This window comes from Strix uralensis, chromosome 3 (assembly GCF_047716275.1).
Source record: "Strix uralensis isolate ZFMK-TIS-50842 chromosome 3, bStrUra1, whole genome shotgun sequence".
NCBI lineage: Eukaryota > Metazoa > Chordata > Aves > Strigiformes > Strigidae > Strix > Strix uralensis.
In genome coordinates, this window is record NC_133974.1 from 107,654,844 (window position 1) to 107,726,932 (window position 72,089).

The following is a 72,089-nucleotide window of genomic DNA, read 5'->3' on the forward strand; positions in this document are numbered from 1 at the left end:
GGGCAAGATCAGTTTCTCAAGACTAGCTACAATAAGGATCTATTAAATCAATCACAATCAAAACCTAGTCTGCCTTCAAGTGACTTCCAATGAGGATGCAGTAACATTATTAAAGGGCTCAGACAGGCAAATTAAAGAGCTACACTGAGGAGGAATCATTTCCCAGAGAGCTAATTTTCATCATCTTCAGAAATAAAAGCCTCCAGAAGTTCATATTTCTGATTTAAAAAAACAAAACAAAAACCACATTATCAAAATAAAAGACTTGCTAGCATTATGTCACTATTGAGCTTTTCCTTTTTGGAGACTTTTTCTTCCTACCCAACTGCCACCTAACCGAAAGGGCAAAATCATGAAGCAGTGCCTTCTTCACATCTGAATACCCACACTTGATCTGAAGGCTTGATAAAGAAAAGGACATGATGACAGGAAAATATTAATTGCAGCTTTGTCAAACGGTTTGTATTTTTAGCAGGGGAACAAGGAGAGGAAGCCTACTTGATCATTCAAAGAATCAGGAGCCACCCTGAAACAGAGTGATGAGCTTGGATTAAGGGAGCAGATTAGAAAGTGGAATTTTGCAAATCAATATCAAAAATATGAGAGCAAAGAGGACATGATCCATTTATCTGTTCACTGATCCGAGCAATAACCACCTCAGTAGCTCCTGGAAGTCTTTGCCATACATTCAAAATGAACCAAACACAAAAGTAGTAGTTTTCCATGCCTGGGAGGGGAAGTTTTTACATTTTTCATATATATATATAAAATTGATTACTATATTAAAAGACTAGAATTATTAATAACTTTATATCAACATATTATTTCTATATAATTTTTAAGTATTTTTATATATATGAAATTAAAATTAGCTGCTCATCAACAGCAACATTTGCTCAGCCTGAACATTTAACTAAGAGCCTGAAAAAGTCATGTTCTTATATCACATAAGAGACCTCATCAGCTATGAGAGGCAGGTGGTGGAAAATTCGTCTCCAAGAAACTACAGGAAGAAACATCCATCATCTTCCATGCCGGAGGTCAGGTGGAGCCCTAGCATAAGTCAGGGATGTCACAGCTTTTCTTATTTTCCTCTGACAAACACTAGTTTGTACAAGTCATCTCTGAACCAAGATTACTACACTTTATACTCATGCAAAATAAGGCATTTTTCAATTTGGAAGAGCCAGAAAAAAAAAACAAACCTGAAAGAAAGACCCCAGCTTAAATCATTCCTGACCTGAAACATCATTGCTCTCACCAACCCCTCCCCACACCTCACATTCACTTGGCTTCAAGTTCAGCATTTGCTTTCATTCCTCTCCATACCTACCAGCCCTTTTTTTTTTTTTATATGTGTAATTGCAATTAGTTCAACTCCTGAACAAAAGCCATTGAGAAACAATAGAGTTTTGCTTAGAAGTCTGAAATAAAATACTTGAACTTTCCCAAGAGAAATTTCACTCAAACAGCTGGCCACATTTGACTAGCAAAGTTGTCTGGCTGACCTGAAATTGCTTTCCACCCCTGCCAGTTTGGGGTAGGTTTGTTTTTCCCCTTGTTTTCCACCCCCCTGCCATTTTTTTTTTTTTTTTTTAATAAATAACTGTTCACACAAAAGTGCCACCCAGCCATATTTCAGTCCCCATCCCTGGAATGACAGCAACAGCTAGCTCAGGGCAAGCGTATGGTCACTGTACATGTATTTCCACATTGGGGGAAACCCTGCTGTTGGGAATCTCATGCCAGTTCACATAGCCACTGCTGAAACCTGTCAGATACAAGATATGTCAGAGTTGATGCCTGTTTCTGACTTCACAATTTCCATTTGAACTGCATGGGAAGTGGAGCTGAGGAACCAGGCATGTTTTGAGCAGAAAGTGTGGAAGGCATGGAACCTGCTGCTCTTGCAACTAAACACATTCACACATGGCCATGGGAGCAATTGCCTCCTCCCCAGGCTCACCTGGCCTCAGCCAGCCCGTTATACCTACAAGCAAAATACATCTATGGCCTGAAACTGGAAGGAGAAGAAACATTTCTTCCCACACAATCTATAACCTGCATCTGAAAGGAGGACGTGGATGACTCCACTGGCATCTTTAACACCTTCCCCATGTCCTTTTTATTTAACTCTTAAAATATTAGCTGTTGAATGGCAGGACTAGGTGGCAATCACTGGGAAGTGACAGGAAATATTAAAATTGAAACAGCAAGAAAACAGAATTCAAGAGGTCTGGGTCTACTTTCCAACTGCAGTCTTGGCTGCTGTGTGACCATGGAGAAAGCCGGCTCGCTCTCCTCCATGCTTCAGCCTCCCCATCTCCCTAGTGGGGTAGAAATTATTCTCCACCTATTAGGGGTCTTCTTTCACAATACATGCCCAGCTGAAGGAAAAACAGCTGGACTGAAGTATTTTTCCACAGCAAAGAAATTTCATATTAAAAAATTATTTTTTCCAGTTGGATTTAGCAATTAACCAAACCTCTGCCTTGCTCCTGTGCGGAGACACAAAGAAGACATATACAAGGATGGGTTTTGTTGTTTTGGGGGTTTTTTAATGTTATGCAATTTTTTTTTAAAAGCACCTTAGTTATCTTTGAGGCTGTACAGGAGCCCAGACACGAGGTCACACCTTGCTGTGCTGCTTCTGCAGTTCTGCGTAAACCCAACTCTAAATGTTAAATCAGAATGGAAACCAGCCTGCAGGTCTCACACTGGGCTGCAGGAAACACCTACACTAATGTCATACAACATTGTTGTCAGCAGAATGAACAACAATTGTAGCAGCTGCTAATTTCATGCCTCACTTTCTAATTTCACAGGCCAAACAGAGCATGGGTGCAGGACAGCCGTAATTCCCCAGCACAGCAGCAGCCAGCTGATTCCACGGCTGCCTCGGCCAATGACTAAGGTGGCTGCTGATTTATCTCAGCAGAGAATTTGGCTCCATAACACAAGACTGAAAAAAACCCGTTGTGGACTAAATTAGCACTGGTTTATCTTCACTGACAGCAAAAAGCAACAAACAAATTTGGCAACATGAAACAGACGAAGGAGGTATGAATGCCGAGGCAGACAGCACAGGCTCATGTACTTCGTCTGAGAGCTCTTATGTTTATGGCTTTAAAATGCATGCCAAGTTCTTTCTCTAGAAGTACATATTTTTAACGTAAAATATGCCTTAAAGCATAAAACTATCTCCAGGCACAAGGTCATAAGCATTTTGTGTGTAGAAATATTTTCGAGCATCATCATATATGGGATTACCATGCTTTCTGTGAATAGCAAGTCTGGAAATCACACCTTTTATGCCTTGCTCCAGGCACCACATGTGGTTTCTGCTGGATGTGAGATATCATACGTGCACATCACAGCTCCAACGTCTGGTAAACTGTGCTACAGAATGAGGCCAACAGGTTGGTTGCTTCTCCTTCACATGTAGTCTGTAGATAGCTCTCCAGCAGCTGCCAGCTATGACAGCCGTTTCTTCCTGTAGCATTTTGCTTGGAGAACGGATGATGTTTATCCTGCAGTGCCTGGCACCCTGAAGCTGTGATCCTCAAACACAAGCAACAGCCCTGCTGTAGTACAGTTGCATGCACACGACCCAAGGCCATGGATGTTCTGCTAATTCTACAGAAGTCAAAATTAACTCAGTGAAGTCAACGCATCCTCCACTCATGTAAAACAAACCAGTGTAAGCCAGAATACTGTTCTGAAGATAAAAGAATCCCTATATGAAGGGTGGATTTGTTTTCACCTCCCAAGTCCTGGCATACCTCAGCAAGCAATTTCTTTCAACCCCTTTATTATTTCTCCTTCCTGGAGGTCATCATTCTCTTCCTGGCCAGCCTCACACAGCAGCAGTTTGTCACTCCCAGGTGCTCCCAGTGGGTGTTTGCAGGGGTGCTGTGGAGCTGCAACTCCAGAAGGACGTGAAAGGGCAAAACAGGAGTTTGCTTGAGAAGCCCTCATGACAGGGTCTTGAAAACATCTGTGGAGATGATGATGGGTGGTAGGGGGAGAGGGGCAATGTTTCTGCAGCCAGGAAAATAGATTGGGGCACAAGGGACTGGTGCATATGATGACCCACTGCTGGGGCATTGTACTTTTGAAAGAGACACCCTTTCCCAAATCACTGCCACTCGCCCAGCTTACCAAGACAGACCCAAGAGCTGCTCTTCCCAAGGAGCAGCACCAGCCAACAAGGATTTATCCTCTATTTGGCACCTTCCTCAGGAAACCACGTAGGACAGCCAACATGCGTGGCCTCATCACACACAACTCTGCAGCTCCTAGCTCTGCCTTGGTGCCCTTCTCGCTGCCAAATTCTTCTTGGAAGCATTTGGAGAGAAGCAGGAGGGTGTAAAGCAGCTAAGGCTGGAGCAGAGCACAGACAACAGCGTTCAGAAGGATACATCAGCAGAAGAGGCTGTGAACAGACTGGGTTAAAATTGCAACAGTGGCCTTGAGAACAAAGCAGTTGTGGTGAGGCAAAACATGCGTCACAAGCACAGCTGAGAGTTGGGCACATCCCTTTTCATCTACAGCCTGTTGCACACACTGCTCTGCTCAGTGGCACGCAGCATTCGTTACAGATCAGTTCCCTTGCACAGGGATTGATACAAGGTGAAATTGTGAGGAGCACCAGTTCTCCAAGACTGTGAGCTATAGCCATGACTTGAAGGGGGCTCACAAATGCCACAGAGTCCCAAGGAGCTGGCTTTCACCTGGTGAGCAAAGTATGCTGTGAGAAAGATTACGGCTTTGTATAGGTTTCTGCTTGCTGTTCCTCACTGCTGCACTTGAGTAGCTCAGATATACACAGAGATCCACTTTCCAAAATGTTTCAAAGAGAAATGGAGTGATGACCAGCTAAGAGATCTATTCACTCCCTCTAAGAGAGTATAGGGGGCAAACCAAAGAATATGTCAGACACTCATGGCATGGCAGTGACTCAGCTCCTTCTCATGGAGTTTGAGTGATGGGATGTGGGTCACTCAGGCTCTCTTGGCTCCTTCAGGTGTCCTGTGCACCAGGAAGGGACAGGGAGAGAGCTGGGTGAGCCCCAAGCTGCCTCTTCACAGCTGGGGAGCTTTGTTCCCCATCCAGCCACACCTGCAGCATTCCCCCAGCTTACCCCAGCAGCTTGCCCACCCACAGCTGCTTCAGTTCCCAGGAGCTGCAGAAAGAGAGGAGAACCAGCGTCAGGCCCCGCTGCCCCCCCAGCCCGTGGGCACAGGCGGGTGCCTGCACAGCATTGCCCCTTGGGAAGGACAGAGGGGCAGCACGAGGCCCGTGGGGCAGGACAGGGGTGCTGCCCAAGCCCTGGCTCTCTCTGTCCTGCCAGAGCAGCTGCCCCTGCCCTTCCCTTCTGGGGACCAAAAGGTGACCAGGGGATGCAGGATGTGGGAACGCACCCCCATCCCTCCCTGCCGGCGTGCTGCCCGTCCCTGCCCAGGCTCTGCACGGAGGGCAGAGGCCGTTCACAGGGTGGCGTGGCCATGGTTGGGAACCTCTCCTGCCTGGCCATGGGACATGGCACTACAACTCACCCGAAAGTGGCAACGCAGGTGCCGGTGGGCGAGATGAGGATGATGGAGGTCCTGTCCTCATCACTGCTTTCCTCCTCCTCCTCTTTGACCTCCCCCGCTGCCTGCTTCCCGCTGCTCAGCACCCACAGCTGGTCCAGGGCCAGGCGGAGCTGTGGGCGCAGGGTGGTGCCATGTCTGCGAAGGCAGACAGGCAGTGAGCTGGAGGTGGCCGCCTTGGGGTGCCCCCGGGCAGAGCCCTGCCCCCCACATGCCCTTGGGATGGACATTGCTGCATCCAGCACCAAGGCCCCAGGACCTGGGGCTGGTGCCAGAGTGTCCCGGACTGGTGCCAGGGCCAGGGATGGGGGAAAGGCAGTTGGGCTCTGAGGGTCTTACTGCAACTTGGCAACCACCAGTTCCTCTTGGAGGAGGAGAAGGCGCCTCTCGCTCCTCTTGCGGCCCCGGGTCAGCCACACGTCCGTGCTCAGCACCGCCTCGGCGTCGGTGAGAGCCTCCCTGCGGAGCAGAGAGCGGCACGCATGAGAAAGGCCACGGCTGTGGGGCCTGGCCGTGCCCGCCAGTCCCCGAGCCCCGGGGGGAGCCTACCTGGAGCGCCAGCAGCAGTTGGCCTGGCCCATCCTGCCCGGGACAGGAGGACCCTCGCTCTGCACCAAGGACGTGGCCCAGCTGGCCACAGCAAGGACGGGAAGCGGGGTGCCGGTGCCGGGGAGCGCTGCTCGGCCAGAGCCTGCCTCCTCCCAGCGCTGCTCCGTGCCAGCACAGCCCCGTGCTGCCGGCTCTGGTGGCTGCTGGCTCCAACTGACCAACAGTCCGACCTCAGTGGAAACTGGGAAGGGCCCTGGGCTGGGAGTTCTCTCCAGCATGGCCCTGGCTGTCTTGCCCTGGGGAGCCCAGCACAGGTCAGAGCAGAGGGAAGGACCCCCTCCCTCCACTTGCAGGCAATGTCTCTTGCCTTGGGGCTCACCAGTGGTTCCTGGCCTCCAACTAGACTTGGTGCCACTGCTCACTGCCCTCTGAGCCTGCCCGCTCGGGCACTTTTCCTTCCACTGCACTGGTCATCAACGCAGGGGGTGTTTGCTTTCTTCCAGTCCTCAGGCACCCCTCCCTTTCAGAGTGGCCTCACAAGTCCATCTGCCAGCTCCCCCAGCACTCAAGGGTGCACCCCAGCAGGGCCTAGCAGGGAGTTGTGCATCTCTACTTTAAGTGTTGACTGATCTCATCCTCTTCCACCTGACCCTACCAGATTCTCTTACACTAAGGGTACCTCTTCTTTGCTCCATCTGAAGGCTGCTCTTGATAGGACCATGATGTCCCAGGAGGACTGGCAGAACCTAGACCAGCCTCAAGTGCTGCCACAAAATAGTGAAGGCCAGGAAAGTTTTGAGATGGAGCAACATGTGACCATATGATGAGCCTAATCATTACATTTCTTCATAGGAGCCCCTTCATAGGGGCTACGATTTGCATCTGTTTGGAAACAGCCTTGATGACCCAGGGATGCACTAGTTCTTACTGAGCAGTGCTTGCACAGCACCAAGAGCTTTTCTACCTCTCTGGCTGCCCCACCAGGGAGCAGGCTGGGGATGCACAAGAGATTGAGAGGGGACACAGTGGGAACATCTGACCCCAACTGACCAAAGGGATATCCCACACCATACAACACATTCCTCAGCAATGAAACTGGGGGGTGGAGGTTGGACGGGGCTGCCCTTGCCGAGGCATCAGTCAGCTGGTGGTCAGCAATTGCTTTCTTTGCAACCCTTGCTTTTCTTGAGCTTTATTTTCCTCCCTCTTTCTTGTTTGTTGGTGATTTTTTTACCTATAAAATTGTCTTTACCTGAACCCATGAGTTTTCTCCCTTTTCCCCTTCTGATTCTCCCCCTGTGCCCCACTGCAGAGGGGCAAGCAAGCAGCTCTGTGTTGCTGAGTTGCCAGGCCAGGGCTAAACCGCAACAACTTGTGAGCAAAATAGCTACCTAATGACAGGGAGAGTGCTCATCCCTCCTACTCTGTCAGGGTAAGGCGTTCCCTGGATGCCACCAGGGTGCACGAAAGCCTCAGCAGTCCTGCTGCTGTTGGAGCCACTTCAGAAGCTTTTTGGGTGAGCTGATGCATTTATACCGTCCGGTCTGGAAGTTAATCTCTACCATTGCCATGAGTTAGGGGGGAACCTCCTTAGCAGTAACACATACAGACATCCTTCCTTGCCTCAAAATATGCCTTTAGGCCAACGTAAGCACACATCTTAAGGCAATGAGATGAACCCAGAATGGTGTATTTAATTTGCCTCTGCCACCAAAGCCCTGCAAGACTCAGAAAGGAAAGAGCACCCCTTTCTTTTCTCTGGTTGATAGGACTCTCCAGGAGAAGTCTCGCCTGCTGCAGGCTGCCCAGGCATCAGGCCCCAGCAGTCCCTCAGTGACCGCACACGCTATCGGAAGGGAATAATTGGGAAAGAGAGCCTCAGAGCATAGATGTTTTGCTTGGGCCATCACTATTAATGTCCTTTAATAAGGGGTGATGGGGCAGAGGAGTGCCATAGCGGCAGAGGGAATCTGCATCTGGGGATCTGTTTCTTCTAGCTGCTGTTCAAGCCAGGAAGAGGACAGTGAGTCTAGTTTTGCTGCAGCCCTGAAATGCTCTGCGGTTTGCCCAGCCCACGGACAGGGATCTGCATGACTAGATTTGATTAGGTGCTCTTGGCACTGGCCTTGGCTGCTGGTCTGAGCTCCCCTATCATAAGCAGCAGTAAATGAAACTGGAATTATGCAACACGAGTGCCGAGTGATGGAGTAGCAGCTGGAATGGAAACAACTGCCCCTCAAACCAGTAATTTGCAGACATGCCATATCATTTACTATCATTTCACTGTAACCTTTCTCCACGAGGAAAAATGATATTGTGGAGCAGGGGGTTCTATGTGTGGTGTACAGCTAAAGGCTCCTGCAAGGAGTTGACTGCTGGCTACAAGATGTTTTCACAGCCAAGCCCTATGAAATAAGAGGCTCCCCTTTCAGTTCAAAGTCACCGCTGGATGCAAATGATTCAGTTTCTTCTAAGTCGCCGTGGAATTTTTCAGCCTGAGAGCAGAAAAAAAATCAAATCCTTTCTGGCTTTCTTTTCATTGGTAATAAATACCCACTTGAATTCACATCAAATCTCACAAAGCAGCAGGCAGGCACAGTGCCTGTTGCTAGTGCAGAACTTGCTTGTTTCTTCCATCTCCACACACCTTTTGGTCTGATTTTCCATACCGCCCAACTTTCTCTCCAAATTTCTGGAGGGGTCAGGGAAGGCAAACACACTTCCCCAAGGAACTTGCCCATGCACTGCCTCAGCCAACAAACTGCCTGGGGAAACATTAAACTGAGAAGTTTGGTATCTGCATTGCAGAAGATAAACACCTTGGCAAAGCAGGTCAAGCAATATCCAAGGACAAATCTCTGCTTCAAGGGAGGCAAACTCAGAGCAGGACCAAGGGGAGTATAAGCAGAAGAAAAAACACCACCACAAAGGCACTGGAAGCAGAAATAAAGATGCTAACTGTAGCATGAAAACTGAGAATTGGGACAATGCAAAAGAAACCTGAACCACAAATACAGGCAAATACGCTCATACTACAGAGGGACACCCCTGTTGGGGCTGGCTGCTGCCTCCATAAAGTTTTCCACCAGTGTTATGGAGGGACTTTAACCAATCAGCACATGTGCGGAGGGCAGAACTGCAAGTGCTCAACACAAGCCTTTACAACCGCGATGAGTTTTTACTCACCTGAACAGAAACACCCTACCACACTTTCAACTTTTTGCTAAGCAACATGCGACTTCCTAACTCGCTCTTTGAGGTATTTTCAAGAGCCTTCTGGTGGGTGTTGTAGGGGGTTTTTCCCCCCCGTAATGTCCCGACCCATTCACCCCACACCACAAAGGGACCCACACAGGGAACTCGCTCAGTACACAACTCTGACTCATCCCTGAAACACCATTTAACAGTTGATTCAAGACAAAAATCATAATGCACATCCTGAAAGAAACATTTCTAACCACCCTCACTGCACAGAGTGCTCCAGAGCTGGGCTCTAGCCGTGACAATTATGGGTTTGAGCCTCAAATTCTATAGCCACCAACAGTGCCACTGCAGTAAGTCTGGAGCTTTTGTCACCTCTGAGCCACTCGACACCCAAGTCATCCATTTTACCGAAAGCACAGAGTATGGATGAGTGTAACCACAAATGGATAGCTTTCAGAATAGGAGACAAAGGCTGTGACTTAGGAGACAAACCTTGTAGGGAAGAGAAAAAGCAGGTACAGCAATGGGACTGAAGTTGTTTCCTCCCAGGTTTATGCTGTGATCTCAAATATACAGAATCACAGAATCATTAGGTTGGAAAAGACCTTGAAGATCACCTAGTCCAACCATTAAGCTAACACTGACTGTTCTCAACTACACCATGTCCCTAAGCGCTATGTCAACCCGAAAAGTTGATGGCTACAGCCTTGCTGCAAAACCATTCAATTCCAGCTCAAATAAATGAAGTAATAGAAAGCACTTACTCATTCAGTGTGTATCATTGGCACTTAATACAGTTAACTAGTAACAATAAAGTTATCAAATGCATTAAGTTTTACTGGATGCACATGTTCCTCAGAAATACAGCTAAGTGGGGAGAAGAAGAGAGAGTAATTATTACTTGGTCTGCACAGTCCCACACACTCATTTATTGTTTCCACTGCGGTTTGGGTTTGCTCCCTAGCATGCTCTGTGTGAAGCAGCATGACAGAAATGACTTATCAGCAAGCGAGACCTTCTTGCTCTTTTATGAATGATCCCTCTCCTTCCTCTTAACCTCTTCGCACAGTGGGGAGCCCAGGTTGCTACATATACCGCCTGCTGTGGTTTGTCACTGGCTGCTGTCAGCCTTTTTTAATGACATGTTTTTCCATTCAGCAGAGCTACCACCCTCATGTAATTTCCTAGTAGTGCATTAGTGTCTCATTATGCACTGAGGCACTAATTGAAACACAAAGGACAGAGAGCCCCAGCATTAACCTGGTAGCAGAGGACAGATCCATCACCCAGGCCTTTCCCGTTATGGCTGGTTTTAAGCTGTGATGAAGCTTCTGGTTGTGATTTAAGGTCAGGCTATGCCTACAGCTGTTCTTCACTGTACCAGGAAGGACAACGTGAGGCTGGGGATTTATGGGCAGCTAATGGCCTGTGAAGGAGGAACGGCCTGCTGACAGGCACCCAGGTCAATCACTCACAGCGCCAATGCCAGGGCCCAATGGAGAGGGGCTCCCCACCAGGTAGATGGGAGGGGGGTCCAGGGGGCAACAACACTGTACAGCACAGGAAAGGTTGTTTCAAGGAAGGGCTCTGTAAACTTGGTTTATTTGCTTCAGTATTTTACAATCTAATTTGATTCCTCTTGACCAAGAGCTAACTCCTCCCTGCTGACCTATGCCAGGGGACAGCATGACTATTTCTAACCATGGTCTCCATTAGCACCATCATTTATTTCACCACCTGCCACCGTCTGAAATTGGGATTACATGAGGTTTATGGTGGGCAGTTTTCTTCCTGATGAAGCCCACACCTGCCAAGAGAACTTCATCAAAAGGAGGAGAATATTTTGACTGAAGCCAGGGCTTGATGCACACAAACCCTTTCTCCAGGGCTACTCCTCACCTACACTCTCTGCCTTTTCTCAGAGTTCTGTGTGAAGAGCAGCCAGCTTTCCAAAAGCCCACAAGACACTCACCTTTCAAATCTACCCACGGGCTTTGTATGACCTTGATCAACTCTGCTGCTGCCATGAGCAAGGGACATAACCAAAAGGGTATCACTCAAGCTTACTCTTAAAGAAAAGCAGCCTGAGATTGAATCATCACAGGTGGCACTGAAGTCATTTGAATTCAACACCACAAAACCTGCGTTCTCTATCTAAATAAGCTTTCCTGCCGAAGTACTCTTTAAGAGACAAGGCTACCAGACCTTAATTGCCTTCTTGCTTATGCTTTTTCCAGACTGTGCAGTGTGACAGATTTTGATGTGCTCTGAGTTGTTCTTTATCATCTCTCTTCTGATTAAATAAGGGAAAGTAGTTAGAATTCAAGTAAACCCATTCTGAGAGCAAACGTATCAGTACTTTGACCATAGTTCATTCCAGTTTTGTGAAAATGAAACAAAGTCTGGCAATGAAACTTCAGCACTACAGAGTTAGAAGTAGTCTATGCCAAGACAAATTTCCTTCTTATCAGGCTCTTTCCACAGTAAGAGTTTTATTGGGGGGGGGGGGGGGGGGAAGGGGGAAACACCTTGAGAAAAATTTGTAGAGTTTGCCAGTAATTAAAATGACAACTGGAAATAAAGCAGTTCAAAAATCTGATTTCTCCATTCTCAACAGATATACCCACACAGCCAACAGTCTAATAATTCTCTCAGATAAAGCTATTAAAACAGAAATCCTAATCTCCAGTTAAATGTAGGGCTTACAAAACCCCAAAATAAAAGTTTTACTAGTGACAAGTTGATCTTTTTAAATTGTAGCAAGCGGTTTTTTTCAAAGCAAGAAAAGAAAAAGCTGGAAACACTATGCAAATGTTAAAACATTTTCAATTTTCCTATTTATCTTCTGGAAAGAGAAGCAAGAACTACATGATGAATTGACCTCAATGCTTGGGCTGTCCTGGCCCACATCTTCCTCCTCCCCTCCTCCAGACACGAAGAGCTTAAGATGCAAAACACTCTCAAAAATCTGTGTTGTTCTAATGGGAATGTTGACCCTAAGTCCACAGGCTTGTAATTCATAACAACATATTTTTGGCAGAATGCATTGAACTCACTAAAGCTTCATTTGGTGTCAGTACAAATGGTATTAACCCACCGAAACAAAGGGCAGTTGGATTTACAAACACAGCAACATTTTCTCCTGTTGAAGACACCCCATTCTGTGGCCCATAAACATCCTGCTAGCATGAATCAGCCTTCAGAGTAAGCACAGCCACCCCGTGAAAACAGCAGAATGGAGGCGACATGTTATTATGGAATAACTGCCTGTAATAATCCAGCTGTACTATCATCTTGTGGCATTTACCTCAAGCCTACAACAAATTCTCAGACTTCACTGACAGACCCGCTGATTTTGATCTCCAAAGACAGATTAGGCTAAAATTCATCCTCTAGCTAGGCAGGTACTCGTGATTTTAAAACAAGATAAAACGTGCACAATTTCCATGACAGCTTATCCCAGTGGCCGATTGCTTTCTTATCTCTTGATGTCCAATGTCCACTTTAGGTTTGCTGAATTTGGCTTTCAGGTACTGACTCCTGTTATATCTTTTCCTCACCGCTTTCTCCCCAGTTACCATCCATCACTGACCTCAGACTTCCCTTCCACCTCTGATCTCCTTTCACCAGGGCCGAGTTCCTGGATTTCCCCACAAGAAGGCATCCTCTCTAACCTCTACCCTGAGTTTGTGGCCCTTGTCTGAATTTCTGCAAGTTTGTTTGGTGCTTTTTTGTTAAACCACACACAGATCCATCAACACAAGGCACACCTGAAATGTCTCCTACTTATGTTAGCTCTCCAGTCCTCCCATTTTCATGCACAGTGATGATACTAGCAGCTTTCCCCCTCCCTGTTGAAGGATTTAGTCCCAGAAACCCCTTCACAGACAATTCCCAATAGATGCCTGGAGGGATGGAGGGTTACAAGCACCATTCCAACACCATTACATTCACTTAAAAAAAAAAAAATTTAAAAAAATCTAACATGCAGTGTGTCCCCTCCCCCCTGCCAAGAGCAAGATCGCTCCATCATTAAGGCTTCCTTAGATCACTCCTTTCAGGGACTAATTGGATCCAAGACCTGACAAGAGCTTCAAGGCACCCTAACACATATTCCAGTTAACTTCAAGCAGATTTCTCCTCAGAGCCTTCCTCCTTTTCACACACACTTCACAGATGCCAACACCAGCAGATCCAGCTCCTCACTACAGAGACCAGTGTATTTATTCTGGGACATAAGTAGTGTATGAAATCTCAAAGGTACAAATGACCCTCAGGTATCACCTCCTACTAGCATTCACTAGCACCTCAATATAACTTTTGTTATTTCCCGCATTTTCACCTCCTGTATACGAGTTGGTCTTGAACCCATGTCATGTTTCCAACAGTTAGTCTTGAACCCATTAAATATTTATAACCAAGTGAGATGCTCCCAGAAATATTAAGCCCTTGCAGCATCAAGGAAAAAGCTATACTGGGGGGAGGGAAGGGGGAAACAATACTTAGCCTTCACTGAACCAAAAGCAGAGTGAGTTCAGCTGTTATCAGACACCAGAAAAATCCATCAGTGATAGGACACAGTCCCAGTCAAGGAAACACTACATTTAGTATCCACACCCTGTTAGACACCAGAGGATGATGCCACAAGGCCTAAACACCAGATTTAATTCACTCTTCTGATAGCTTACAGGATTTTTTAAAGTTTATTTTTATTGTCATTATTATTAAAATAAGGGTTGGATCATGGAGGAACCACAAACTTGGGACCCTCAGAGCAGCCTCTGCTGCCATCAGGGCCTCTCCAGCTCTTGAAGGTGGCAGCAAAAGCCTCTGGTTAGTAAGGGCAGCTTTTAAAACTGTTATTAGCATCTCTCTCTAACAAACTTTAAAACCAAGTGATAACCAATCCCAGGAAAACCTGGCACATTTGTCAACTCCAATCCTACACATACAGGGTTGTTTGGTTTGCTAATAAAACAAGACAGAAGCATTACAGAGCAAGGAAAGCAAAACAAAATCTGTTTGGCAGAAGTGAATGACCACAGTTCATACATAGCACACTCAAATGCATTAGTCCAGCACACTGTTGAAAGAAAACAGAGGTCCAGATTTGGCTGCACATGACCCAGTAGTTTACATTAAACATCTAAAATACAGGCTCAGCTGGTAAAATCACTACAGATGTAGTTTTGTCCCCCAGCTTTATAAGACATTAGCTGTGTGTCCAGTTAAACATAACAGCAGCAAGCCTTAAGACTTTAAAGCTTTAAGCCTTTAAGAACTATAATACAAGTAGAAAATGGTTTGCAATAGGGCCTTATGTGCCAAAGTCACCACACACAGTAACCGCTTCCACATCATGCTGCCAGTCCTGGCTTCGCTCACTGGGCACAAAACGATTATAGGAAAGAAACCCCCCACAACACTTACTGCCCTCCCACAGCTATGACAGCATTCAAGGACCTTTTCAGCTGCAGACACAGAGGTAAAACCCAGCCAAAACGAGCAGAGCTTGGTTTGAGATAACCACTGCAGAGGACAGAAGCATATCACTAGGTTTTCTCTCCCAGGATAAAACCGGATGCACCAGCAGGTTTGCAGACTTCATGATCATAACAAGCCTATAACACACAAAAATCTTACTTGGTACCAGCAGTAAGTTTTAGTTGGATCAGACTACTTGCTTCCCTTGGTCACAAGCCACAACACTGAGATACTGCAACTAGTCAGGGCTGAGCAACCCAGAGTTTTCCAGCCCCACTGACCTAAAACACCTTGACTTACTGCAGCTGTGACAGGGAATGGTGACGAGCCTTTATTTCCCTGCAACCCCCTGTGGCTACTGATTAGTGGGTTCAGGTGGCTGCTATTAAGCTGTAGATAGTGCCACGGTCTTCCAGCTCCTGCTTGGTTATATGAGCTCAAAACTATCAAGGGAATGACCCCCCTCTATAATGCACTCTAATAAATTTTGTTACAGCCTATATCACTGCATAAAGGAGATGTATCCAACACAAACAGTGGGGTTCTGCTCTAGAAGAGCTCAGTGTTTGAGAGAAGGGGGGGAAAAGTGCTTAAAAAGCACTGCTGGTTAGAGAAACCTGAACACAAGTACATAAAGCAGGGCCTAGAAGCTAGTACTGTGATAAAATTAGCTCTCTCCCTGCACACAGTCTCACTGGTTTTCATGTACAGCTACCTCCAGGTTCCAAAAACCTAGAAATTTAAAAAAGGAAGGTCTGTCACTGCTACAGGTATTGAAAGCACAACTTGATGGCATTTTTTTAGTTAGACTGTGAAAGCACCATTCCTGTCCAGCAACACTGTCCAGCATCTCACCCTGCACTGGCACAGCCAGCAATGACCCTGCTCTGACACTGGCTGGTGCATGGTGAGTCCTTCCACAACAATTATTCTGTTTTGCAAAGCTGCTTTCATGCTACTTTGCACGAGAAAGCCGGCGGTCAGGCAGCCTGGCCAAGCTGCTGTGGTGAGAGAGGCAGGCGTGTGGGGGGAGCACTGCAGGGGCGGCAGGTGCCTTGCGAGATTCTGCACAATCCCTCACCGGGCACCCTTAATCCTGTCAGAGTCAATTTGTTGTCAATTTTCCACAGCGCTTAAGTACCAAGAGAGAATTGGTTTATCACAGGAAACACTTCCTCTCCAAAGCTGTTTAATTATTTCCATGTGTATTGGGTAGGTGTAAAATGTGTACAGGAGTGATTTACAGGGAGGGAAGCTAGAGAAAAGGAAGAATAATGCAGGGACCAGTCCAGCTCATCTCCATCACAACACGCGACTGCTCCTTGTAGATCCTGGTAATGGTCCATGCCATTTGGTTTCTCCAACTACAGGAGACTATAGAATGTAAAGCTGCACTTGAGCATAACATTAGTGTTAATTCCTCCTCCCATTTTTCCATTAAGGAGCAGCATGCACACAGAGAGGAAACTCAGTCCAACTGCCACATCTCAGACAACAGAGATTAACTTTCTCTCTCTGCACTGCTGATTCATTGTATGAATTTGGGCATCTTGCAGGTGGCTTGATTTCCAGAATCAACCGTTTCCAAAAAACAGGTCACTAACATCTGGCAGCAAATTTATTGATTTATAATATGGCTGCAAGAATGTTTACATACCATCTCTTGCAGCAGAGTTACGATGCTTCAACTACTGTTGGTAAGGCTTTTGCAATCCCTGCAGAAAAAGCAACTTACTATCTCATCACTGTCATTACAACATGAAATGTCCCTTCTTCATGTCGGTTTGGTATGCAATGCGTTTGTCACAGTAGGATTTGATGAAATTCTTCCAGCTTCAGGCTGAATTTCTTCTCAAAACCAGAGAAAAAGAGCCACACCAGAAGAACCAGATGAGTTTCCTAACCACTGGGTTGGTGGATATTCTGGGTGGTCTCTTGCACTCTTTCATGAAAAGTACTTAAACGCTTGAGCGTTAAAACCAGATGTCATAACTTTCGAAAGTGTTGAGAAAGGAGTACCTCATTTCCCAACACGCTCTGCCTCGTCTTGAAGTCCACCAGGAGTCCATGAAAGCTTCTGAGGCTCAGCATTTGCAAAAATCGAGTGTCAGCCTGGATACCTAAGAAAAGCCCCAAAGTGGACATGCACTTGAAAAGCTGGGGTAGACAGGCATCCTCTCCACAGCACAGGAGACATCTGGTAGAACTTGTTTTCTTGCAATTCAGTATTGCTTTTAGTTTTCTTGCATAGCCCATGCTAATTTAAAAATGGGTTTGTGCTGACTTAGAGAGGTTTATCAGCCACTGCACAGTTAAGCTGATAAAATTTCTTCTCTTACAGCATCACTTCAAATCCAAACAAATTACTTGAGAGCTGCTGTCATTTCTGTAAAGAGACAGTTGTAAAATTGTCTGGAGAAGAATGAACTTTCTACATGCTAGTATGGTAAAATTTACCCCTCTGGTAAATAATAAAATGACACAGTCATGGGTGGTCCAGCTGCCCAATGGCCTCATGTGGTCAACAGATCCAGTCTTCAGTAAGAATGACACTGGCTACGACATCCTAGAGGAATTCAAATTTGCACAAAGTGTTTTATAAACTCCCAGTGTTAGAAATGAGCGCAAGGCTTGTCTTCACTCTCCAGCTTCTCCATTAACATCCCCATTACATTGTTAATGTGGCACTTTATCCTGCCTGGAGACTGAGGAATATCTGGAATATTCTTGACTCCTCCCTGTTCAAAATAGAAAGCAGAGGTTCTCAGTTACCACCCGGAAATTTGCAGAGGAATTTCTTTAATGAGCTTAAGTAAATAATAATTTTTCCACTGAATATTTAATGTATGTAAAATCTAGACCACCCTGCCACAAAAAGAAAGAAGGAAATAAACCAAAACCTGACCATTCAGTGGGAGATGCCTCGTTAAAATAAGCAATAATATTGTCAGTAATTGATGATTTAGAAGGTTTTTAAGTAAGAAATTCCAGGGCTGGGCATGGATTTGCTTCCAGCATTATGGAAATCACACAGAGAAACAGTGCCTCTTTCAACATCATTATCTTGAATTAGTTATTGTGTCCACTTCAGATTCTTTCAATCACATTTTTCCTCCACTCAGGCTAAAAAAACCCACCTTCTTTTTCCTATCCCACTTCAGGATCCTTCCTTCTCCTTGGAGCAATTCGCCAAACGAAGCAAGCAGTTGTTCTGCAGTGTCATGTCTCTCGGTAATGGTGTTATAAATAAGGAGAAATAAACCCTGGGGCAAAAGATGATATTAGTTGCTCTCATACCTTTACTGGCAGAATTATTGGCTGGAGTGTAACCCTGACTCTAGTTGATTTTGCTATCTGTCACTGCTGTGGCAGGTTACAATTGCTTTGCCCTTTCCCTCTCTCTGTCCCGTTGTCCTACGTTTTCCTGATACCTGGGCTCCTGCCATCACCCCTTCCTACCAAAGTCTGGTATAATTCTGACAAAATTCACTCTTTCCTTCACCTGGTCTCCTCTCTTACTGTATCATATAATAAAATACCATGTGATAAGGGATTTTAAGAGGGAGAGGTGATGGCCAGAAGGGGAGGTATCTGGGCCAGTCTGGCAGGATGAGGCTGAGCAAATGTGGGGAAGAAGGAAAAGACGGGCAAAGCAGCCCCATTTCTACATCTAGTGCCCTTTTCCCTTCTGTCAGAGCATCACAAAGACACCAACTGGCCAAAGGTCTGAAAAGAAAGCAAGCCCCAGAAGCGTACCTTGGATAATCAAGGATACATGAGGAAAGCTGGTATGAACCGACAAGAGAAACCCCCCAATGGCACAGCTAGATGAATTTACAATGGCAAATGAAGTAGCAATGGCACAGTGCGGCAAGGGGAGAGGAAGGAAGGACAGTGCCACTGAAGCAGAAGTATGAGCCATGTCCTATGGGAAAGCTGAACAACAGTGATGTGACTTAACACAATGAGGGCACTTCAGCATTGTGTGAAGGAATAGTCTAGCCTGCTGCCAAACTTCTCATCACCTTCACTTATGGGTTACACCCACCTGCACTCCTAACTGGCACGGAGCTTGTATTGTTTTAACTTGGAGGTAGGTGAGAAAGAGGATTCTAGAGCTGGAGCTGAGCAGCAGCCAAGTTCAGGGTGCTGTTTGCCTGCTGGACCCTGATAACAAGCAGCTAAGCCTCTGAAGCACAGCTGCAGTGATCAGCTTGGCTAACAGCATAGTCAAGGTCTGTAGGTGCAGCAGGACTCATGGCATTGAGCTCCTTGGTTGTTTTTAGTATTGTTGGGACTTTCAGGGCAGGGAAGGTGTCTTTTTTGTGAGCAAAAAAAGAAAAAATTAATATGTGCACACAGGTTTGTTCCCCACTGCTGAAAACAGGAATCTGGGGGAGGAAACAGGAGGTTTCGGTTCTGGTTCTGGTTCTGAAAGGGGGTTCAGGTTTCAGAACTGCCAAGCAACCAAACCAAAGTCCCACATCCCTACAACCTGAATGCATGCAAAACTGGTTTTGAAATGGAAGGCTGCACAGGAGGGATAAAGAGGCCAGATTAGCATCACTCCACTGAGCCCAGCAGAGAAGAGCAGGAGTGGATACTGCTGTACTCTGTGACCCGTGTATTTTCAATGTCCTTTTATTTATTAACAGCCTGCCAAAAATAAATCCTCATCCAGCTTTGCTGCAGAGCAGGAACATGGGCCCTTTGAAATTTGCCTGCAATTTGGATGCACCAGTACAGCACTCATGATACAAACACACTCCCAGAGACAGGACAGGAGGCAGGCGAGTCAGTAACCACCATGGTGTGGCCCACACCTGAAATCTCCACAGGAGATATCTGAGGAAACTTTTCCAGGAGAGGAGATACCATGGGGGCTGACTATAACCCACAGAAGAGAGTAACTGTGGATTAAGCACAGCCTCTGCAAGAATGATGTTCCTTGCATGTACATTTTTGTTTCTCCCAATGTAGACTCACTCAATCCTCCTCCTAAAATACATCAGCCAACACCCCCGTATTTATTTTTGGAAGTAGAGAATGGAAGCATATCAAGGTTCCTGAAATGGATAACAGCAGCCTGTGCTCACCTGGATTTGCTGTGAATCCAGAGTTAAAAGAAGTGGAAAACTACAGTGATCGATGGAGTCCTGGGGATTTAGGTTCACCCTTCTGAACAAGCTGAGCTTCTATCCCTGCAGACAGCAGGAGCACTATCAGTGAAGCTGTATAAAGACTGATGCACTGTGTGTGCTGTAATCAAGTACACTTACTCAGTTCTCCTTGCAGTCTAAACCCTAACCCTAAACGCTAACACTAACTCCTAACCGTAACCCTAACTCCTAACCCTAAACCTAAGCCCCCCTTAACGCTAATCCCTAAACCTAACCCTAGACCTAACCCTTAAAACCTAACCATAACCCCAAACCTAACACTATGCCCCTAACCGTAACCCTAACCCTAAAGCCTAACCCTAAACGGTAACCCTAACTCCTAACACTAAACCTAATTCCTAACCCTAACCCTAAACCATAACCCCCCCTAACCCTAACCCCTAACCCTAACCCAAGACCTAACACTTAAAACCTAACCATAACCCTAAACCTAACCCTATGCCCCTAACCGTAACCCTAACCATAAACCCTAACCCTAAACGCTAACCCTAACTCCTAACCCTAACTCCTAACCCTAACCTTAAGCCCCCCTTAACGCTAACCCTAAACACTAAACCTAGAAGTAAAACTTAAAACCAAACCATAACCCTAAACCTAAGTCTATGCCCCTAAGCATCACCCTAACCCTAAACCCTAACCCTAACTCCTAACCATAACCCTAACTCCTAACCCTAACGCTAAACCCAACTCCCCCCTAATCCTAACCCCTAACACTAACCGTAGACCTAACCCTTAAAACTTAACCATAACCCTAAACCTACCCCTATGCCCCTAACCGTAACCCTAACCCTAAACCATAACCCTAAACGCTAGCCCTAACTCCGAACCCTAACCCTAACCCTAAACCCCCTTAACCCTAACCCCTAACCCTAACCCAAGACCTAACACTTAAAAACTAACCATAACCCTAAACCTAACCCTATGCCCCTAACTGTAACACTAACCCTAAACTATAACCCTAAATGCTAACCCTAACTCCTAACCCTAACCCCTACTCCTAACCCTAACCCTAATCCTAAACTCCCCTTAACACTAAACACTAACCCTAACCATAGATCAAATCTTAAAAACAAACCATAACCCTAACCCTAACCCTATGCACCTAACCGTAACCCTAACCCTAAACGCTAACCCTAACTCCTAACCCTAACCCCCCCTAAACCTAACACTACCCCTAACCCTAGACCTAACCCTTAAAACCTAACCATAACCCTAAACATAACACTATGCCCCTAACCGTAACCCTAACCCTAAACGCTAACCCTAAACACTAACCCTAACTCCCAACCCTAACCCTAAACCCTAACCCCCCTAAACCTAACCCCTAACACTAACCCAAGACTTAACCCTTAAAACCAAAACATACCCCTAAATCTAACCCTATGCCCCTAACCCTGACCCTACCACTAAACATTAACATTAAACGCTAACCCTAACTCCTCACCCTAACACTAACTCCTAACCCTCAACTAACCCTAAGCCCCCCTTAACCCTAACCCCTAACCCTAACCCTAGACCTAACCCTTAAAACCTAACCATAAACCTAAACCTAACCCTATGCCCCTAACCGTAACAGTAACCCTAAACCCTAACCCTAACGCTAACCCTAACTCCTAACCCTAACCCTAAACCCAACACTCCCCTAATACTAAACCCTAACCCTAACCCTAGAAGTAACTCTTAAAATTTAACCATAACCCTAAAACTAACCCGATGCCCCTAACCGTAACCCTAACCCTAAACCCTAACCCTAAACGCTAACCCTAACTCCTAACCCTAACCCTAACTCCTAACCCTAACCCTAACCCTAATCCTAAGCCCCCCTTAACCCTAACCCCTAACCCTAACTGTAGATCTAAACCTTAAAACCTAACCATAACCATAAACGTAACCCTATGCCCCTAACCGTAACCCTAACCCTAAACCCTAACCCTAAACGCTAACCCTAACTCCTCACCCTAACCCTAACTCCTAACCCTAACCCTAAGCCCCCCTTAACACTAACCCCTAACCCTAAACCTAGACCTAACGCTTAAAACCTAACCATAAACCTAAACCTAACCCTATGCCACTAACCGTAACCCTAACCATAAACCCTAACCCTAAATGCTAACCCTAACTCCTCACCCTAACCCTAACTCCTAACCCTAAACCTAACCCTAAACCCTAACCCCCCTTAACCCTAAACCCTAACCCTACCTGAAGAACTAACACTTAAAACCTAACCATAACCCTAAACCTAACCCTATGCCCCTAACCGTAACCCTAACCCTAAACCCTAACCCTAAACGCTAACCCTAACTCCTAATCCTAACCCTAACTCCTAACCCTAAACCTCCTTAACCCTAACCCCTAACCCTAACCTCAGATCTAAACCTTAAAACCTAACCATAATCCTAAACCTAACCATATGCCCCAAACCGTAACCCTAACCCTAAACTCTAAGCCTAAACGCTAACCCTAAACTCTAACCCTAAACGCTAACCCTAACTCCTAACCATAACCCTAAGCCCCCCTTAACACTAACCCCTAAACCTAACCCTAGATCTAAATCTTAAAACCATACCATAACCCTAAACCTAACCCTATGCCCCTAACCCTAACCCTAAACCCTAAGCCTAAACGCTAACCCTAACTCCTAACCCTCACCCTAACTCCTAACCCTAACCCTAACTCCTAACCCTAACCCTAAACCCAACACCCCCCTAATCCTAAACCCTAACCCTAACCCTAGAAGTAACTCTTAAAATTTAACCATAACCCTAAAACTAACCCGATGCCCCTAACCGTAACCCTAACCCTAAACCCTAACCCTAAACGCTAACCCTAACACCTAACCCTAACCCTAACTCGTAACCCTAACCCTAAACCCTAACCCCCCTTAACCCTAACCCCTAACCATAACCCTAGATCTAAACCTTAAAACCTAACCATAACCATAAACGTAACCCTATGCCCCTAACCGTAACCCTAACCCTAAACCCTAACCCTAAACGCTAACCCTAACTCCTAACCCTAACCCTAACCCTAACTCCTAACCCTAACCCTAAGACCCCCTTAACACTAACCCCTAACCCTAAACCTAGATCTAACGCTTAAAACCTAACCATAACCCTAAACCTAACCCTATGCCACAAACCGTAACCCTAACCATAAACCCTAACCCTAAACGCTAACCCTAACTCCTAACCCTAACCCCTACTCCTAACCCTAACCCTAACCGTAAGCCCCCCTTAACGCTAACCCCTAACCTTAAGCCTAGATCTAAACCTTAAAAACAAACCATAACCCTAAACCTAACCCTATGCCCCTAACCGTAACAGTAACCCTAAACCCTAATCCTAAACGCTAACCCTAACTCCTCACCCTAACCCTAACTCCTAACCCTAACCCTAAGCCCCCCTTAACCATAACCCCTAACACTAACCCTAGACCTAACGCTTAAAACCTAACCCTAACACTAAACCTAACCCTATGCCCCTAACCATAACCCTAACCCTAAACCCTAACCCCCCTTAACCCTAAACCCTAACCCTAACCGAAGAACTAACACTTAAAACCTAACCATAACCCTAAACCTAACCCTATGCCCCTAACCGTAACCCTAACCCTAAACCCTAACCCTAAACGCTAACCCTAACTCCTAATCCTAACCCTAACTCCTAACCCTAAGCCTCCTTAACCCTAACCCCTAACCCTAACCTCAGATCTAAACCTTAAAACCTAACCATAATCCTAAACCTAACCATATGCCCCTAACCGTAACCCTAACCCTAAACTCTAAGCCTAAACGCTAACCCTAAACTCTAACCCTAAACGCTAACCCTAACTCCTAACCATAACCCTAACCCTAAGCCCCCCCTAACACTAACCCCTAAGCCTAACCCTAGATCTAAATCTTAAAACCATACAATAACCCTAAACCTAACCCTATGCCCCTAACCCTAACCCTAAACCCTAACCCTAAACGCTAACCCTAACTCCTAACCCTCACCCTAACTCCTAACCCTAACTCCTAACCCTAACCCTAAACCCAACACCCCCCTAATCCTAAACCCTAACCCTAACCCTAGAAGTAACTCTTAAAATTTAACCATAACCCTAAAACTAACCCGATGCCCCTAACCGTAACCCTAACCCTAAACCCTAACCCTAAACGCTAACCCTAACTCCTAACCCTAACACTAACTCCTAACCCTAACCCTAACCCTAAACCCTAACCCCCCTTAACCCTAACCCCTTACCCTAACCCTAGATCTAAACCTTAAAACCTAACCATAACCATAAACGTAACCCTATGCCCCTAACCGTAACCCTAACCCTAAACCCTAACCCTAAATGCTAACCCTAACTCCTAACCCTAACCCTAACTCCTAACCCTAACCCTAAGCCCCCCTTAACCCTAACCCCTAACCCTAACTGTAGATCTAAACCTTAAAACCTAACCATAAACATAAACGTAACCCTATGCCCCTAACCGTAACCCTAACCCTAAACCCTAACCCTAAACGCTAACCCTAACTCCTAACCCTAGCCCCCAACCCTAAAACTACCCCTAACCCTAGACCTAACCCTTAAAACCTAACGCTAACCCTAAACCAAAACCCCCCCTAACCATAATCCCTAACCCTAACCGAAGAACTAACACTTAAAACCTAACCATAACCCTAAACCTAACCCTATGCCCCTAACCGTAACCCTAACCCTAAACTCTAACCCTAAACGCTAACCCTAACTCCTAATCCTAACCCTAACTCCTAACTCTAACCCTAAACCCCCTTAACCCTAACCCTAACCTCAGATCTAAACCTTAAGACCTAACCATAATCCTAAACCTAACCATATGCCCCAAACCGTAACCCTAACCCTAAACTCTAAGCCTAAACACTAACCCTAAACTCTAACCCTAAACGCTAACCCTAACTCCTATCGCTAACCCTAACCCTAAGCCCCCCTTAACCCTAACCCCTAACCCTAACCCTAGATCTAAATCTTAAAACCATACCGTAACCCTAAACCTAACACTATGCCCCTAACCCTAACCCTAAACCCTAACCCTAAACACTAACCCTAACTCCTAACCCTAACCCTAAACCCAACACCCCCCTAATTCTAAACCCTAACCTAACCCTAGAAGTAACCCTTAAAATTTAACCATAACCCTAAAACTAACCCGATGCCCCTAACGGTAACCCTAAACCTAAACCCTAACCCTAAACGCTAACCCTAACACCTAACCCTAACCCTAACTCCTAACCTTAACCCTAACCCTAAACCCTAACCCCCCTTAACCCTAACCCTAGATCTAAACCTTAAAAACAAATCATAACCCTGAACTTAACCCTATGCCCCTAACCGTAACCCTAACCCTAAATGCTAACCCTAAATGCTAACCCTAACTCTTAACCTTAACCCTAACTCCTAACCCTAACCCCTAACCCTAACCCTAGACCGAACCCTTAAAACCAAACCATAACCCTAAACCTAACCCTATGCCCCTAACCCTAACCCTAAACCCTAACCCTAAACGCTAACCCTAACTCCTAACCCTAACCCTAACTCCTAACCCTAACCCCTAACCCTAACCCTAGACCTAACGCTTTAAACCTAACCATAACCCTAAACCTAACCGTATGCCCCTAACCGTAACTCTAACCCTAAACCCTAACCCTAAACACTAGCCCTAACTCCTAACCCTAACCCTAACTCCTAACCCTAAGTCCCCGTTAACGCTAACCCCTAACCCTAACCCTAGATCGAAACCTTAAAAACCTAACCATAACCCTAAACCTAACCCTATGCCCCTAACCGTAACCCTAACCCTAAACCCTAACCGTAAATTGTAACCCTAACTCCTAACCCTAACCCTAAGCCCCCCTTAACCCTAACCCCTAACCCTAACCCTAGATCTAAACCTTAAAACCAAACCATAACCCTAAACCTAACCCTATGCCCCTAACCGTAACCCTAACCCTAAACTCTAACCCTAAATGCTAACCCTAACTCTTAACATTAACCCTAACTCCTAACCCTAACCCCTAACCCTAAACCTACATCTAACCCTTAAAACCTAACCATAACCCTAAACCTAACCCTATGCCCCTAACCGTAACCCTAACCATAAACCGTAACCCTAAACGCTAACCCTAACTCCTAACCCTAACCCTAACCTCTAACCCTAACCCTAGACCTAACGCTTTAAACCTAACCATAACCCTAAACCTAACCATATGCCCCTAACCGTAACTCTAACCCTAAACCCTAACCCTAAACACTAGCCCTAACTCCTAACCCTAACCTTAAGCCCCCGTTAACGCTAATCCCTAACCCTAACCCTAGATCTAAACCTTAAAACCAAACCATAACCGTAAACCTAACCCTATGCCCCTAACTGTAACCCTAACCCTAAACCCTAACCCTAAATTGTAACCCTAACTCCTAACCCTAACCCTAAGCCCCCCTTAACCCTAACCCCTAACCCTAACCCTAGATCTAAACCTTAAAACCAAACCATAACCGTAAACCTAACCCTATGCCCCTAACCGTAACCCTAACCCTAAACTCTAACCCTAAACGCTAACCCTAACTCCTAACCCTAACTCCTAACCCTAACTCCTAACCCTAACCCTAAACCAAAACCCCCCCTTACCCTAACCCCTACCCTAACCCTAGACCTAACCCTTAAAACCTAACCATAACCCCAAAGGTAACCCTATGCCCCTAACCATAACCCTAACCCTAAACCCTAACCCTAAACGCTGTCAAGCAGGAATATTTGATATCTTTAATTAAGATCAGCATCTTTCAGCATAACGGGATCAATACCTGGGCCAGCTGTTGAGGGAAGGCAAAAGACCCTAACCATGGCAGCAAGCGAGTCACTCAAGACTGGCCTTTTCAGGTACACCAGAGAAGCCCAGGAGCAATGAACCAAAAATGAGTGATTATCTAAAGTGACAAAGGGAGGCAGAAAGAAAGATTGGGACAACAAGTTTCTTTCTAATCACTTTCTGCCTTTGAGGTGGTATGATCACCTCACACCTGTGGGAAATGGAAGAGAAATACTGCCTTTTCCAGCAGCTCTGTACTGGTCTACATCAGATGACTCACAGATCCTCGGCAGAGAAAAATCTTGTCTAGCTGGGCAATGTGTTACTCGTGTTGCTATCCACAGCTCCCATTCCTGTGCTTGAAGACCTCAGCCACTTCTTGGCATGCTGTATGCCCTTGGATGGATGATACAGCCTGGGTTCCCTTAGGTTGAAACACGAAGTATATTTTTAGTACATTGCAGATGATCTGTAGACATTTAGCACTTTCTGTGGTGCTCAGACCCACTCAGTCAGGGAACAGAGTCACCAGCAGACTCTGCTCTAGCTGTGAGTGGTGGGTGGTAACACAGTTAAAGTCTCTTTTAGTCCCAGGGAATAAGCAGTGCCCAAGTATACCTTTCAGGTCATTACGACAGTCTCATTTCCTTGCATGTTTCTCATGGATGAGGTCACATTGCTATTCTCCTCTGGTGTTGTCCAACTCTGGAACTGAGGAAGAAAATTACAACACAAAACTCAAATCGGGGGATTTTTTGAAGAACTTGAAGTAGCACATAATAAAAATGCTAATAATATGTTGCAATCCAGTTCTCCTTCAATCAGATGGTTTTGCACCAAGAGGAAGCTGTTGCAGATGCCCTGCAACTTGGTTAGTGTAATATCTAGGCATGAGAGGACATCCCAGAACAAACTGTTCTGCTCCAACTTCCCTAGAGACCGATTAACTCTGACAGCTCTTTTCTTTTGGGCTGAGATAATTTAATAATTCAAACAGTATTATTACACTTTCATCTGTTCCTGGTCTTCCCTTTTCTAGACCTCGGTGATGTGAGGTGTAGGAATCAGGGTAAAGAACAAACCCAGACTGGTGGACAAGACCTGATCCCACTTTTTATAACAACTCCCTATCCTTGACACGTTGTTCCCTACTGCAGTAGCTGTGATGAGAGACTGGCGACTGGTACGGGTGACCTTCAAAAGGATTAGCCAGAGATGTGTGACTGCCAGTGAATAACTCTATTCATTTATTATGCGTGATGAACAGTAAATCATTCTAGTAAGATACTTTTTCATTCATTCGTTGCTTGAGAATGATTAGCAGCAAATAGCTCTTAAAAGCTTTTCCAGTGGAGCTGAGAAAAATACACACAGGGAGAGCCAAAAACTTTGTCCCATTCACTTGTGGTCAGCTCACATCAATAGAGTTGGCCAAATGTTGAGAAAAATGGTGTGTGAGCACGTATCTGTGTGAGCATACACAGATGTCCTTTCATCCTAACTCTTATATCTTCTGGTCTCCTGACCATGCCCATGCTACTACTGGAGACAGCATTTGCCCAGTTTTTTGTTCAGATGGAGCAATGGTTACTCTTTGAATAATAGAGTTCCTGTGTAAACTAACATTACTACAGATAAAATGGAGCATTTCCCTTACCCAGATGGATAGCCAATGGATGCCAGTGCTAAGATTACTTCTACATCTATCTGTCACTGTGGACACCAATGATTTATCAGAACTAGCAGGCTTAAGACGCTGCTTAATACAAGGAGCTGCAATTTCCAGCTACCCACCCACAGATGTAAATACCATACCAGAGACCCTGAATCAAGGTGTAAATGAACATCCCCTGTCATACGCCCATGTGTTCACCTCTTCCCCCATGGATATGAGAGATATTCCTGTGTCATGTTCACCAATGTGGTACGAATGCACCAAATGGCTGGAGCATGGCTAAACTGGATGCAGCTTGGCTAAATGGATCAAGGACCAGTGTGTGCCGAGACTGTTGCATGGGATGCTGCCCTTATACGTGTGAGACCCCTGCTCAAGTCCTTGCCATCCAATTTGGAGTGGAACCTTACCTTCAAACACTGGCTGCAGAAAAGGCGACTCTCATGTTAAGGAGGCATGATGGCCTAGCAGCTATTCTACCAGGCATAACTCTGGAGACCTTGCTGATCTTCCCTTTCCTATGACCCTGAGCAACTCCATCTATCCACCTGTTCCCACTCAACTTCACCATTACTTCTACTTTATTTTTTAGGTAGTGACTGCTTCCAGGTTCATCCCAAAGGAACTCTTCTCTCCCTCTGTAGGCATGACTGAAATTCAAATAATAGTAAATTAATTTCTCTTTTCAACTGTACTCCAAGTCAAAAGAGGTCATGTGTACATAGACACAAACAGAAAACCAGTGGGGTTATTTACTTCAGATGATAATACTGTATTTCACAGCCCCATTCTCCAGCAGCAAAATCGTTGGCATTTTGCTCAACATCATATGACTCTTGAGTAGTGAGGACTCAGTGCATCTCCAGTTGGACTTAACAAAATAATTAACTGTTATTCAGCACAAAGAGAAAGTCATGAGATTGCAAAGAGCAGTGCTAAGAATGCAGCTACATGGAAGAAGAGCAGCTCTCTCTGAGCTGATGATTAACTACCCATATAGCTAAGGCACTGGCTACAGCACTGTATCATTTTCTGTCTATTCACAGCTGCTCTTGGCCAGTAAGAACTGGTATGAAGCACAGGCTCCAGATTAGCTTATATTCATGCAGAGCTAACAATTACCTTTGGTTTTGACTGTTGCAGGGAACTCCACAGCTTCCTTCCTGATCTGCACTCATATTTTCCAACCCTCAAAAATGTCATGCAGGCATAGAAATAAATTCACAGTGGGAAGGAGTAGGTAGAAATCTCACATCTTTCATGGGTCGAAGGGATTTCTTGGAGTAACAGCTATTTTCCTAATTTACATCTTTTTTCCATGTAACCTTACCATTCCTCCCTCTTTCCTCCTGAAATCTATGCTGCACAGTTCTTCTCCCAACAGCCATAATGTTTATAAATCATTCACAAGAAGTAGCTACAAGGAATGACTAAAGTTTCAACTTTTAAAAAGGGCTTACAGTGCTATCCCTTCAAATGTGCAGTGGATTTGGGGCTCCCAAGGCTTCACCAGTACCATTGACAGGGCTCCAAATCACACCGTGCCCTTTCTGCATGGCAGCTTCAAGGCCACTGAACGCCCACAAAGACTACTCCTTCGCAAAGACAACCTGCGACAAGCTCAGGTTTTTCTGCTGGGTCTTCCCACACAGCACTAACTAGTAATTCCCACTGACAACAATCAAACTTCTTATGTGAGTAATCACATATTAATTTGAGAGAAAAAGGATATTTCATCATTCAAATCAGGAGCAGCCATAGCCTTCTAATTAAAGAGGCAGTTTGTTTTCTTTGCATATGAGCATGCAGATATCTCAGAGACTAACAACTGGTCTTATCTATACTTCAGTGCTGGAAAAGCACAAGAAAAATGCATGCCATTCTGGACACTGAAACAAAGAAATCTGGCTTTATGTGCAGAATAACCACAAACGGTACATGACTGATTGATTACACATCATCATACGACAAGCCTGCAGCTAATGAAGCATAATGCTGAATCGACAAACATGGAATGAACTCCATTAAATAGCCTATAATAAACATTTTGTTCCAAAGAAGTTTTCTAGACTCTTTTAAAAGCCAAAAAAATCACAGTAATATTTAATACCTGGACTGCTACGACATAATTAATGAACCCTCAAAAACTTAACAACTGTTGAAATAAAAAGAAAAAAAATATAGTTGGGCCAGGCAAGTCTCATTGTCTGGAGCAGACAGGACTCCCTTGTCTCAAAATAACCCCGGCTCTTCCTTCTTTGCAAGATGAACTATGAAAGGCTGTACAAGACCATCCCACCCTGGCTATGTCAGAAGCTCCCTCCTGGGGCAGGAAGAGCAATGCCAGCCACGGGTGAGGTGGAGGCTCTAGCTCCAGCCTTTTCTCAGCTGTTTTCCACCACGCTGGGGGACAACACAAACAGCCACTTCCAAGCGGCTGAAGTAAATGGCTCAGCTGGCAAATCGATCCACTTCAAAACCTGGCAAAGATTTAAACGCAGCAGTACAGAACATGGCACACGGAGGAGACGGACAGCACCGAATATAGTGTTAACCAGTCTGCGGAAGATGGGCCACCACCCCACAGACTCCAGGAGCACCTGGTCTGTGCCAAGCCATGCATGTTTACTTTAGCTGGAAACCCAAGCACTGGCTGTCTACTGTCCTCACTAGGACACTGTATGCTACTTTTGCCCCAGTGTTACCAACAATGATCATTTTCATGGATCATTTTCCCTCTTTGGACAAAAGTACAATTTCCTCAATATCAGTCAAATGCTTTTCAATCCTGAGACATGCAATCACAAGTTTTTGAAGGCAGGCAGACCATCAAGTCTGAAAAAAACACTAATTTTTTTGAGCACTGACAGACTCCAAGAATCATGCTAACTCTGAAGCAAGAACGCTCATGGACATATTACACAAGTGAAGGAGAAAAATCAAAGTATTTTCTTCTTCCGCAGCATCTCACATCCTGATGTATCAAAGCACTTCACAGCCCAGTGATCTTTCCAATGCACCCATGAGGTTTGCAAATATTATGCCCATCTGAGATGGAAAAGCTGAGAAATGCAGACTATATTTCTACCTATTAGAAATTACTTCTCTCAACCACTATGAAAGAATATGTTATTTTGAGTTTTGAAACGGAAAGTGTGAAGAAATGTTCACCAGAACTCTCATTTTCCACAGATAAGGTAAAAATGCTTCGAACAGCTGAGCTTTATGATACCTTTAAAAAAATGATGGTACTCCCACAAAACACATTTGCAGGATTAGGCATTTCAAGCAGAGGCACCTTTTTTGTTTTCCTTTCAGAAATGTTCCCTGGGATGCTTTTTTCGTTGTTTATGTTGGAGTTGGAGTGACTATTTTTGCAGGTGCTCAAACAGTAAATATCTCCCTTGACTCTCCCAACTTTTGAAAATCTCAGTAATAATTATAAAGGATAGAATGAAAGAAGTGAGTCGTTGTTCTTTCTCTAGCCAGTGAGAATCACTAAGACAGAAACGTGTGATGTGTGGTCCCAGCTGCAAATGGGCAGCTGGACCTTTAAAGACCCGTTTGCCAACCTCATTTTGTACCTCCACCTTCCTGCCACATCACCAGCGCCCTCTTTTGCCCCAGAAGACAAATGCTCACCTTCATATCTTTGAAATTAGCTAGCGTAGAAGGAAATAAATTAAAACATGAAAACTTGAATGTGTGATTGACAGAAATCCATTCATCCAACTCTAATGGCTGCTCTTAGAAAGCAGGGGTGTCAAAGAAAGAACTGCTTTCAGAGGATCTCTGTTCATACCAGATTGTACAGACCATGCTGAGGTAAACATCTACATTTCTGCATGTCACTATCAGACCTGATAAAACTCATTCCTATGGAAAGTCTTCTCTATCATAAAATGGTGGCAGCTAGTAAAATATTTCTGTTTCTTTGGGGTTATCCTACACTGCAGTTTTGGTAGCACCAGTCTGTCGGTGCGTTCTTCCCATTATTACCATTAATAAAAGAGCACAAGGTCATTATGTTCCAGTAACTGTGTTGACTGTGTAATAGTAGGTTGTCATGGCTCAATGTGATGGGAAGTCACTCTGGAAATCTTGCATGACCTTTCACCCTCATGTTATAAAGAATATCATCGCTGTTTGCCTCCATTTATGCTGATCACTTCATATAGCAGCATTTCCACCAAAGAGGGCGGTTAGAAAGAAAGAAGGCATACAGAAAGAAAGGAAGGAGAAAGCATGTTTGCATACACATAATTTCTCGTGAATCTCTATTAACCCAAAGACGACAATCCTGAGGATCAGAAACAGTGGAAAAGTAAATTTCTACTAAAATGTACAATACCTATTTAACACAGCCCACCTGAAATAATTTCAGCTACATTTTTAACTGTAGGAGCCAAGTTAAAATACTTTGGCTGGACTGGCTTTATTAGGAGGTTATGAATTAAATTGAGAATGAATGCTTTAGTAGAGGTTTTCTGGCATCAAAGAACTAGCTGCAATAAGCTTTCTTGGCCTAAGCTGAATTATTAATGTTGATTATATAAGAGTACCATTCACCTTTCAAATGCTGAGGGTAATTAGGAGTCACTCAGCAGAATGGCTGGGGAGAAATCACTCGAACAACTTTCTTATGCAGCTCCTTTGAAAGAGAAAGAAAATTTAAACCCTGCAAGAAGGGCTGCTCTGCTAATATGCATGTTTTCAGCAGATTTCAAAAAGACAAAAAAAAATATTTTCTCAAAAATTACATTTGTAGTTAAACGTTCGCATTTGAAATAGGATGTGTTTTCAGCATTAGAAAGGAAATGGAGACGTCGTTCTGAATGCTTAACGATACACTGAGGTGCATGCTTTTAATAAAATCTCATTTTGCTAACATCATTCTGCTGAGAAAGATGTGTTGAATAACGCCAGAGAGCCACTGAACCAACGCCACAGTATTACATCATCGATATTAAATATTCTTCTTTGTGCATTCACGGCATGTTTCCACACATTTGATGCATGAGAAGTGAAAACGGCAGTGAGCTAAAGCACCTCAGTGTTCCCTTCAGCATTAATCAAGCTTCCAGGATGTTAAATGCCTGCAGGGTTACATCCCTGACCCAGCCAAAACAATGCCACCAAACTTTATCTCACACAGGCAGGAGGTATCACCCAGCACCTGATGCAGGGAACTCATGCAGCAGTCACGCACAGGGCAATTAGAGGCAGATTTTAGGTATGCTCATTTCCCAGACAATGTTTCTCTTAATCCCTGAAAGATGAAAAAGGACAGCAAAAAACAAAATGTAGATATTAAAGAACTGCTTGCTTTTAAAACAACCCCAAACGATCAGTACTTCAAATAAAATGGAAGTCGGGGCCTGACTCTGAGCCTGCCTCACCCTGCTGGTGGAGCCAGCAAAGCCAGCTGTGCTCGTCACTGGGATGCATTTTGGGGACCAAAAAAGCCCCCAAAAGCCAGCCCCACACCTGCTACCTACAGTCTTATATCTCTCTGCTTTTTCCTCAGCCCCTGTGCCTTTCTCCTCTCTCTACCCAACTCCCCTCTCCCTTTTGATTAATCTCAGCTCAGCTGAGCTCTGCTCTAACAGCCTCACCTTAGCCTCTTCATCTGCCTCCCTATGTCTCTCTCCCTTCTCACCCCAGTCACTTTGTGACTGTTTTGAACATAGGGAGAACACATTACCCACCTGCATGCAGACACCACTCAAGTCATTCCAGGTGTGAAGAGCAACTGAAAACAGCAAAACCTTTGAAGAACTTGGGGACAACATGCAGTATCCCACTTTCCCATGAACTGGAAGGAATCTGCTGCCAAAAGCTACTTTTAGTTTTTTTCTGTTTCTTGCCATCAGTGTTTCATAGCTGTTTCTGCTTCTTTTCCTTATTTTTCTGTTCTCACTCTTACTTCTCTCCCTCCTTCATGCACAACCCAGACCAAAACCTAGCAAAGCCTTCTTCCCAAAGGGTATCATCTTTGGTTTTGTTTCTGGCACCGTTCTTTGCATCTTTTTGCTTGGGGGCCTCCATCATCTGCCTCCTGCTACAGAGGTTTTGTATGGGTGCTTTCAACTACTTTCACCATAGGGCAGAGGCTGCCTTGCCATGGTGGGCAGTGTTCAACCCAACTGACTGCAGTGGGTCTGGAGAAAAAGCAACCTCTCAACTTCAGAAGAGAGAAAAATATATTAAAGGCTTGTGAGACATTTATTTTGTACGAATTTTCTTACTGTATTTGAGGGGCTTTTTTTTAACAAAGAGTGAGCCTTGCCATGAAGCAGAGATCAGTTTGCAGTTAGTGTATGTAGGGAAGCCCAAGCTGGTCAGCTCTACTTTGTTCATCCAACTCCTCTGAGGTGCAGGAAAAGGAAGACGTCTCCCAACTACCTCCAGAACAAGGGCACAGAAGTGATAGATAGCAGGGATGGGAGGCGCAGGCAGGAAAGAGGAAGAGGGCCTTGGTTTACATTTTTTTTATGTAAACATTCTTTAGGAAAAAAAGAAAGAGGCACAACATATTTGGACACTCTCCTGCTTTCCCTGCCTTTACAAAATTCTGTTTCTTCACGCAACTGTTTGTGCCAAAAAAATCAGCCCACTGAGCACAGGGTCTCTGGATGGGGTAAATCTGAATGTGGCTCCTGTTGCTGCCAGTCACGCCTTGACAGAAGGATTATACATACAGTAACTGATCCCTCAGGACTTCATCGCCTGGCTCCTTCACCAGCAGAACAGCGAGACACATAATACACACTTGCCATGTGATACTTTAACAAATCTTTTGCCATCTACATCTTCATAGGCTTCACCTCAGCCACCTGGGCTCATGTGTGTGAGAGTGACAAGTTAGAGGCTCTCCAGCATCAAATGTACAACTTCCCTGCAAATCAGTGGGATCTGAGCAATGTAACACTGTCCCTTTCCCTCCGATACAAACCAAGTATTCCTGTTTCCTTCACAGGACAAAAAAAGCACATTTGCACTTACCAGGTCAATGCTACCCTAGAGGGACAGAGCAGGACTTAGGGTAAAACTCTGAACCTAAATTTCAGTTGCACAGAGAAATGGATGCCTCATTCCCACCCTGATTTGAAGAGTCTTCCATGTCTTTAATGGGCCAACCTGAAATCCCCATTCAAACTACTTCTGAATCCTGAGGCAGTTAATTTTCCCTCTGGTTTGAAGAGAGGGAGTTTAGGAGTGGGTTTGGGTGAACAGGAGAAGAGGCTTGTTCGTCACATTTGCGGGAGGAGAAGGGTATTGTTTGTCTACAGAAAAAGCAAGCAAGCAAACAAATGAACACAGTCTTTCTTTCGGAAGATCAGATAGACTATGAGATTAATAAAAGGAAAACACAAAAGCAGGACTCCAGAGGGACACCTAGGCTAGCAGTCAGTGCAGAAACAGGCCTGGAAAGGCTGTCTGTCCTTTCTGCAGCAGCAGCCTTGAGCAGACATGCAGCACACAGAAAGCAGCAGCGTGGTTATTAGGCAGTTAAGCCAGTCACACATATAGAGCCAGAATATGCAGCTCAGCCTGAGCTCCTTGTTAACTTGAACTTGTTTGCAGGACCAAGGACACATAACCTAGCTGATGATGCTGCTGCTTTCGTAGTGATGTCCTTGTAATTTGACTAGCTTACCCTAGCAGATAATAAATTAGGTGACATGCTAACCGAGTACATGCGTATGGAGAATAGCTTCACACTTGCTAACATCAGTGATGGCTCTGGCAGGTTAGCAATGCCTTCGCTGTGGAAACTAACTGTATACCATCTACTGAAGGGCAGGAAAAACATTCAAGTTCTCCCAGCTTTTACAGCACGAGATTGCCTACAGGGAGCAAGTTTCACTTTCCTTATTATGCCACACAAATGTACTACCTTCCTTGGGGGAACACTCAGGCTGATGTCATCAAGCAGAAGGAAAGTCATCAGGAAGGGCACAGCTCCAGGTGTGTGTTCTACCAGAGCAGCTGCGGAACACTCTGCCCCTCTTACAAAACCAGCCTTCAAGTCCTTCCCATCCTCCCCTCCATGCACTGGAAATTGTAACTGCTCAGGAAAAGGATGATTTGAACCCTTAATTCATCAGTTTATCCTGTGAACATTTTCCACTGGTTCATTTTAAAATGTCACTCTCTATAGAAGAACTAATACAGACGGCAACATAATGTCTCTGGTCCTATCCACTCTCAAAATATTATTGAAACCCCTTTTGGCCCCAGATGCTACAGAGCAGGGGACATGGGTGCACGGTGCATCTCTGCATATCCACCCAGGCTCTGTGGGCAGAGGGGTGGCAGCAAGCACTGGCCAGATGGCAGACTCAGGACTGCCTGAGGCACATCCCTGTGATCTCTCCTAGGTCAGCTTCTTGTAAAAGGGGATGAGGTAATCAAAGTGCCCATATTCACATTGCCTAAGCACTCAGATAAGACAGTTTGGAGTATGGAATATCCAATTTCTTGTTTCTTAGCACACATTTTGAATATGTCAGAGATGCTACATAACCCAGAAATAATTTGGAAACTGAGGCACGGGGCAATTACACAACCAAATGCAACTGGCAAGCAACTTAACAGCCAGCAACATCTCCACGCTTCCACCAAGCAACTCAGGAGAGCAATCAAAAACAGCATTACCCAAGAGCCAAACACCAAACAGCTCTAAAAAGCAAAGAAAAAAAGAAAGAACAAAGCATGCCACAAGCAGCAGGCGACCTTGTTCCACTTAACAAATCTCTCAAAAATGCTGTTAGATGGGATTTTACAAGACAAACCAAAACATCCTTGTGAATGATTCCACTGTCAGTAAAGGCCAGATGTAAGGGCTAGAAAAACAGGGATCAACTGCATCAGTGCTGTTATCCCCCTTACTTCACTATGGCACAGCAAAGAGTATTCCCTTTATGTTCACACAGTGACTGGAACATGCCAAGCACCCGCTGAATGCTGGGTGTGCTCTGCGATGCTTCAGACGCAGCAGCGGGCCCAGAGCTCCCTCTCAATCACAGCCCTCAGAGGTGGCAAGGTGCTGCCCATCAGCCCATCCCCACAGAGCCAAAGGAAGAAACCGCACCTGCTTGTGAATGAGAGATCGTGTGTCTGAGGGCAGGGGGTCCTTGCTGCACCCCACAGACCCTACATGGCCTGAAGCAAATCATTTTTCCACCTCCACCTTCCCACTTGATCTGCTCAGATTGTGAGTTCTGTGGCCTAAGGTCTTCCTCTTTAGACTTGGCATCAAAGTAATAGTTTCTACATGAAGCAGGATTTATATTTGTATAACCTGCATGGCGTAATTGGAGAGCTTTGCCAGTAACTTTTCCTTTGTCGGTCAGGGCTGGGAGAGGACTCCCAGCAAAGGACACATATATAACTGATCTTTATAAGCATGCATGTATAACTAGAGCTGATTGAAACTTGTCTCAGCAGGCAAGGATTTACTGTGCATTCGTACCAAGACTGTAGAAAAATATGGTTGCACTTTGAAAAAGTGTTCCCTTTTACCTTGGGCAGACCAATGATATGTGTTTCATCTTGATAAGGAAACCCTGTTCTCATTTGGGACATTGCTTTTTGAACGTAGTACTAATGTCGGTGATGAAAATGCTCCTTAATAAATAATTGGCATTATTGGGCAAGTGTAGCATTTGATGTCCTTAGATCTTTCCATAGATAGACATAAATGCTATAGATGAATCCGACTGCACTGATCATTCACAGTTCACGATTACCCTCTTCAGGGTCAGTACTTATCCTGTCTTCAGCTCCTCCCTGTGTACAACCACATTATAAAAATCAAGTGCTGGCTGTGAAATTTCCAAGTTGAAACTGTTTTCTCTGCCTCCCTTGCTAAAAAAAGCCCCAGTGCTTCCACAGTTTCTTGCAGACTCTTTGTGAATCCTAAGAAACAAACGGTATCCAGATTTATGTGTTTTCATTTTCCTGTTCCAAGTTCAGACACAGCTTTGCCAAAGCGCTCCTTCCCACAGAAGGTAAATCCAAAGTGTGAGTTGTATGCTCCCCAGTGGTTGTTAATAAATTTAATCGGCAATAATTGTCCAAAACAGATGCTTGCAAAGATCAAATTACTTTTGGCTTCATCTCTCTGCCTGAGAATACTGTTTTATAACAGGCAGTTGCAGTGCAAATGACAGTAGTTGTCTATAGTTGTTGTCGTCTATGTTAACGTACCAAGACATACTTGATAAGTCAGTGCTGCTGGTTAGGTGAGGAAACACTCACGTGCTTCTCATTACTGTGCAATCTAATCAATATATAATTGCCTCACTACACAAATCTGCATTTAAGTAAGTAATAGTATGAATGCCAATAAGCTCCTTTCTCTCATGCTCACTCAGAATGGCTTTCTAGAAAGAGATTAGATTCTGCTACATTTGCAGGAAAGAATGGATTTAATGTGGTGAAGTGTTGTCCTCAAAATAGCTAACAAGGTAAATAAACTCCAACTTTCTCTTGCTCTTCTGCCTGAGTGATTTAAAAGCCTTCCTTCTGGAGCATGGCATCCCTCCACTGCCACCAACCTCAGCTCAGCACTTTTGCTGAGTGCACGCTTGCATGCCACAGCTTGGTTTGGGTGTTCATCTGAGGTCTGTGAATTTCTGGCTGTACTCATTTCCGTTCACTATCTTTCTTCTCCCTTGTCTCACAGTGGGGATTTCCCCACTTTAAAATGAACATCATTAGAGGGAGAAAGTAAAGTCTCTTCCTTCACAGCCCCCTCACCCAGGAGTCAGTAGCAGGTTAACTGCATGTACTGCACCACTCCATCTTCCAGAAAGTTTTGGGCCCTCTTCTCCTGCAACAGGAACAAATTGGATTGACAGGGTCTGATGGCCAAGCAGCTTTCCTGCTTTCAGTCACCGTCCCTGACGGCAAACAAAGCTCAGTGAATATGAGGCAGGTAAACAGCCATGAAAATGAGCGAAGCAGACGTGGCCTCCAGAGCTCCTGCAATGCCTGTCTCTTTTTGCCTTTGCTTCAAGAGATGGACACCTCAATCTGAGGCAAACTCTTTCAGATCTGAGGATTCAAATATTACTATGGCTTTTGCTCACACCTATCTTCAGCTGCAGGAAATGATGAGCCACAAGAAGAAAGGAGTCTGGAGATCTACTCTGGGCTATGGTCTGCTGCACCACCACTCCAGCATAGTAGTAACAAACCCAAACCAGCAAGTAAGGCTAAACTGAAATGATTAAACCAGATAATGGATAAAGGGCCTGGATTAATTTGTCCACCTGCATGGTAGAATTTCACACAGCTCTTGTCTGAGTAGAGCCAGAACTATTACTCCCCTCCCCTTCATGGCATTTTAGCTCCTGAAAAAAAAATCTGAAAGTTGATCCTGGAAATAAGAAACAGGTTCACTACAAAAGGAAGAAGTTGTACTTGTCAGTGAAGCTTTGCAAGGAAGGTGAAACAAATGCTAGTAATTTTTGAAAACCAAGATGAAACACATATCATTGGCCTGTCCAAGGTTAAAGGAAACAGAGTAACATACATTTTTCAAAGTGCAGTCACATTTTTCCACAATACCTGAGTGCAGTATGTATTGATTTCTGATTTCAGCATCTAAGGCCCCCTGCAACCAAGAACTTGATCAGTCTGGAAGGAGAGCTTTAAATGAATATCTACCTTCAACCACCACCACATAGATACAAGATGGACAGATGCCAAGTCATCTGTTTCCCATGGAAGAAGAATATAATAGTTTCCACTATTGACTCCCACCTAACTTTCAGATTCTAAAATAAGTAGGGAAATTTCCTGGAGTTTCAAAACTCTTCACATGACAGTTTAGGGCAGCTCAGATATTTGAAATTCTTCTTTAACATGCTAATCTACCCATTGGTTCAAATCCATGTCTCTGCATTAATTTACTCATAAGATGATAGTGCCTCCCACAACACCATTTCCCATCCTAAAACTTCCAATGCTGCCCTCAAACTGTTCCTGTCAAAATATCTCATGGTGGAGAAGCATAAACCACTAAAAGCAAAGTCTCACTGACTTCCTTACATCACCTTACTGACACGGTGGCATCCTCAACACCTCAGCACACAGGTAGTGAAACATTTGACAGCATGGCATCCTTGCAAGGTAGATCCAGTGAGTATGTGCTTCTGCTTATTGAGTTACCAAGATGAGCTAGTGTCCCATGTTGGAATCAAAACCTGGTGTTAGATACCTTTGGGTTATGCCTCTATGTGATTTCAAGATGCAGTTATTACATCATTGCCTACCTGAGATGCTATTTGAAATCACTTGTAGTCTGTGAGTGCGGTGACCTACCAGGAGCAGTTGGCACAGTGTGAGCCCCCAAACATGGAATATTAAACCACCATTAGATTATGCAGGTGCTAGCAAGCTTCCACAGGTTAAAGGAAAGTCCTGATATCCTTTAAAATCCATCACTTGAGTGGTATCTGGAGCCCACAAGACAATCTCTGTGGAAAAGCACCTATCAGTTGTCATTAGAGTTGCTCACAACTTAACAGACACGGAAGTGACAAGCACTGAATAAAAGCATTTTTAAATACATATCTTCTGCTTTAGTCAGGATTTATTGCAGACATTATACATGATTGCTCCAGTTTTCCTTTAGAGAACCATCACTATGAATTAGCATCCAAGAGCCCCCTTCATACCAAATGTTTAGTTGGCAAGAGTTAATAATTGAATGAAATCATTTCTATACTTAAGGGGGCAGAATATAGATCTTCAGACAGATAGTGGTCAGGGTGACTCACTGTGCTATTTCTCCTCCTTCCCTAACCCCTCTCCCTTCCTTTTCTTCGTTCACATACTAGGTTACTCACAGTCTATAGCTAGCTGAGAGAAAAAAAGCCATGGAAAATAAGAAGATTTGCTCCTCTTTATCTTCCCCCATTGCAATAATGACTGCCTGAGTAAAAATCAAAGGTAAGGACTGAAATGAGCCTGAATCTGAGTCTGTTTGGAGGGCAGGACCCAGCTGAATATTAAAATCTCTCTGCTGGAAGATGACTGCTGATGTGCACAAGAAACAGGAGGACGATGACCTTGTACCTTCACAGTCTGCTTTCTCCTATGGCACAGGAAAAAGCAATTATAAATATAGTTTCAAAGAGTACAACCTATTGGTCTTGCAACTTGTTTTCTGGGTACAGAGCCTTTCACAGATTTCAGATGTCCTTTACTGTCTAAATTACGTCTGCCATTTTATTTGCACTAGAGTATGCTACAGAAACCTGAAAACATAGACACTCTTTAACAGAACAAACACCTTAAAAGTTCTTAATTTCTTTGTTCTCTCTATACATAAACTTCAGATAACTCTACCCAAAACATTTAAGATGGCCCATTAACACAAAGAATTCAATTTACTTCAGTGAAATTTTGATAAGGCCTGGCCAATGGAAAACCATATTACTGTTAACTTAAATGAAATAGGTTTTTCAATATTATTATAGACCACTGACTCCATAGTCACAACAATATGCCACCCCAAACTTTTATTTTGGGATAAATCTTTTGCTGGCCTTTTCTCTTGGGGTTCCAAGCCTGTGTCATACTGAAGACAATTTTAAGTTTCAAGAATAAAATACCTCTAATTGATGTTCTTGTTCAGGTCTGTTCAAAACAGTGGAATAATTAGCTTCATATACCAGTTGTGCTCCCTGGCCATAGCTCACCTTCACAATTCAGTTCAACATATTTTACTTAAATTCCAGCGCTCCTTCCAAAAGAGAGAAACTCTTTTTTTATAGGATGCTTATTAATTTAACTGTGCTGTCTGAAATTGGTATGATCATTTTTATTCTCTCCAAGACCTTCACCACACTAAAAGCTAGAGCAGTCCTGATTTTGGACTGTCATTGCCTGAACACATATTGGTAGAAAGGGTAAATGGATCATGAAGAACCATGTGTTAATTACTTCAGAAATCAATATGCTCAACTTGAATATCCCCAAGCAAAGATTGTCCTTTGCTACGTCAAACCACAGATATTTTGTGCTCACTTGCTTTTTCCCCAGTTCTGAATTCACCACAGACTTATTCCTCTTCTATGTCAGTTGTGGTTCTGATCATATTGTCCTGAAAGCTTAGATGCAATAAATATTGGGGCAAATGGACCCACTGGCACTGGAACAGTTTGCGGATTAGTCTGACAAATCAGCTGCTTTAGCTCCAAACGGGAATTTTTTTTTTTTTTTAATGGAGTTTTCTTAGCTGCTGTAGCACAACTGCTACAGTCCTAGCCAGACAGCATTGCACACAATACCTACCGTGGGTTTTTTATTCCTCCTGCACAATTCTTCTCTGCTGCAAGGACACTTGACATTTAAGTTCAGGTAGGGGAAAAGCAAATGTTAACATTTTGAGGCATCCTGTGAAACAGTATGTCCCCTTGTATCTTCACCAGAAGAGTTTATTTTCACCATAACCACAGTACCTAATGTACACCTGGTTTAAGACTCAGCCAGGAACCAAATTAAACTGACTTATTTTAGGTCACAACAGTATAATCAGCATCCTTACTTTATTTCTTGCTCCTCCATGAAGCACAGATGCTTTTTCCTTCCAAAGCCTGTGATAAGTTTAAAACCATTTACTTTTCAAAGTGTATCTTCACGGAACAATGTGTTAGAGACAAACTCTTCATGGAAATTATCTCAGAGAAGCTCAGTTAGTCTCTTTGGTCACAGATGGTACATCCTTCATCAGGTCCAAGCATTAGAGGACATGCTATAAAACAGCTACTCAGGCATTACTCCCTGTCTCCTGGACACTAGGCTTTTGGATAACTTTCATTTTGCTGTTCTTGTAATGGAATAATCAAGGCCATCTCCTGGAAGCGATACACCCGCCCATGGCCATGGTAGGACATGAACCTGCGCTTGCCAGCTGGCCAGGAGGACATCATCTCTCCACTTAAAGAAACCAAAAAGTATTGTGCTTCCCGCAGTGCACATGGATCCTTGTTCTGCCATGCTGTGTCCATAGCTACGCCAAATCATTTCATCACAGTGGGCAGCTGAGCAAACGACAGCAACTCAGGGGCTTTGTCAAATGGCCGGTTCACTCATGCACTTGACCAAATTACAAAGACTTCCCCGCCATTACTGGGATGAGCAAAAACGAGGTCTCATATCAAATTATTTTAATCTCCATGTACAGGAATAAAAACTATGTGATACGCTGTTAAGCACAGGAGAACATTTATCATGCCATAACTGTAAATGCCATGTTGGTTTTGTATCACTGTGCGCCTCATTATTGGAGCAAATGAGGCTCGGGTGACATTGGCTGCCACATTCCAGCTGCTTTTTGAAGCGCCTCCACCTGTTGTTTTGCCCTTCTCAGACCCCAAGCAGTTACATTTAATGAATCTTTGTCGTACCAATGGAAGATCATTGTTGAACAGCTTCTGTCACACATACAATGTTCTCAGGATTTACATCATTTTTACTCAACAGCTCCTAGGGTTGGGCTGTAAGAAGCCTGCCCTCCCTTGGGTTCCTATGTGGCAACCAAAAATAAGTAAATAAATAGAAGAAGAGAGAAACATGGCTTTCCCAGGGTCCAAAATAACATCAAGAATGCATCCTGAATGACTCCATCCTCTGCCCACAAGTGGAAGAGCCACAGTCTCTCTCCTCACCTTACCTGTAATTGTTGAACACGTGCTCCACTCTTCCTGGCTATAGCTCTCAGGAAAGTGTTTTCTGTCCTTGGAAGACAATCAGAGCCCACAGGCATCATCCCACAGCATGTTACATGCTGGCACCACAAGCCAGACTTCATTTTAGGTCACTGCCTTCTGCTGCAGAGCAGGATGCCACCTCCCTGGAGCTGGTCTACAGAGTATGTATGGGGGCACAGCAATGGGGATTTGCCTTTATGTCAATTGTACAGCAATGTTTCAAGGACTCCTTAGCCAAAATGACTTGCCTTCAAAGATACAGGTCTCTGAAGGAGAGACATCACTTTTGGAGAACAGCTATAAAAAAAAATAAGCTTTACAACCTTCTCATTGTGTTTCACCCATCTCATCCTACAACTGCCCCAGCTATAATACATTTCTGTTTCTCCTTCACCTCTCTGGCTATTGTTTTACTACCATGTCTGTCATTGCAGCTTTCAACAGATGCTGCTGTAATCTTATCGCTGTAAAGTCCCATTAACTTCAACAAATAACTTATCTCCCTTAAGATGCTCAAAGGCCTGTCTTTGGTCACTTTCTTTTCTGCTTAAATGCATCATTAGAATTTATTGCAAAATATCTGGACATTCCCTCATCTGATTTCTTCCTTCATGGTTCTGTTTTAGTTCACACTGTAGCTTTTCTGTTCTTTTTATTTATTTGCAACTTTGGTTAATTGTCTGTTTGGTTTTCCTTCAAAACAAATGTCATAGATTCATAGAAATGTCAGTTGGAGGGAACTTGTGGTCTCTAGTCCAGCCCCACACTTGGACCAACTCTATCTACCACTAGTGCTAGACCAGGTCACCCATGACTTCGTCCAGCCACACCATGAAAACCTCCCCAGAGGCTTTTCACATTGTCTTGGGGTAACGTGACAGTGCTGCACATCCCTCCTGGCCTTCTAATCTCATCCCAACCGCCATCTCCAGAGCTGCAGCAGCTTTGGCTGAAACAAAGGGCTCTGAGGTTCACTCCTGGCACATGGAGAAGGGCACCATCAGCACTGCCCCAGGAGTGGACACAAGAGGCACCAAGTACCTTGCCCATCTTGTGCACAGTGCACAGGCATCCCAGCAACCGAGAAGCTATGCAATTGCTTGCCTCAAGGGGCCGCATGATCCAAGTCACAACAGAAAACCTCTACAAAAAGGGCCTAGAGTTCCCACTGCACCCAACTCTGCTATCTGTGATCCAAATGAATGTCAGCTCATTCCCACAGCAACTCTCTTCAGGGAAAAAATATTTCTCAGCAGAAACAGGGCTGATACAAAGAGGGTCATCACCAGCAATCAGGGAATTTTGTGGCCATTCAGCTGGCTATTTTAAATTCAGCTGATCACAGGTCTGCCAGGAGCCAAGGGAAAGGAAAAGGGAAGACTGAAAAAGATATACACCCAAATGTCCTCTGGACCCAAGCATGCCCCCCCTCAAAATCCTGCACTCCTTAGAAGGTCTGAGGAGAAAAAAGGAGGAGAGCAGGAGCAGGCAGGCCAAAGTCTGCAGTGTGACAGGGCTAAGGAAGGGCACTGGGAATCAAGACTACTGTCTATTTTTCATATAGCCAGGAGAAGAAAAATAATTCTTCACATATATTAGCAGAAGGTACAGAAATGCATACACACATTGCTGTGGAGACTGGTGATCCACTGAATACACCTACAAGGCCAACACAAAGACTGCAAGGGCCACTGGCCCAGCACAACTATACAGCCTACAAGAACATTAATGCGAGGGGCTCTGAGAAAACCAGTGAAGCTCATCAGTGAAAGAATTGTTAGGGAAGTTTAACAGTGTTATACTGAATGCCGGTACATTTTACAGAATGCTTTGTGAGCCATTTGCTTCGTTAAAGCAGGCAAGCTCTAACAGCAGGGTAACAACTGTATAAAATGTGTGAAAGCCAGCAAAATCATTCCAATAAAAGTGAAGCAAATAACACATGGTGTAAGAGCAAGCAAGAAAATTATTTTACTTATGAGAAAAATTAAGAAAGGCTCTGTGGGGATTGTATGCATGATCCCAGAAATGACTGGAAACAAACAATGAAACAAGTTCATTCCTGATACTGTTCCAAAGGAGACAGTGAGGAAAAAAATGCACTGGGGAAAAATTTGGCCCTGTTGGAGTATTTACATGGACAGTGCAAATATTTTGATCAATAGCTAAGAGAAACATGTTGAAAAGGGAGGTGCGAATTAACTCTAAAATGTGGAATGTCTCTTTTAGTAAAGAAGATGCACATTGCTAACCTTAAGAAACCAAACCTTAAGTGATTTCCAAACATTATGTGAATACCCAATAAGTGATACATCTCAGCCTCCTCATTTTAAATCACTACCATGTAACTGAAACTATATTAACTTAATGTGAATGACCCTTAATTTACACTGATATAAATGAGAGCTGGTCACATATAAAAGATAAAGAATCAAGCTCTTTATCTCTGAACTATACAATGGAGAAGGCTGGAAAAAGTCAACTTCTAATCTGAAAAGCTGAGTCAGGCTGATTAACATCCCTTTATGAAAAAAAAACATTTCTTCCTGCTGGAACAACCGAGGTCAGATTAACCTTATAGAAGCAAGCTGCCTGCTGAGATGCAATCCAAGTGAAAGTTGTTCTTCATAGATTTCTTTCTGTTTCTAACCTAAAACTCAGAGCAGGTTCCAGACAAGTGAGTTGTGCTGGGAAAATAAGAAAGAAAAGACTGTTTGGAAGCTTCCAAAAATGGACAAATTAAGACTTTTTGCCTGGTGGTGATCCACAAGTGAATTATTTCAATGGTGTTTTATGGAGTTTATAAAGTTGTTATACAACTGCAAGCATAGTTACTATTATGGATGGTGGGATCTGCGAATGAACCTAAAGGAAATTGGCCACTTGAATCCCATGGCATTAATCTAGCCTTGGACAGGAAGTCCTTCTGCTCCTTGGGATTCAACAGCCATTTCTACCAGATGTCTACAGCTAAGCCCACATGATTACCATCATTCCTCTCCTCTGCTCAGTCTTAATATACCATTGGAAGAGGTAGATTTTTACCCTCTTTCGGTGCAATAACAAAGCACAGTGGATTGCTAAATTCAAAGTAATAGGATGTGATTTGCCATGAAACGCAGATCACTTCAGTTAACATTTATGAATTGCTTTCAAACGGTTGGATGACAGAGGCTGGGGAAATTGATGCCAGGAGGTACAGAGCAGAGCTGCCGCTTGTGTTTCCTCCCATAAGACTGTTGTTTGCACACACCAAAACTACTCTGTGAACCAAACCAACACAGCAGCAAGTGCAGGATTTGCTTCCCCACCACGCTGCTGCTCCGAAGCAACACGCTACTGTCAGCTCAGCTGATGAATGGCTCTTGCTTAGGGCTGCAGTCAAACACACAGCCCAGGGTCAAGCACTGTCAGTAAAGAAGGGTATTGTATTACTGCTAAATCAAAGCTGGAGAAGCAGGCCCTCATCATCCACATCATTCTATTGACAGCTGGCTTTGTCTAGACCGCTTGAAGGCAATTCCTGAGCGTTTTTCAGGAGGTGGTTCACTCCAAAGGCTGCTTCCCCAAAAGCAAGAGGGATAAGGTGACATCAGCAGTTGTTCTCTTCCTTACATTGTACCCCAAAACACCTCCAGCAAGCCTGGAGCCCCTAAACACTCCAAGGGTCCCTCATGCTACATCCACCTCCTGTTTGCTGCTGTAAGCACACCACTGTGGGAGTCTGTGACACACACTATTTCAGACTATTTGACCTGAATCTCCCATACACGCACACACAGAATGGTAATTATGTCCTAGGGTCACAGGGACAGATATTAACCTTGGAGATGACACAATCCCCACTCAGCATTTTCTGGAATTTCATGGTAATTCCACTTTGTAGAAGTTTTATGTGTTCTTGAAATTTGTTTTCACTTTGGTTAAAAATAGCCACTAAACAGAAAAGCCCAGCATTTTGAAGTTTCCATCAAAGGGTAAATCCTAGACCTGGAGTCATCTGTGTGACCTGCTGCTTCAGAGCCTGGGGCTCTGGGGCCGGGTGCCTCTGACTGGGGGAGTTGGTGCACTGGGAGCTGCAGCCTCCCACCAGCCTGCAACCCCTGCACGGTGATGGGAGACACCCACCCAGTTTTCCCAGAACCATTTTCTGTGATGGACCATTTAGTAGAAAGATTTTATTTCAATTCATTCCCCTTCCTGATGTTAATAAAAAGCAAAAGTTGTGTCAGAAGCTTCTGGACCAACTCCAGCGATGAAAGAAATTGCAAATCTCAAAGTATCTGTGTCTGAATACTTGGTATCACCCCTTCCAAAAAAAACCCCAAACCCACAACCCTACTGATAAGCCTACCTTGTTACAACATGAGGGATATCCCCCCCCCTTGGTCTGTATGGGGGTTATAATGCAGAACATTTAGAGTCACGTGGCTCTGCCACTGTATAGTTACACATAGTCATTATTTGGGAGATTACCAAGAGCTCAGACTGGGGAAAAGATCCAGTCCCCTTTAAAAATATCTGTTTCAGCAAGTTCTTATTATTAGTTTTCTTTAGAATTCTTTCCACTATTTTACTGCTGTTTCCATTATTTTTATGAACTGCATTATTTTCAGAATGTTCATTCCTCAGAACCACACAAAGCATCTTCCCTTTCAGAGCATCACAAATTCACTTATTCCTGCAATTAATTCCCCCTAGACAAGCAGCTAAATGTCCCAATTCTGACAAAAGTGAGGAACAGGCCAAGCCAAACATGGCAGAGATGCCCATGAGGAGAAATTTGCCCTAAGTGCCTTCAGGAAACACAAAGCAGGTGGACACAGCATGCCCAAATAAGACCATGCTCATGAAGGGGCAATGTGTAGATGTGGCAGTGGCACAGGTGGTGCTGGAAGCCAGGCCAAAGTACAGACCCATTTAATTTCAAGGAGGATCAAAGGTGTCTCTTTTTGACAAGGTCCTTAGTACTTTTGTCTCCTTTGTTAGTGATAGAAGTTAGGCACAGTTTAAAAAAGCCCAAGATGACAGAGGATATATCAGCATAAAGGTCAGTTTAGATGGAAAAATATTATTCTCAATTTAGCTGCAAAGTTTTCCACTCAAGAAGCACAGCATAAAGCCTCCCACCTAACCTTTCTCTATTAAAAAATGGCTTTGGAGTCTTTTGTCTGCATGCCAAGCAAAACAAACTCCAGGAGCTGATTTTTTTCATAAATCATGATAGCATCACTCTGCAGAAAAGAAAAGCAGCTTGGGAATTTCAAGGCTTATCAAAAACAACTGTGTCCAGAGCTCAGTCCTGGGGAGAGACATGAAAGCCAAACCCAGGTCTGCAAACAGAGGTGGCGAGAGATTCCCGGTCATTAATCATTCACAACAAAGCATCATATTTTAAGTGAGAGGCAATTGCAGCCACAGTCTCAGGTTTACCTCGCCTCTTAAACTGTAGATTGCACAGATCAATCTTACGAGGTGTGCAGAGGGTAAAGTGCCTGATTTCAGTTTTACAGATGCTTTCTATAGGGTTGAACAGGTAAGTCAAAGAGGCCAATTTCTACAATAAATTTAATATTGATTTTGTACAGCAAGTGTATATTCCTAGTGAGTTTATGGGTAGAGCTGTAGCAATAACAGATTTCTTAGTTTATGAAAGATGTGAGAAAATGGCATTTCAGCTCCAACTAGAAAAAAATCTAGCTGCATTTTAAAAGTTGCTGAAGACGTTTAAGTGAACCATATTTAAGATCAAATAAAACGCTTACTTTTTATGAAAGTGAAAGGTTGCATTCCAGTCATTTAAAAATATTTTTAACATCTATGTCACATTGAAGAATATCGCAAAACAAGCCATTTCCAACTTAATCCAAATATTTTGTTTTGAAACTATAAGAGGATTTTTTTTCCTTGAACCTCTACAGTGTTTTCTAAACACAACACACACCAAACTTAGAAAATATACATATCTGAGCATTACCAAATCTGCTATCCTTACTTTCTCCTCTCCAAGAAACTTTCTTAAGGCTTTGACTCCCATGACATCCAAGCATCTCACCACACACAATGCTCAGCATCCCTCTCTTACAGGAGGAAGAAATGTAAAAGGAGGCCCAGTTACATGGAATTAATTTGCCCAAGATCAGCCAGAAAAAACAAAACAGACTATAGCACCTAGTCTGTCCCATGTTACGAAGCATTAGCCTTCACTGATCAAAAAGCTTTGCCTTACAGTATACAATGACCTTATGAAAGTTTGGTTGTTTTTTTGTTTTTTTTTTGATAAACCTCATGTCATATGTGCTGGTGGAGATCAGGAAGACAGGCTGGGAGTCTGTATACTGGACATCTTTGTGGCTAAGGATTTCCAGAGGATTCTACAACTAAAGTAAGTTTAGAAAATGAAGAGAAGTTGAGATCTGGGCACCTGAATTTATTTGTTTTCTAGAGCTTTCCCACAAGCACACAGAGCAAGCTCCAAACCCTTGACAAACCACCTCCCTGGGCAGCCCATTCCAACACCTAACAACCCATTCTGTAAAGAAATGCTTCCTAATATCCAGTCTAAACCTTCCCTGGTGCAACTTGAGACCATTACCTCTTGTTCTATCACTTGTTACTTGGTTAAAGAGACTCATCCCCAGTTCTCTGCAACCTCCTTTCAGGTAGTTGTAGAGGGCGATGAGGTCTCCCCTCAGCCTCCTCTTCTCCAGACTAAACAACCCCAGTTCCCTCCCTGGAGGTGTTTAAGAGTCAGGTCGACATAGCGCTGAGGGATATGGTGCAGTTGGGAACTGTTAATGTTGGGTTGATGGTTGGACTGGATGATCTTCAAGGTCTTTTCCAACCTAGACAATTCTGCGATTCTGTAAAAAAAAACAAAAACAAAAACAAACAAACAAAAAACCACAAAAAAACCCCATCACAGTGAATTGCTGGGTTGCAGGTGTTTTAATGCACCTTAACCACATCCATGGGCTTCAAGTAGGAGCTTGAAAACATGGCCACAAGGATCTTACTGCAATTACCTGTCCCAGTTGTCTAAAGTCTGGTACTATGGGCACAAGGGCAGAAATCATAACACAGTGCCAATGATTTTTATGGTTGCTTTCATCTCACCACTTCTTTTTGTGAGTTTTTTCAATGTAGCTATTAAAAAAAAGGCAGGAAAATAAGTGAACTGAAACCATGACAAGTCTGGTGTTTAAGCCCTTCTGAAGGTCTGTGGCATAGTTCACAGGGGATTGGTTCTGTTGCCCCATTGTTCAGCTGCAATTTTTAGGAGAAGTTTCATGGGGTGAGCCCAGACTTATGGGTAGGGCTTGATCACAAGCCTCCCAAGCACAGCGAGCAGTCCCTTGCCCTGCGCAACACAGCACTGGCTCCGGCAGGAGCAGGGTTGACGTAAAGCACCAGTCAGCAAGCAGGGCTGGGAACTGCCAGCTGAATTTGCTAGAACAGTCATGGAACAGGAACAAGCCATGATGCAAACAGCTGAACTCATTTTTTTTTCATTTGAGCCCATTTTCAGACTGCTTCAAAAAAAATATTCCCTGCTCATTTCATGACAAACCAGCCAAGTTTACTCCAAAATGACTCACTCTGTCACTGAGGGAGAAGGTACGATCTGCCACATGTGTCAGAGAAGGCCTATGAGGTAATTTAATTCTCTCACCATATGAAATCTATTATTTCTTCATATAATGAAAAAGCAAGGAGGTAGGTGGCAATCCCCAGATGGACACAAAAATGAAAAAAGCTCTGGTGGATTGCTAATCATGTTTTGAAAAAACAAATGCATTTCAATCATGGTGAATATTTCTTTGTATGGAAAGTAGGTTTTTCTCATCTGCAGCATCCGCATAACATTTGGCAATAACAGCATAAGCCAGAATTTGTATATGAGTATCTCATTTCTGATGCTGACATTTCATGATGAATTGAGTTACCCAGGAAATTCAGGTGCCATAAGCAGCCACATATAGCATATCTTTTGCTTCATATGTAGTCCCATTACTCTTTGGTACACGTCCAGATCATATGAAATACAATCTTGCTCACCAAGTTTTCTGGACCCTCAGCATTTGAATTAAGCACTCACAGATGTTCCCTTTGCTCTCTACTTCTTTATGCATGACGGATCCCCCGCACTGCAGGCTCTCCGCTGAGGTACAGTTGTTTTCTCACTTCGAACGGAATTTCAGAAACCATTTCACTTTGTCTGTGGAATTTTCCATCTGAGTGTTGTTATTTATTTGCATTGTCACCACACACCAGAGGCCAGTTATTAGCAAGGGTCCTACAGTAAAGGTTCTGATGAAACTTATATGGTCCCCACTACAAGTTTCTCAGAGGGCTGTGACAAAGCAGAACCCAGCATTTTTTATTTTTAATTACCTCAAGCTAAAAAGAGAGAGTGAAAAAGGAAGCCTAAATAGGGAGGAACCAGAACTGAGGACTTGTCTGGTGAATCAGTAGGGTCAATGCCATAGTTTTTCTGCCTGTGAAAGTGCCACTGAGACAGACAGCTGAGGACCCATACAGCTGAGCTCCAAAACCAGTGAATTCTTCAAGCAGCATTTCACAATATCCAGTTTAGGAGAATGTCTTTCCCAAGAGATACTTTGAGCTCCTAATTTTAGTCTTTGGAAACACACACAGTTGAACAAACCACATGAATGTTTCACCTGCACTGAGACATGTATTGAGTGGGAGGTTGTATACCCAGTTAGGGCTCAGTGGGCAGGAGTAGACCTCATCAAGCTTTCCTACTGAGGTGGGACACCCACATTTCAAACCAGCCTCTTTTTGCGCTACAGCACTAAAGGGCTGTTTGATCTTTAGAGGGCTGCTGGGGCTATGATGGACCTCAAAAAATCTCAGGGCACAGCTCAGAGTAGTCCCTGGTGAAAAAGGAAAAATACCACTATTTCACCAGCTTGCACCAGCTGAGGGTTACACAGATCACAAGGCTGGGTGGCCACAGTAAGACCCATATGTTGAGAAATATTGAGTCATTCTGGAATTTGTGTGCTGCTGCACAGAAATAAGTTCATAGCTTATGTACATACACCAGTGTGCTCCAACCTGCATTAGAGAGCAAGATCATGACACAGTTGGGAGAGAAGCCCCATCCTCAGCAGCAAACCTCCATTTTGCAGCACTAGGCAATTAACTCATTTGCTCTCCACCCCAGCACTAACTAAGGCAAGACAGCTGGTAGAGCAAAGGCCTTGTGTCCACTTTACAGGACATACTAGGCTTTGCTGTTCTCCTGGGCTAAAGAGCCCCATAGGGGAGAGACAAGCAGGACCCAAGTGGACCAGAGCCTCCCCACAACAGGAACCCATCACAATCACTGGAGAAGCACAGCTGCCCAGACCATCATCATCATCTTACTGCCCACCCAGGACAGAGCTGTGCCACAACTGCTTCACCACCTCAAGTCCCAATCCAATTCTGTGCTCAAAAAAGCAGCAGAGAACAACACAAGAAGTCAACACTACAATCCAAAACTTCTCTATTCTCTCTCAGGCCAGCAATGTACCCCTCCAGCTACCAGCCTCAGTACAAACTGCCTGCAAAGCCTGCCATGCTAGCGACCAGACTCTGCTCCACAGGCTGAGACCTTACACAGCATCTCAGTACCAGGAACATAGAAAAGGTTGCCCTTTGGCTTTTCTCAGAAACAGCAGCAGTGACATCCATGCAGCTATGGGAAATAGTGGAGCAGTACAACTCCTGGGATGGTTTTGATACACATTCTCCTTCCCTCTGGCAGCTGGGTTTGAAATTTGGCTTCAAACCTGTGCCTTCAGGTGCTCTGGAGGGTGAAAGAACATTGAGCATCATCAGGGAGCAGGAATGGCCAGAGCGTGATCAACATGGAACATGGGCTCAGTGCCTGTAGCAGCAGAGTCCCGACAAGATGTACTACACATGTAAGTGGGGATTTGGGGATGCAGGTAATCAGCAGTGGCAGCAAAAGACATGTAACCTCTGCAGTGTTTGTTTTTTTATAGGCACCTGTTCCAAATGGGAAGGTGTTCCTAGCGGAAATATTTTTCAGAAGAGATTAAAAAGACTTTGAGAACCCAACCTGTTTTCTTCCAGTTCTTGGATACTTACTAGTTTACTAACATTTTCCCCACCCCTAAGAATTCACACAGCCAAGGCAGAAAGCCAACACAAATACTCCTTACTCTTCCAATTGAAAAATGTAAGGAAAAGAGGAACTTTTGAGGGGGTAAACTCAGCTCAGCTGCAGTGGTGGCTTTTATTCAGGATGGGCCTGAGCCAACTTTCCTTACTCTCTCCTCTCTCCTTTCAGGACCGTGCTGTCATGGGAGCCAGAAACTCCACACAGAGACCCAGCGTTTCTGCAGATGGTCTATTTTAGGAGGTGAAGTGCCTTGTAGGTACACCTCCCCCTTGCCTGAAGTAGTGATCAAAACCTTACAGGCCAAATTGCCCTTGCACTTATGCCCGTTCTCTGTGGACTGACGTCAAAGACACTACACATTTGTGTTGGCATAAATAGCAAGAGAGGATAATCAATCCCTGTTCAGCCAAACGCAGGTCACTTCCATCCCCTGGCCAAAAGTACTCTCAGGATAGCACACAATTTGGTCCATCGATTTTAATATATTGGCATTTCCTCCCTCTTACTGTGTGAACATTGTGTTTACAATTTCAGTAAGCCACTTTGGAAAACACTGTTATAAATCAGGATAAATAAAAGCTTGTCCTGTTTGCCTCCAGTGTCAGACACTGCTGGTGTGGGAGGTAGGGCAATCAGGGATACAAAAAAAACCCCAAGCTTTCTTCACTAATTCCTTACTGTTTCAGGTAGGTCTGGACTGTAAATCTGTTGAGCATTTCAACAGTCACTCAACAGGAGTCTAGTTCAGTGGAGGCATTTGACTCTTTTTACCAATTCATTTACAGTAGCCATCAGTATTCCTTTAAAGTGGCCATGGCTCACACACTAAATCTCTCAGCAGGGAGGCAAGCCTTGTTCATTTGCTCTATTTGTGTGTTACTTTAAACCAAAGAGTAAAGGGATAATCTAGATCAAATGTGCATTCCGGATTGGCTTGGCTCTGTTGCAAAGGGTAAGCATGAAGCTCCTCTTCAATTAGCAGAAGAAGAGGCAAAGCTGAAATTGCTCTATGAATTGGCTATAGCATTTGAGGAGACAGCAGAGGATATGGCTGTGCTTTCCAAAGCAAAATGAGTCACCTGTTGTCTGCAGGAGCTTGTGCCAAGAATGGTCAGATTTGAGCTCAAGGGAGCTTTCCAGAGGCCTTCAGCCAACAGCTGTTTCCCTTCAGCTGGATTGTGCTAAGAATCTAGCCTCCAGTTAAAGCATGAAAAGAAAAAATGGCACTAGATGCCAAAAGAAGTGAGAAGGCCAAATTTCCCAAGAAAATGGAAACATGGATTGTTGGAATTGTTTACCCTACACACAGTCTGCTCACAGACTACCCCTCGCTTAGTGTGGTGAGCCTGCCACAGCACTGGGGTTGCAGGCAACCGACAGAGCGCCCTGGACAGTTCCTGCTCCTTCCTGAACAGATCAGAGGATCAGTCTCATTAATACACATGTTCAGTCTGATCCAGAAGTTCAAGCAGAGCTGAAGTCCAGGGATAGTTTGGGGAAGGCAATTTCCATAGTGGCAAGTGAAGAGACAAAAGTGGAGATGAAGCTGACGATATGTTAGATCAGCATCCTGCTCCATCGCAGACTACCTCTAGGCATACTGCTGACCTCCTGAAGGTATTCTAGATTTCTAACCAGCCCACCTGATTCTGGTGGGAGCTAGGTGCTCTGCATCTTCAGAGATCTGGAGCTTGGTCTGTTTAGTCACCTTTCTATGAAATGGGGTTAATGTTTTTCTCCTCCATACAGGAATTACTGTGAGAATAGCTGAGGAGCAGAGACCTTCTCACTCTTAAGGCCTCATCAGTGACTTATCTTCCTTGCACAGCCCTGCAGCAATTTTAGCACTCATAAAATAACCAACCAGAGCCTACATGGTGCTCTCTAAATGACAAGTCACTGCAGAGGAATGACACTTGAAACCATTTCCCTCATCACTTTGAAAATACGAGCTAGTTTTAAGTAGGATCTTAAAGAAAAAAATCATCTTTTCCACTGCAATTATCACTGGAAGCCTTCAGATGGTCAGTGTAGGATGCAAGAGTAATTCTGCCTGCCTAGCAGCTGTAACACTTGGCCAGATTCTGCAGTGATTACGGCAGAGTGCCCAGCATGGCAGCTTGCTCTTACTCCCTGACCCTTCTCTCTCCAGAGATGTGTATGACTATCACAGCTATCATGTTTTTTATATCTTCACCTCTCTGCAAGGGAGCCAGAGTGGCTTATATCTCATTTCAAGAAGTATGTCTCTCAGAGACAGGTGATTCCCAACATGGACAGACAGCAGAAAGTGACTATATAATGTTCATTTTTGTGTTAGTCACGCCTCAATTCTTAAAAAGAATTTGCCAAGCCTCAATTCTTAAAAAAAGAAGTTACCACTGATACAAGAGAAAGATCTTTTTCATAGACTTCAAAACCAGGAAGGATCTCTGATCAAGTCCAACTACTAGTAAAACACAAGTCAGTGATTTCATCCAGTGAAGCCAGAATCCTGCCCATGCAGGCAAACTGAGCCTCCCAATTAGTACTGGTTAGAGCTTTCCAGTGCAGTATCAGGAAACACTATTTCATTGGAAGTGAAAGGTGTCAGCTCCAATTACCATTTCATTTTGAAAAAAAGTATCAGACTACATATTTTCCAGGACAGGCCAAAAGTAGCATTTCACTTTTCCCTTTTGTAAGGGCTTTTTGTATAATTTCTTGGAGGAATAGGTATACAAACACATCCAAAGTGAAATGTTTTGATGAATATTCAACTGTCACATGAAAATTAAAACAAATATGTTTACTCTTCTCTTTGGACAAAAAGGAAAACCTCATTCCCACAGTGCCATCAACAAACCAAATACAAGATCATACACAGACAGTAAGAGGAAGGCAAATAGGATTAGTAGATACATGGCAATATTCATGCAATGTTGCTCACATTTATGCAGTAACACCATACAAACACTCATGCTTACACCCACATGAGTAAAGGCAGTAAGGACAAGAGCTAGCCAGGAGTCCCTCAAAATCTCTTTAGAAAGAAACCCTGTGGCTAAAATGCATGTGATGTTCAGCCAGAAAAATATTTTCTTCCCAGTATTCATAATGATGAGATGATGGGAAAGCAATGTCATTCTCAAGACACAGAAAGTACTATTTAATAATTGAAAATTCTAATGAATTTTCACACCCTATGTCACAAAGCCTTGCTTACAAACATCAAATGATCTTCTAATTATTGAAACCTTTAATTCAAGCTGCTTTGAGGGTCTCCCACAGTGCTGAGGCTCTTCCTTCTAAAGAAATTTCAAATTATAGCACAGCTGACTAAATGAACCTACGTGTGCCACCCTTGCTTTTGACTGTCTGGGACACTAGTAAGGAAGCTTCACAGTGCAGTGCATTTTCCAGGCATTTGTCTTATAATATACCTACCAAAGTTTTTCTCCTTCTTCCATTTTCTCATTTTCCCCCTCACAGTTTATATTGCCAAAATTTTCCCCATGGGAGCTTCAAAGAATTTTAATTTAAAGGAGAATAATATATTTTTTTTGGCAAATTACTATATTTGTGGTGGTCTTGCTTATGCCTCAAATAAAAAAAAAAAACAACCCAAGCTTAGACATCAGGACTAGATACAGAGTGAGGAAAAATATAAGATTTTGAACTGGGTTCCAATTTTGAAACCAGCACTGTGCATTAGGTGATGACTTTAACACTTTGCTTCTGTATATCAATTTTAAGTTCTCATTTTCTCACTTTCAGCCACAGTGAATCTATTCCTGTGAAAACTTCACACTGCTTTCCTTCCTGACCACAATTACTTTCTGGGATGCTGAGCTTAAGCATAAGGAGGACCCTGTGCTCTGCAACAGTTACACCACACTGAGGAAAGTGTTGCTGATGGTCCCAAGGACAAAGCGCACAGCAGACTGAAGGGACTCATGCATTACTGAGGATACTTAACTTTGAAACACACCCTCTCTTGGCATGAAACCAAGTTTCCATCAGTACAGTATCCTTCAATATTTACTTATTTCAGGTGCTTGGTAAGACAGTGTAATTTTAACAACCAGCAATGTATTCCTCAGACAGGAGAAGAAACTTGTAGGACATACAGGGTCCTGCTGCAACAGACTTGTATCAACACTGACACCCAACTCTACATAAATCAAAGGAAAACTAGTACTGTAGACCCATGTCACAGGCACTACCTAGAGGTAATTGTGTACCACTCCATGGAGCTAGCAGCAGACTGGATGCCTTTTAGACACAGAGAAAGTCTCAGCATGGAAGAGATTACAGTCTGTAGACATAAATAAAAGTCCAAAGCTTCTTTGTCTGAAAGAGTAATTATCTGACTGAAGAATTTATGCTGTTACTCATTACTAGAGTATCTGAGCACATTCCAGTTTAAATTAGTGGGAACAGAAAAATATCTGGTGATGGTGCTTTTTGAAACTTCCTACTTAATAGCTGAACAAATATGTACCTTGCATCCATAAAGATTTTTTACTTCATCTGAGAGCAGGCAACAATCCTTTGTTAATGTTCACAAGGACATTAAGGTCCAGTTCAAAATCTGTGCTTGCATTAAGCCGAAGTAGCAACACTATAACATCAATTAATTTGACAGTAGAAGGAATAAGCCACAGAGTGCCTACAAATGCACAATGCACGAGTTCTAAATACCTGTTTCTGTTGCCATATTTGCAGCTGTCAGAGACGTGCTAAGTTCACCCTGATGTTGCAAGCAAGCAAAGCAGAAACTCCTTACAAATAATTATGACACCAATAGGAAAGGGCAAACAATAAACCACCCAAGAAAAAGGCAATATTGCAGTATCTGAACTCAGCAGTAGCCAATGAAAACCAGTTTGGGCTACCTGTGGCAATTCACAACCTATAGGAGAGGAGGGAAATATAAAAAGGGGACAGGCTGAGACCTTCAACTGGAGCTGGAACCTCTTCATTTTGTTTGGGAGCCTCTCTGACATTTACATCCACCTATGTCTTTATTTCCACTCCAACAACAAGGAGATCTCTAAGCACCTCTGATCAGAGAGCTTAGGAATTTAGTGACTCATACCCTGTTGCACCCAAACCAGCACTTATCAGCACCAAGAGTCAAACCACTTGGTGTCCCACACTCCATCTTCATCAAGCACGTCCACCTAGGGGAGAGACACTAGGGAAGACTGCAGCAGAGGTAAGCAGCAAACTGAAAACGTCAAGCACTTACCAGGAGGGGACGTGACCACAAGTTTTGGTGGCCCCTCATGCACCTGGCAGAGGAGTGCTTTGCCACAGGGGTCCTTGGAAACTCAGAGTAGAACAGGGAGGTTTTCCCTCCTGCTTGAACTTCCCAATGACTTGCTTAGCTGTGGAAACACCTCCCATCCAGGAAAACCTGGTCCAGCCAGTGCAAAAGGGGTCATCTTGTTAACTGAACATTTTCTGCTTTCCTGGCCACTTGTCACTGTGGCAAATGCAATGAGAGTCAGGCAACTCTTCAGAGTTATGGGAATGACACCTCAAAAGTTAACTCAGTGACTTTTCTCAAAAATACAGGGCCTAGTTCTGCTCTCAGTTACACCCGTGTAACCCATTTGACATTTCTTCTTCATTCATCTCTAACACAGTGAAGCAGCTAACAAGCTTATTAATTGTTGGACTCTGACTTGTCACAACAAAGTAGTAAACAAATTGAATATTAGACAGACTGCTATGTTGGATGAGATCCTGAGACAATATCTGTATCACATACAGGCTTTGAGAAGAGAGGGGGAATTTCCTCAGGTTCTTTGGTGAAAAATCCTTTGCATATTCTCTTGCACTGGGCTTTGTAGGCTGATTTTCTACCAGGTGGCCACCTTGTACTCCAGAGAGGCTGCATTCACCTAAAGACAAATGGGTGAACTAGATTAAATAATCTGCAGTCTTCTCACATAGGAGGTGTGGGCTGTTCTGCAAATGCCAGGGAGCAGAAAGAGCAAGGCTGTTCCCTGAGGGTAGTCCAGACCATAAAGCAAAATCACAGTGATGAGGCAGGTCCAAGGTGAAATTCAATGCACAAGCCAGGGTTAAGGATCAGGTCCAATAACATCCAGGGAGATCTACAGGAACAAGGCAGAGTTTAGGTCAAGCCAGGTTGAGGTCTAGAGCAAGGTACTCTCTGGCTGTGGCTGTAGATCAGTACTTCTCTAACATAGCTCTGGCACAGAAAGACAGAAGGCCCAGGGCTGAGCTTAAATAGTGCCCTGGGGCCCATGGGTGTGGTTGGAGCAACCAGGTAAGGTTGGTCAGGGCAATTAAGGCCCATTAGTGCACTCAGGAACCTGACAGCAAAAAATACAGACTTTTCTTTTACATGTTTATGAAGTTACTTAGGGCATGACACAAGGTCCTAATCAAATCAATGCAAAGACCTGGGCCAGTCCTCAAGGAGGCCCAACAAAGAAATTAAAATGAGCGTGAAGTTGCAATAAAGTGTACAAGTGCTCCTCAAGTCAGCCCTACCCGGTTGGAGTTGAGATGCTGTGGGTCATCATGTGGGAAAGATCAGGTCATCTCCACATCTGATTGACAGATAAAAGATTTTTGAGAACTGACTCAAGCCTTTTTGCATGGAATCACTGAGCTTCTTTGTAACAGATGTACTACTATGTATACACCCTATTAATGTGGGTAGTAAAGCAGAAATCTGACATGCCAACTCTACTGGAGTTACTTACAAACAGATTGAGTGTGTTGGCTCATCCTTGTTTGAAAGTGAGAATAAATAAGTATTATCATTTTTGTGAGTATTGCAGCCATCAGTGATTAATTGGAATAATGAGCCATGACAGTGAGCTAGCAGAGGTTCCTAAAGATGAAAGGTATGTCATACCACAGAGAGAAAATCACTGGCCCTTACAAAAGACATTCACTGTCTCTAGGGGAAAAAAAAGTAGTACAATTAGAGGAGTACAGTAGACATTATTCCCTCCCAGAACATAATTGTGAAGTATGACAAAATGGTATTTCACCCAGAGATTACGAAATATTCAGTTCTGACACAGTGGGAGATCATTTTCAGCAGCCTTGAGCTGGTACTGCATTTAACACGACATAGGGGCTTCAGGGCACTTAAAGCCTATTTGTGGGGGACATGAACATAAACTTAGCCATATTCACACAGACACGAGTATGTAGAGATATGACACCTCTTTTGCAATCACATGGCTCTACTTCCTCCTGCCAAAAGAGAAAACAATAGAAGCATGTGCCTCCTGCACAAGTTTCTTTCTGAGCAATCTTCTTTATAAGTGACATTATATTCATATCCAGTCATTACAACCAAAAGAATAAATAAAACATCTAAAATATACATGAATGGTATTGCTCTCCAGACAGCATGTGATGTTCAAAAGGACTGAGAAACTCAGACATCAAACCCGCAACTTTCCTTTACAGCTGGATGCATAACTCCTCTAAGGTCCAACCATAAAATTCCCTTCCATCCCTGAACCCTGCTGAATTCCTGTATTTCACAGGGGAATTATGTCTTTTGTGGAAGAAAATATTTCCTTCTGCTACTACATTTGCAGCTTTCAAATCTCTGAGTGTTTGAGGAGGAGAGATAAATAAGAGCATGTGACTTATTTTCCTTAGCCAGACAGAAATCATGGCCTGAATGAAAGATTAGGGCTCCAGATGTACTTAACAACCACCAGTCACTGCTTTCAGTGGATGTGCAGCTCTTTTTAAAAAGGGACTGTTTCCATGAAGTCCTTTAGCTGAGGGCCAAACCCTTGAAACCTTAACCTTAAATGTGAGCATCTTCTCAAAACTTCCCCCTACCCTTTTGAGTGGGTTTGACAACATCCACTATCCCTGCCTGCCCTCCATTGCTGCAGGGTGTAATTTAATTTCTCAGCAGTGCCTGATGCTGGGGGCCAGTGAGAATATGCAGACTCTTGTCACTCATTGGGGAAGGCTTGCAAAGACAGAAGTGAGTGTCCCAGTCACTCCATGTGAATGCCGATAGTAGCTATACATCAACCCACACCTTTGTGTGTCTTTATCTGCATCTACCAATTAAAATTGCTGAGTTTTGTCCCAGAAGTCTGGGCCTTGAGGAAGACAGTGAGAGCTAGCAAAGATAAAGAAATCTTGAAAGCTGAGTCTACCTACCTTCTCTTTATCTAATTGTATCAAGAAGGTTTCACAGAGAGAGCCTGACTCACTTCTCACATTTGCTAATCAGACCTTGTTTCAGCAGTAATTCAGTGTTAATACTCCTCCCTTACAAAGTTGCCTGAAGAACCAGTAAAGACCTCTGTAAGAAAACTTACTGAGAAGCTCACCCGAGATTGGACTAAGTTTCTGACAAATAAAAAAGAATGGCCAAACCCAAGGATGATTTCTTCTGAGAATAGCTCAAAGCCTGGCAAAAGTAACACCAACCTTGTCCTGAGAAACCCAGGTCAGATGCTCAGTTTGAGCTCCCGAGGGCATGGACTGCAGTCAATGTCTTCTCCACCTCCAGCAACTGCAGGCACACTGTCTGTTGGGCTTAAGGCTGGCCTCATGCTTGCTGTATGGGGAAAAAAACCCAAAAGGTCTCAGGTTAGTCCTGGAGTGAAATGATAATTATAATCCAAAATATTTGTATGAAATGGAGAATCATTTCTTGTAGGGTCCTAGGTAAGACACAGGACTATTCTGAGGAGCCAAGTGTTGAGAAGACAGAAAGGACACAATCACTGTGTCCTTTAAAGGTTGCTAATCTGCTACCCCCTGGCCAGGTGGTTTTGAAGGCCTGGACACACACAAAAAAGCCCACGTCTCTCTTCCCTCCCACCCTTTCAGCAGCCCATCCATGCCTAAGCCATGGGGTGACTTAGCACTCACAAAAGAAAGGAATTTGTTCTTACAGCTGCTCAGGCCTAGAGACAGCCTGACTCAAAGTAGCCCACGAGATCATGGTTTTGCTCCTTGAAGAGATGTCTGCCTTTTGCTTTGCTTTGTGGAAAACACAGACACATGGTCATACAATCACAGCAAGTGGTGGATCCTGAGAGGTGTTTTATATCAGCATGGTCTACCCCTGAATGAAGCTGAGTACAGGATCAGAATAACAGATGTGATGCCAGGTACACTGCAGCCATAATTAATCAGTTGCAATTATTATTCAGGTACATTCATGTCCTATTTGGCCATCAGCATCAAACACATGAAAGGACTCCCTTAGCACACAGTCAGCACTATTTTATTGTTATCAATGAAATAAAGCATGATAAAGCAATGGAGTATTTGCAGGGAAGAGCCTGAGCCTTGGGGAGGATTAGAGTTTTGTTCCCATCTTTACCACAGACCTCATCTATGACTTAGAGTGAATCACTTAATTTTTACCCTGTATATGGGGATTTTCCCTTTTCTTTGTTACTCTTATCAGTTTAGGGAAGAGTCTCTGACAATGTGCAGGCATCTAACAGCCAGCACACAGATGCCTTAAATCAGTTAAAGGCTTTGAGATGCTTCAGTAATTGTAAGAAAAAAGTCTGCTTTGATAGATGAATTATATTGTTCTGTCTCTCAAACACATTCGCTTGTGTAACATTAAGCAAGATGGTTTTTTCTTAGATATTTTATGGAGAAAAATGTCGTGTTAGCATACTGGGAACTAGAAGGATCTACTGGGTGGCCACCCACATTTGTGACCTGAGTAGTGATGGACTGAGAACACTCTTCTGAAGAACTTCAGTTCCTCTCTTTTATTTACTCATCTACCATAGTCAGCCATGGGGATCAGATGTTGGGGCTGTGTGGGAAAACCTGAGGAAACTGATTCTCTCTTCAAAGAACAGTAGATATCACTCAAATATTTTGCCAGTGTTAAACCCAAGAAGGCCCTACTGTCTCAGCTGGATGAGAGGGTTGGTCTCATACAAAGGCTGTCTTTACCCACATGCTCCACAACTGAGTGAGAATTAAAATAAACCCTTCCGAGCTCTTGCAAATTTTTCCAGCAGTCAACATCCATAGCCTGTCGTTAATTATCAAGACCAACTCATCTTCATTGCATTTTGGAGACAAACTGACTTGCTTTTACTGTGTGCTGTTACAGCCCACCACCACTCCAGTACTGCTGAATGTGTGGGTTCTGACTCAGGAGAACATTTTTATTTCAGCCATGCACAGGGGTTCACTATGAAATAAAACCCTGTAACTCCAGATAACTCTAAATAACTCTTTGTTAACTTCAAAGCCCTGGCAAGAGCTTTGGAGCTGACAAGACACACTGTGAGCTGGCAGCTGAGACTACCAGGCTGACAAAGAAGCCTGCTGGACACACTTACCGTATAAACAAGAAAGGTCAGATCATTCTCCTATGGAATATGATACTGATACCACTTACCCATGGGGTAACTATTGGGTTACATGGACTGGCATGACCCAACCTCTGCGTGGGAGAGTGAAAAGAGCTGTACACACCAGACTCTTCTTTTGTAGACCTTGCAAAGTAAAGCCTGATTGATGGTGTGGCTTTCTAGTGACAGTGCATAGAAAATACCTCCGGCCATGCCCTTCACTGAAAAGGTGAACATAGCCCTTCACCCCCCTGAGAGAGTGATCAACACCTCAGGGCCCCGGCTCAGCTAAACCAGCAGCTGGCAAAAGCCTCAGGAGAGGAGAAAAGCAACTGTGAGCTGCTTCTCCAAGGCTGATATCTTTCAGGGCCATTTCACAACAGAATAAGGATGACCAAAAAGACTCTGCCTCATCCACTGCCATTGCCTGCATTCTCCACTGCCATTCCCATGGGCTGGCAGTATGCTGCTTTCCCCCATGCTGCACTCCCCCTCTCTGCAAGGAGGTAGGACCTATCTCAACTATCAGCTCCTAAAGGCAGGGATCATGTTTGCTATACATTTAAGCAAAGGCAAGCACACTGCTCCCAGGCCCAGCAACATTAACCCTCTGCTGGTGCAACTCACTGGCGGAGCTCAGAAGAGTGGGATCCCTGGGGAAGTTGAGTCACACAGAGGTGAGGTGAGCTGGCGGACCTGTAACACCACCAGGTCTCCATATTATCAGACAGAAAAAATGTGAAGTACATATTGCAAAATGTGCCTCCCACAGACAGACATGGAGTCACTGATAAACAATCTTCAAACATTGTTGTTCAAATAACATTTGATTCACTCTCTGACTCAGTGATCAATGAATGACGGGTGACAGAAATAACAACGGTTAGCTAAGACAGCAGAAAATGTTAAAGAAAGCAGTCAGCGCGGTGTGGTATTCACAGCTTAGCCTTTGGTGAGTTGGGTCAGAAAATTACTGAAAAAGTCACTGTTCTAGATAAATCCTCTATAAAGCTTTAATAGTGAAGCTTACATTAGAAAATGTTCGTTGGCTGCTTTGCAGTCAATGGGAATTCTTAAAATGGGATAGCATTTATACTTTGCTCTGTCCAGTTTCTCCTAATCTTCATGTGCTTCTCTGGCACTTTTCCATTTTCTTGCTCTTGATTAAAGAGCACTGAGAATCTTTCTCAAAATAGCAATGAGAATCAAATTACATCTGCTACAAAAGCAGGAAAGATAATAAGAAAATTAGGAGAAAACTTGGTTAAACATTGCTTAGATGTATCATTTAGGTCTTTGTTAGAGGAACTTTCTCTTCAATGAGTTAAAAGTTAAATTTAAAAAATTGCTGTCCCATGGAGAAATCCACACAGTTGGTGTCTCAGATCAGTGGCTTCCCAGTTGCCTGATAGGAAAAATCAGTTTTTCAGTAAATGACTAAATAGATATGAATGTCCATGACAGGAATTACCTATTTCTGTAGTTGCCCAAGATGATCAAGGCATCACCATACAGTTTTTTCATTTTACAGAAGTAGTCTTAGTCACACCATTTTGCCATAGGCAAACAAGTCTGCGAGACTTTTTATTAAAAAAGCTCAACATAAGCAACCACCCCTCCCAAACCAAACCCAGTCAGAGTTTAAACACCCCTCCTCATGGACTTAGTTGTATATCTCTGGAGCAAAACAAAAGCTGCCGATCTTTGGAAGCACTGAATAGAATGACTCCCATTTACATCGTAAGACCTGTTTTGAGGATTAAAAATTACTTGTGTGATTAAAAGGGCTGCAAGACCATGTTTTGCATGGTTTGGCCAAAGTAGCACCAGAATTCAGTAGTAAAGCAGGAATTTAACCTCTGAGAACTTGTCCATCTATCTAATCTCCTAGCAACCTTATCTCCCTGCCTAATGAAGTCAGGGCAAAGTCCAGAAGACACATGAGGGAATCATGACCGCACAGGTTAGACCAGATGCACCACCAGCCACTGCTGACATGTGGTCCATGGTGATGTGCAGGATGACACCATGCACACACCTCAAGTCCTTCCCAAATGGGGGCATTTGGGACTATCTCCAAGGCACCTGCAGAGAGCACAAGGTTCCCAACAAGACCTTCACCCAGGCGGTTGAGGGAAATAACAAACTCCATTTTACAGTGAAAGATTTTTATTTGTCCTGGTGTGTGAGGGACATGACACGGTGCTATTGTGAACTGATAGAGAAGTTTATCTCTCCTCACAATGCCAGCCTGATGAAAAGCGATAAAGCACCTGTGACAAAGTGCTAGCCTTCCAGAAAAGGCATTGTGCTACCTTTACTTTTGATAGGGACAGTGAAGGGGAAATCAGGAGCCTCTGAGGCTTTAAAAACCACACAGCTTGCAAAGACTCGGCAAGGAAGGTGGTCTTGGGTGTGAAGCCCCATGCCAGTGCTCAGGAGACATAGTGCTCTCCCAGCTGCAGCAGCAGCCTCCAGGCTGAGCAATCACTTGATCTCTCCATGTGAAGGCTCAGCTGAGGTGAGAGGAGTGGGAGGTGAGCTCATTTCCCCCTCTCTCAGTTTCCTCCCGCCCACTCCACAAAAGGTGATGTGAGGATAAACTGATGAATACATGCAGGGTGCTTCGATCCGGCAGTGATAAACACCAGAAAGGCCCTGCAGACACAAGAGAAGCAGGATGCCAGCAGCAGCTGCCAGACCTGAGCACGCATCCAGACCCCTGCAAGAGCTCACCATGGCTTTTAAAGGACCTGTTCTCTTGGGGCTGATTTGTTTATTCCCATCCCCTCCCAATCCAATACGTTATCTTTACATCGCAAAGTTTATTTCTGAACATGTCAACACACTTCTGAAAAGGTCAGACACATGAGGACATGCACCCGTGATGGTGCACAGGAAGGCACAGACACAGCTGCATTCCTGGAAAACATGATTTGAAGGGTTTTCACAGGAAAGTCTGACACAGCAGTTGCGTTGGTAGACACATGTAGGCGAGGCACCATCTTCTCCCTTTTGTTATCACTCCCATTTCATTTCTGTGCTTTGCATGAAAATCTGAAGGTTGCTTCTAAGTATAGGTTTTGCTGGCTTTGTTTGAAAGCTTGCCATAGCTCTCAAACACGATAACACCAGCAGGGTGCTAGCTGAACTATATTTATCAATGTATTTCATAAAGGAAAAACTTAAGTGGTTTTGAGAACTTGAGGTCCTTTTCTCTTTTCTTTTCTTTTCTTTTCTTTTCTTTTCTTTTCTTTTCTTTTCTTTTCTTTTCTTTTCTTTTCTTTTCTTTTCTTTTCTTTTCTTTTCTTTTCTTTTCTTTTCTTTTCTTTTCTCTTTTCTTTTCTTTTTTCTTTTCTTTTCTTTTCTTTTCTTTTCTTTTCTTTTCTTTTCTTTTCTTTTCTTTTCTTTTCTTTTCTTTTCTTTTCTTTTCTTTTCTTTTCTTTTCTTTTCTTTTCTTTTCTTTTCTTTTCTTTTCTTTTCTTTTCTTTTCTTTTCTTTTCTTTTCTTTTCTTTTCTTTTCTTCCTTTTTCACCTTGCAGCAGACAGCTTAGTTCTGTTATTTACCAGATGTCACCCTGACAAGTCAAATATTGTTAAAAGAGGAGACCCAGGATCTGTGGGGTTTTCTCCTATCAGGAAACAATGCTTTGGATAAGCAGCTCATGTTTAAATGAGACTCGAGAAACACAGTTATTCTGGTTTTCTCTCCCCTTTTTTTTTTTTTTTCAACTTCAAAATAAGAAGAAACTTTATTAGTCTGTCTCATCACTCAGTCTGAGCCTAGGCCTGCAGCTCCCAGGGTATCTATTGACTGCGACACCTCAGCAAAGCCAGCTGATGGCTGGGAATTGCTGTCTGCTCCCACCAGGAGCAGTGATGGTGCCCAACCAAATGCCTTTAAACTAGGGACTGCAAGTGGAGCTACTTAAAGTAGCAAGCCAGTGAAAACAGCCTTTAAAGCAATAAAAAAGTGGTATGCTTTTCCAGATGTCAAACATACCCCAGGTAGGTCACAGGTCCTGTTAGGCACCTGGAGATGGCCCGGAGCCACGTGTCCGCTCCTTGCCTCACAAGCCCCTGCACGGCAGGCGATGTCTCTTTCCAGAGGAGCCGTGTAATCACTTAGTCCCCGGGTTCCCAGCCTGACTGAGAAAGGCAGTGTGGAGGACAACACAGGGATCCCCAGTGCCACCATTTCCCCCATTAATGTGAATTTCTGCCCCACCCCAGGTGTCCAGGGGAGCAGCAGCAGGAAAAGCTGGAGCAGCATTGGTGGAGCTCTGCTCTGAGTCTTCAGGCACAGAAGCACGGCCTCCCCACCAAAAACCAGGGCAAAATTAACATCACAGGTCTCCACCACCACACCTCTACTTGGCAGCCATGTCCCACCAGGAGGGCAGGGCTCAAAACAGGGAAACGCACCCTGGGAGAGGTGACAGATAAGAGAGTGCTGAAATGCAGGCATTCAACTTGTCTGGTACGTCAGCACGTCAGTGCTACTGCACTGATGAAATGTCTGTGAACAGGCTGGTAAGAGGAGCTACGTTTGGCACTGTGTGTACTGTGACGCTGGTTCCTTACCTAGAGATACCAAATGCTTCCTGGCAGAGGATGACCAAGAGTGGCCACACTTGCTGCCTGGAGGCTGTGGGACATCCCCAGGCCTGCCACCTCTTCTGCCACAAGCTTCTCTGCTTCAAGCAACCACTCTTGGCATTGCCTGTTCCTCACCAGGTATTTTAATGCATGTTTAACATTATATCCAGCAACCATCCAAGGAAATAAATCCCAATGACCTGAAGACCACAGATTACAAGCCTAAACATTTGTTTCATCAGCCTTGGAATTCCCATGCTCCAAATGATAACAAAATTGACCTCATCCATTGAAGGGAACAATGCTAGAAAGTAAGGAAAATTTTTCACAACAAAACTCTGATTTGCTATGTAGGAAAAGATCCCATGAAAGTTCAAATATTTGATAAATCACAGCCTAACCACCAAACCATCTGTGGAAAATTTTAAAGACATACTCATGAAAACATTCACGGTTATTCAGGAACATATCATTCACAATTTCAAACCATTTACAAGCTGTACATAGAGTGATTAACTTGGCAGGAGGGAAGGGTCTGGATGAAACTCAGAACTATGTGGGCAGGAAACGTACCATGGCTCTTCATCTAGAGGCTGATGTAGTACATTAACCCACATTTTTTTCTACTTCCCATCTCCCACTGGCAAGGGTAGGCTGTGCTGGCCCATGTGGCTGCCCCTGCCATCCCAGCCACACTGACGGTGCTAAACGCTGCCTGGGGAGAAGCACGCGCTGGGACAAAAGATGCTTCATAAATGCCAGACAGTGGGGCTGACGCTCACGAGTTGGTGCTCTGTGCAAGAATGGAGGAGGGGTCCATGGACCCGTGTTGACACACATGATAACAAGAGCAAGAGTATAAACTGTTCCCAAATCAGTCAGCCACATTACATACCTTTAAATCATGCCTTTAAGTTGCAACATGGAAAGTTAGGAAATCACAAGGAAGATGCCGTATCTTAAACCTGATGAATCTCCACTTTAAATCAAAGTCAACCAATTCACTGCAAATACAAAAAAATATCTACAAGCTTTTCTTTATACACAGCTAAAAATACTGTTGACTTTAATGCAACTATTCACCTTGCATAAAATCATTGGGCGGGCCATAGATTTATACTGCTGAATGCCGTTTAACAGTCATTATGTTCCACCTCCCAAATGATCACCTCTAAAAATGGGAGAAAATTATTTCTGTATAATTTTATCCCTCTAGAGTACAGACATTTGATAAATACATGTTGCCTTTGTATTGTCAATGACAGCTCACCCCCTTTTAAAGTAATCCCTATCCCCCAGCCCCAGTTTCTATGTATAGCACACACTCTCAGATGTTTAAAGAGCGAGACTCAGTGTTTGCCATCATTTCAGACTTATCTTTGGCAAACAAGGAATTGACTCCAGTATAATCCCCAAAAGGAATATATCTGTCCTTCCAAAATCCACATTCAGCCTGGCTGCTGTTGTACTAAGAAATTCAGGTCCAAATCACATGGTAGCAAACTTAAAAATTGCAATTTAACCTTGAGTTCACTCTCAGTTTATCTTTTAGAGGATCCTCTAGACTTAGTACCAGAAAAGTTTTTACACCAAAAAGAAATCAGAAGTAACCATAGGGTAAATTGCTCTTCGCAGCTAGAAAATCTGTAAGTTGCAGCATTATAAGAGCTGGGGGAATGGGAGGGGAAATGAGTGTATATGTATATAAATCTACCTATGATCTGTATCTGTCTGAGTATAAAACCCCTTTCTACTACTGCTCAACTGCATGATTACACAGAAATCATTTTACCTTTTTGTACCTCTCTTTGACCACAGAAAACAGGGAAAATGGAGCTTCCTTACAACTAAATGGCTATCCTTCGGGACTAATTCAGTAGCCCTTTTGAGGCTGTTTAAAAGACAGTGTAAACAAAGAGAGCTCCTGCTTGAAGAAGCTCACTACATCCATATCCCCAGAGACAGTAGGTAGGTGGAAAAAACAAAAGGGGCATGAGAGGGATGGATGAAATCACAATGAAATGACAAAGCTGCAGCAACTGTTACAGTGCATCATTAAAATTAAATGATGAACTGATCTTAGCTTCAGAGAGTGTCACTAAGCTCCACCCAGTTTAATGGATACAGTCATTTCCATAGCAACAAATTAGTTTCAATAAAAAGTTAAAAAAACAAACCTAATAAAGCCAGACAAGGATGTGACACATACAAAATATAGGATGGGGCTATAAAAGTTTTATCACTGCTTGTTTGGCATAACCCGCATAATTCACCAATGCTTCTGCTGCTCATATGTATTGTGGTCATGGCTGTAAAATTTTACAGCCTCCTCACAGCTTGGCAAATTCTCTATTGATTTGTCTCTTGCAAACACACCAAGGGGAAAATGTGAAAGTGCTAAGTCAGAGAGGCACTGTCTCTCCCATCAGAACCTGTTGCCCTGTGGAAGAATGACCTTAAGTTAAACAGGACTGTGATATGCGCTTCCTTTTGCTAGTCACTTTGTACTGGATTGGTGTCTACACTTGTTGGTCTTGGTCAAAACAGAACAAATGGTCACCACCGGAGATCTCATCTGCATGGTGGGTGATGCTAAGATGCTGTCACCTGTGAAGTTTGATGCAAGCATCAGAGGAACAGAGCCAGGAAGGTCCAGGACATCTGTTTCTGTGCTTCCAGCAGCACAAAGCAGAAGATTCGCCACAGGGTATTGGTGATTCAACTTGTTAAGCATCATC

The 72,089-nt window shown here is 43.9% G+C and overlaps 1 long non-coding RNA gene across 1 annotated transcript; it reads right to left on the reverse strand.

Annotated features, from left to right (window-relative positions):
• Positions 1–18,082: 18,082 nt before the first annotated feature.
• Positions 18,083–51,250, reverse strand: LOC141941881 (uncharacterized). The gene is made up of 3 exons (XR_012628461.1): positions 50,843–51,250; positions 27,460–27,552; positions 18,083–18,094 (listed from the first exon to the last, which is right to left on the reverse strand). It is a non-coding gene; the product is annotated as an uncharacterized LOC141941881 (long non-coding RNA).
• Positions 51,251–72,089: the final 20,839 nt, after the last annotated feature.